At 33.2% G+C, this 72089-nt stretch overlaps 1 pseudogene; it reads left to right on the top strand.

Moving 5' to 3' along the window:
- Window positions 1-6264: 6264 nt before the first annotated feature.
- LOC139848887 (tubulin alpha chain-like) lies at window positions 6265-46145 on the top strand (annotated as a pseudogene).
- Window positions 46146-72089: the final 25944 nt, after the last annotated feature.

Below are 72089 nucleotides of genomic sequence, written 5' to 3' on the forward strand. Positions count from 1 at the left end.
ATATATATATATATATATATATATATATATATATATATATATATATTAAATAATAGTAATACTCGTTAGTCGCTTCGTTGGTATTAAAATAAGTGATTCAAACTTATGTGATTTTAAAATAAACGAAAGCTCATTAATAGACTACGTAAACTTCAGACTAGTTGAAAATATATTTACTATCTTATTTTGAATTTTAATTAATTTGTATATTTTAGTTGGGGTTGAGCTCGAATGACATGTCAGTTTTTATAATCGACGTGAAATGAGTTTAAACTCGAAATTATGAGAAGTTGAAATTAAACGTTGGTCCATAATTAAGTTTTATCAATTTCAACCTTGTTAAAAATATAGTTAAATACCCTGAGTTAAGTTTTAATACTTCGTACATATTACTTGGAATTTAAAATAAATAAAGGACGAATCCTTTTGAGCAAGTTTTTACACATTTAATAACCAAAATAAATAAAGATATTTTATTTAAAAATATGGAATTTTTTTCGAAGATTTTATCCGCCACTGATTTAACAACAGACCACAATATAATGTCCGTAAATTAAATTATATGACAGGCGGCTACACTATTACACTATTATTGATTGAAATTTGATGACAAATTATTACTGTACGATCTTTGAATCTTAATATCATTACTATATTAATTATTATTATTTATTTATTATTAATTTTATAATTATATATATATATATATATATATATATATATATATATATATATATATATATATATATATATATATATATATATATATATATATATATATATATATTTATATGTGTGTAGAATGCAGAGAGAGAAGGGATATATCTTCAACCATCACTAACCACCACCTAATAACTATCATCTTCAACCTTAAACCCACCTCAACAGCCACCATCACTGTGTTCACTGCAGCAGCCATGTTTTTCTGTTTTGTTGCCAAGTTAACACGCTTCTGTTCCCATTCGATTCCTACTATTTTTCTGTTGCTAATCGAATTACTACCGTTTATTGAATGAACGAATAGAGGATGATGATGGATAAACGTGACGGTGAATAGTAAAGATACATGATGCTTTAGTGGTGATGTTATAAGGCGATAATGATATGAAACGGTTTTGATAATAATAAGATTACGAGGGTGGAGGAAGTTAGGATGGATATGGTGATGTTGTGAATAAAGATGATGATAAGAACACGAACGCATGATGACGATAATGAAATAAACTGGACGATTATGATATTAGATGATGGTGATTAGTGAATAAGATGATGATAATGATAATTAGTGATAATAGTTAATTAATAATAATTTGTTGTTGATGATGATGATGTGGTATGATGATGATCTTGAAAGATGATGGTGATGTTATGATCATGTTACAGTACAATAAATGATGATGATAGATGGGTCATATAAATGGACTAATAAACTTGGGCTTCTTTTAATTATAAGTGGGCTTATGATCTTATTATTGGTGGATTGGACAATAAGGGTGAAAGCATTGGGTTTAGTTGTCTTAAGGCCCATTTTTCTTAAACTAGATTTGGTGAATCACGATAGATGTTGTTACTCGACCTTCTGCCACTGCGGTCGGGCTTCACTTCCGAGCACTACTCGTCTCTTTCGTTCGATTTGACCCGAGGGTATAAACTATAAAACTTAAGTTTTAAATTCACATATATATCATAATTATAATTGATGAATATTGTGATAGTAATATATTGTTAATTTTATGATTTCGTATAATTATTTTAGTGTCACATTATAAAAGTATTACAACTCCTTATTTATTATTGTTATTACTACTAGCTTTATATGTATTATCATTATTGTTAATATTATTATTATTAATATCATTATTGTTATTATTAATATTATTATCATTATTATTATTATTATGATTATTATTAAAAGTAACCTTATTGTTAAAAATATCATTATTAGTAAAATTATCATTCTTACAAAAATTATCATTTTATTTTCATTAACACTATAATTATTATTAATAATATTATTATTAATATTATTATTAATATTATTATTACCACAAATATTAAATATATTTATTACATATCTATACTAATATTACATAGTTTTGCATTTTTAAACAAAATATTATTTTTATTAAGTGATACATAATCTATAAATATATTACACAATATAGATAGTAACATGATTATATATGTAAAAATTAATCTTAATACATTATAAATTTAAGTTGATTAATATTATATCTGTTAATATATATGTAAATGATATAGGTTCGTGAATCTGAGGCCAACCCTGCATTGTTCAGTTTCGTCATATGTATTTTTACTATAAAATACAGTAAAGTGAGTTTCATTTGCTCCCTTTTTTAAATGCTTTTGCAATATATATTTTTGGGACTGAGAATACATGCGCTGCTTTTATAAATGTTTTACGAAATAGACACAAGTAATCGAAACTACATTATATGGTTGAATGATCGAAGCCGAATATGCCCCTTTTTACTTGGTAACCTAAGAATTAGTAAACCAGTCTACTAATTGACGCGAATCCTAAAGATAGATCTATTGGGCCTAACAAACCCCATCCGTTGCAGCGGATGCTTTAGTACTTCGATGTTGTTTTATCATGTCCGAAGGATTTCCCGGAATGATAGGGGATATTCTTATATGCATCTTGTTAATGTCGGTTACCAGGTGTTCAATCCATATGAATGATATTTTTGTCTCTATGCATGGGACGTATATTTATGAGAACTGAAAATGAAAATCTTGTGGTCTATTAAAATGATGGAAATGATTATTTATGTTAAACTAATGAACTCCCCAACCTTTTGGTTGACACTTTAAAGCATGTTTATTCTCATGTATGAAAGAAATCTTCCGCTGTGCATTTGCTCATATTAGAGATATTACTTGGAGTCATTCATGACATATTTCAAAAGACGTTGCATTCGAGTCGTTGAGTTCATCAAGATTATTATTAAGTAAATTATAGTTGGATATATTATGAAATGGTATGCATGCCTGTCAACTTTCGATGTAATGAAAGTTTTTCTTTTAAAACGAATGCAATGTTTATAAAATGTATCATATAGAGGTCAAATACCTCGCGATGTAATCATATGCTATCGTATTCGTTCTTATGGATTAGGACGGGTCTTTACAGGTAGCGTATCCCCAATTGCCATGTTCGGTTTTTGTTGGAAATTAAAAATAGTGAGGTCGCGTTTGCCCGTCTGTATACTTTTAAACTAATGTAATAAATGTTTTAAAAGTTTATTGAACTTATCATTGTGTTAAAGATGTTTTGGAAACATAATTGGGACCTAAATATTAATGTAATTAAGAAAACTTTTACGGTCCGGTTTAAATACGGGTTGGGTTGTTTCAAACACGTGACAATAATCCTATGTGTCACTTCATGATTAAATTCTGTCACGTGTCACCTCCATATTTAATGTTGCAACATGTAGCTCTCTATAATTTCAAATTTTTTAATATGGTATTATATATCATTTAGATTTAAAAAATATTTCAAACTTGGAATGTCAAGGAATATTACGTACGGAGTATAATATTATCATCAATTACTAATTATTAATTATAGGAATGTGGACTAAAATTGGTAAGTCTAAATATACCATACCACTAATAATTATATATAATTGATAATCTAATAATTTGGGGAAATGATTTTTTAATTAAAACCTAAAAAAATTAATATAACACTATTATGACATATTTTAAATTAATATTTTTATTCTCATTTATGATATTAAATTAATATTATGATATATATATATATATATATATATATATATATATATATATATATATATATATATATATATATATATATATATATACACGTAAAATATAATTAGTTTGAACTAAAGTGATATATACAATAGAAGTGTACATACAATTATATCATTAATGGTCAGTTTTAAAACAATTTTTTAAGAACTTATGTTTGATGTTTTATCGATTATTTGTCAATTGAAGTTAAAATAGTTTTAACCGACGGGGGCGGAGGGAGGGGGTGCAAGTGGGGTCGGCCGCCCCGACGACCAAATTTTTTTAGTGTATTTTTATGTTAAATTTGACGTTTTTTCTAACTTTTTACGTTTTGCCCCCATCGAAAAAAGTTTCTGGTTCCGCCCCTGCTAACCGCCGGGCTCATAGTCTATGTGTTAGTATTTAATACTAACGATTCAGATACAAATGTTATCAGTGATAAATAAGGTTATTCATTATAATTTTATTGTTGATTTGATAAGTATTAATATTAACGTTATCGAATACAAATTTATACAACTGTCGTGCAACGTACGGGCTCATAAAACTAGCTAATTTCCTGAAAATTTTAAAGCCCAAAAAGCACATACCTGGCCCAAGAAGAAAAAATTTCCAAAGTTTTTTACAAAAATGAGAAATGATATGCCCACTCATTTTTCACTCAATTTGGTTCACACGCTGACTTAGATTCCTGAGTTGTCAATTCACGTTGAACAATAACTGCCTCCATTTAAATAATTATTGGGTAAAAAAATTTTCTATATTATTATAAATTATAAATAAAATAAAAAGAATCCTACAAATTTACAAATCCTGTACTCTGGTTCTTTTGTTACAAACTAGAAAAAATTCGACCGCGCGTTGCTGCGGTTGTATTCGACGCGCGGTCGAATTTGGATATACGTTGTTTGGTACCTAATATATCTAGTAGGTTGGGTTGTTTGTTGGACGTGTATGTATATGTATGTAAAGCTTTTTTAACGATGTCCGTTTCGCGTATAGTTAGTCGCGTTGTGTTCGTAAAATTATTTTGAGTTGAACGGTGGTCTCGGAAAAATTTAACTCGCACCGAGCGAGAATATAGGGCCCGTTATTTAGCGTTTTTTAACGATGTCCGTTTCGCGTATAGTTAGTCCCGTTGGGTTCTTGAGATTTTTTAGAGCTGAACGGTGTTCTCGGAAAAATTTAACTCGCACCGAGCGGGAAGATATGTCTCTCTGAAAAACCAGGTGGAGTTTATTAATTAAAATAAGAATTTCACATTTTGTACCCCTGTTTTGGGGGGTGAAGTTGCACCCTGTTAAAACTTGGGGGGTAAAAGTTATTTTTTCCATGTGTTTTTTTTTTTGTCGTTTGTGTTTGTTTCTTGGTCCAAAACGACCAAATTCACGGTGGTTATTAGTATATATTGAAATTTCTTCCACATTGCATCATCAAAATCTAACAAAACAAAAATGGCTGCAATGGCAATTGCATACACAATTATGAACGGAACACTTGATTATTTACATTCATTACTTTTTTATATGTTATCAATTGAGAATAAATGCTCACGTGTCGTAATCGTATACGTAGAATCATATGAATTTGTTACTAAATACAATAGAACCACAAGCGGATGCAACTCAAAGTCTTATTCCCCCAGTTTGATTGATTGAAACCCTAAAGCACTAAATCTATATTTTGATACCAATTCAGTAAGTGACTTGATTAACGATCCTCTATGTTTAACATGTTATCAGATTCAATAAATGGATGATTATTAACAAATTTTCAAAGATAGGTGATTTCAGTATCTTATTCAATAATCATAAACACAAATTTGGTCAAATAAGGTCGTGAACCAGATTCAAATTCTGAAACGATTGATCTTCAATAACGATAAGGCTTTTTCTTACTCTTTGAAGGATTCCAACATACCCTTTTTAAATCCGTTTCTTATTGTTTGAATAAATTATGAATCATGGCACGAAAACAGGCTGCAAATGACAACTTGCTTCTTTGAATGATTTTAAAGGGTCAGATTTCAAGGAGATTACATAATTTCAGTGTTGTAGAGAGAGAGAGAGAGAAAGAAATTACAAACTCAGGGATTTTACTAGAAATATAGATAGATAGATAGATAGATAGATGGAGATAATAATGAACAAAATATATGGAGCAGTTATTATCTTACGTGTATTGCCAGATCAATGGCCAGATCAGCGTGTGAGAATAATTGAGTTAAAAAAATGGGTGGGCGTAGCATTCCTCAACTAAAAAATCATAATCTACTTCGTGTACTAACGGTCATAACCATCATTGCAGCTGTCAACTTTGAAATTTCAAGCCCAAATTCTTTACCATTTTCTATCCGTTAATTCATTTATTCATTCATTTTTATATATAAAAACATTCCCAGTTCATTTAACCTAATTTCTTCTTCTTCAACTGTCTTTGTATACACGTCTCCGGTAACCTCTTTTAACAACAAATTAACAAACTTTTACCTTTTGAAAACTAATCCAAGAAACGAAAATGAGAGAATGCATTTCAATTCACATCGGTCAAGCCGGAATCCAAGTCAGTAACTCTTGCTGGGAGCTGTATTGTCTCGAACACGGCATTCAGGTATTTATTCATGATATCGATTTCTTGTTACTGTTCTTAATGTTTACAATTGGATGTTTAGTAAAAAAATAAAAATTGTAAAATGTTACAGCCTGATGGCCAAATGCCGAGTGATAAGACTGTCGGAGGTGGTGATGATGCTTTCAATACGTTTTTTAGCGAGACAGGAGCGGGTAAACACGTGCCGCGTGCGGTGTTTGTTGATCTCGAACCGACTATTATCGATGAAGTTCGAACTGGTACTTATCGCCAGCTGTTTCACCCTGAACAACTTATTAGACCGGTACTAACCCGGCGTCAGAAGGAATGCGTCAGATGAGGTGGCCACCGTTGACGGAATTTGACGCCGTTAACTGTAACGACCCAACTTTTTCGACTTGTTTTTGTGCCTTGTGTTTTTGCGAAACTGCGTATTTGTGCGTACTATGCTACCTTATACTCTGGAATCTTTATACACATGGCTTACTTTCATTTATGTGTTAAAACGTGCCTTTAAGTACGTAGGATACTTAACTTGATCACCGGATGCCTTTATGACCGTTAGTGTCACTTGACGTTACAAACAAACTGTGTACTGCGTACACGTTTAACTTTTGTCGTAATCGGAATATTATGACTACGAAATCTTAATTATTATTTTATAATAATAATTACTTGGGTCATTGGATGCTTAATTACGCGTAGTAATTTACTTATGCTTACTGGTTAGTCTTGTTGGACTTTCTACCTTGTTGGGCCTTAGCCCACCCTACACTAGTTAGTGGACTATTTAAGTAGCCCAATTAATAATAGCTAGTGACCCATTAATATGTAAGACAAATGCCAATTTATTAGAGGGAACATGCTAGCATTTATGTCAAGTATTATCCTTAATGTTGCATGGGATCCTAACATAAGCACCAACTTTAGACAACCATTAACTAAAAAGCAAAAGTTGGTCTCCCTTGTCCCCCTCCCAAGTCCACGGCCAAACCCCCCTCCCCTCACCTCATTCACCTATAAATACAAGCCTCATTCCATCCATTTTACACTTGCTTTCATTTGTAATTCACACACACTCACTCTCTAATTCTTTCTCTAGTTCTTTCTCTCTCTAAAAAGTGTAAGTATTGATTTTTCTTCTTCTTCTTCTTCCTCTCTCTCCCACGAATTCATCATCATCATCATCATGGATCTAGCTTTTTAGCTTTGATCTTGATTACATCTTGTAAATTCAAACTTGGATTTGAATCCTTCAAGAACATGGAAGATTCAAGCTTTCTAGCTTTGAATCTTCACCTACTTTGTAGATCTATATCTTTTAACTTTAATCTTGCTATTTTGTTATAAAGATTCAAACTTGTATTTGTAATCTTCATGTAACTTAAAGATCCAAGCTTTATGCTTCAAGATCTTCAAGAACAACCAAGATACAAGCTTTCTAGCTTGAATCTTCATATCTTTTGTTGGATCTAAGTTTTCTAACTTATGATCTCATTATTTTGTTATAAAGATCAAAACTTGTGTTTATGGTCTTCATTTAACTTAAAGATCTAAGCTTTATGCTTCAAGTTCTTGAAGAACACTAAAGGTTCAAGCTTTCTAGCTTTGTGACCTTATAACTTGTGTGAAAAGGATCCAAGCTCTCTAGCTTAGGGTTTCATCACTTCATTTGACTTAGATTATGTTCATACTTTCTTGATTGAAGTAAAGTTTGTAGCTTAGGTTGTATATGTAACTTATAATTGTGTTAAGACTAAGGATATGATGTAACCTTGGTTCATCATCCATCTAAGACTCTTAAATGAGTTGTATTCTTACTTGGTATTAACATATTGTGTGTTGATGGCAGAATCTTGGTCAAGATGATGCTAACCTGTCACACCCCCAGTTAGGGTCTGGGTGAAATGTGACTTAATATCAAATCAACCAACATATTATAATATACGAGAACAATACTAAATGATAAAACAAACTTTATTGAGCACGCAGCGGAAAATGAAACGTAGTTACAATGATAGGAATAACAATAATGGAAATGTTCACATGCAGAAGTAATAAATGCGATATCTCTTGATCCTATGTCCAAGTAGCATCACATAAGCAGTAAGTATAAGAGCTTGAATCAAACAGCACCTGAGACAAAACATGCTAAAGTGTCAACCAAAAGGTTGAGTGAAGTTCATAGGTTTAACAAATAAGTTTGACCGTTTGTTTTAGACCACAAGATTTAATTTGTAAGGTTGATCTACCGCAGGATCAAAAAGTTATGCCAGTGCGTGATATTTAGACTAAACGTTCAAGTTTGCCCCATGACAAGTTAGTTCTACTTGTCGGTTTAATTTCATTATCAAGCAATACAACGATAACATCAAATGTATCGGGGACGTTACTCCCGATAGGCCTACCCCCAATAATTAAGCATGCCGCAGCAATTAAAAATATCACTGTAGGGACTTAGTCGGACATAGCCGGGTATAGCATAGTTTTAACAGTTGGTACTGATATTTAGACTAGACTTTCAAGTTTACCCCATGTCAAGTTATCGTTTATACTTGTCGGTTGGGGGCTTGCTGGTCATAGCCCAACATTTCACAGTTTAATAGTAGATACGTGTAAGTACTGATATTTAGACTAGACTTTCAAGTTTACCCCGTAACAAGTTATCGTTTATACTTATCGGTTGGGGGCTTGCTGGTCATAGCCCAACATATCACAGTTTAATAGTTAATACGTGTAAAACAGTTATAAAAGTTGTGCATGTATTCTCACCCCAAAAGTTATAAAACAGTTATGAAACAGTACAAAGTGGGGCTATGAATTCACGTATATAAATATTGTAAAACAGTTATTAAAATATTGCATGTTAAAAATTTAAAAGCAAGCATGTGTCTCACCCCATAGTTTCAAAACAGTAATGAAATAGTAAAAAGTGGGGCTATGAAATTCACCTTAGTAAGTAGAGAGAGTTATTCCTCAGAATAGAGAGTTGAACGAGTGAGCAAGAAAGTCAACCTATTGACATTTAAGAGTAGTTAAGTGTTTTGCCCATGTTTAAGTTTAAGTATGTGTTTAAGTATAGTTTGGTTTACTAAGTTTCTATTCCTAGTAAGTTACTATTTTTATAAAGTTTCTATTTTTAGAAAGTTTCTTATTTTACTAAGTTTCTATGACTAGAGAGTTTCTACTTTTATGAGTGTTTCCATTTTAGGATACTTGCCGTATTAGATAAGCTTCCAATCACCCCTTTCCCTTCGAATGGCTAATTTAGATCTAGGGGCTTGAGCCATAGGACCCTTTAAATCGGAAGTCCAAACCCTCTGCCTAGAATCTCGTAGAAACCATTCGTCAAGAAAGTTCGAAGATCTATACATCTCTAATACATATCCCAAAATGTTTGTGTGCTACAATATAAGTAGTAGGTTATAGGTGCTAGTAATAGTAATAGTATATACATGTTAAGTACTAGTATAAGTAGTATTAGGGTTTAAGGTTTTAATATGTATATGTATATATAAAAATATATATATATTTTTTTTTTACATGTATATATGTATATATAAATCTAGGTGTGTTTATGGATAACAAGTTTATAATATGAATATGATTTAACAAAGATTAAAGTTTATGTAAATAGTTTAGGGTTTATGTTATACCTTTGAAGATTCAAGATAATTAACAAAGAAAAGATGAACACGATGAAGATGGAAGATCAAAGCCTTAAAAATCTTGAAGAACTCCTTGAAGATTCTTGAAGAACACGAAGAACAAGCTTGAAGATCCGAATACCACAAGAGAGGGAGAGGGAGAAATTGTTTTTGAGAGGATTTTGGTGTGATTTGTGAATGAGAAACTAGGAGTTTATATAGTGCAAGTATTAGAGTGTTAGTCAACATAAGGATGTTCTAATTAATGATTTTATTTTGTTTTATAATTTTTAGTCAACAATAGGTGGTACTAGTTTATATATATATTTTATTTTAATTTTTAGTCAACATAAGGATGTAATTGTTTAAGATTCTTTAGTCTCATTATTATTACTATTATTACTATTATTATTTTTACATTTACTACATGATAAGTATTATTTCTTTTTACTAATTCATGACTTGTATATATTTAGTTCCCAATTGTTTTATTATTTATATAAATGTCAATTTTTATTTATTACTTATAGGTTATTAGTTATAATATTACATAAATGCATAAATTTTAATTAGCAGTGAGTGTCGACTAACAGTTTATTATTTTCATCTTTTATTAACTTGTCAATTATTGCACAAAGTTAATTAATATGTTTTCTAACTCTTAACACTTAACAATTGTTGATTAAAGTTTGATCATTAAGTTTTAATTATATTGTTTGGGCATTTAATATTGAAAAAATATAGAATGGAAAAATGAGGGTCGTTATAGTACCTCCCCGTTATTGAAAACTTCGTCCCGAAGTTTTTAGGTAGTTTTCTCGTTTGCATCAGCAGTTGAGAAGAGATGGGGATATTTCCGTTTCATATGGTCTTTGCGTTCCCAGGTATATTCGGGGCCTCTACGCGAATTCCACCGGACTTTAACGATAGGTATATTGCTTTTACGCGTTTGTTTGACCTCTCCTTCCATGATTTCTATAGGTTCTTCAACGAAGTGCATTTGCTCATTAATGCGGACATCATCCAGAGGAATAACGAGTGTGTCATCGGCAAGACACCGTTTAAGATTTGAGACATGAAACACATCATGTACTTGACTAAGTTCGGTTGGCAGTTCTAATCGGTATGCCACGGGACCGACTCTTTCAGTGATTGTGAATGGTCCAACATATCGTGGACTGAGTTTACTTCGCTTACCGAAGCGGACAACACCTTTCCAAGGGGATACTTTCAACATGACTTTATCTCCAACTTGGTATTCGATGTCTTTTCGTTTCTTATTGGCATAGCTTTTCTGTCGGCTACGGGCAGTTTCTAAACGTTGCTTGATTTGAACGATCTTTTCGGTAGTTTCGTGAATAATTTCAGGACCAGTTAAATGTCTGTCCTCAAGTTCATCCCAACACAAAGGGGATCTACACTTCCGTCCATATAAAGCTTCAAAAGGTGCAGCCTTAATGCTGGAGTGATAACTGTTATTATAAGAAAATTCAACCAAAGGTAGATGTCTATCCCATCCTTTGCCGAAATCGATTGCACAAGCACGTAGCATATCCTCCATAGTTTGAATGGTTCGTTCACTTTGACCATCGGTTTGCGGATGATAAGCTGTACTCATGTCGAGTTGAGTTCCAAGAGCAGATTGTAAAGTTTTCCAAAATCTAGAAACAAATCGACTATCGCGATCAGAAATGATCGAGATAGGAACACCATGACGTGAGACGATTTCTTTAATATAAAGCTGTGCTAATCTCTCCATCTTGTCAGTTTCCTTGATCGGTATAAAATGTGCAGATTTAGTAAGACGATCAACTACGACCCAAATAGTATCGTTACCGTTCGAAGTCTTAGGTAACTTAGTAACGAAGTCCATAGTGATACCTTCCCACTTCCACTGCGGAATGTCGGGTTGTGTCAACAGACCAGAAGGCTTTTGATGTTCGGCCTTGACTTTCAAACAAGTGAGACACTTACTAACATAAGTAGCAATATCGGCTTTCATGTTAGGCCACCAGTAGAATTCCTTCACATCTTGATACATCTTACTGGAACCGGGATGGATAGAATATCTAGTCTTATGTGCTTCATCCAAGACTAGTTCGCGAAGATTACCAAAACGAGGAACCCAGATTCTATTGCCAAAGTACCGTGTACCATTAGCTTTCACTTGAAGTTGGTTCTCAAAACCAATAGGTCCTTCACCTTCGATAAGTGTCGGTCTAATAGCTTCCAATTGAGCTTCACAGATTCGTGAAATAAGATTCGATTTGATTTTTAGGTTTAAAGCACGAACACGTTTAATATCATCTTTTCGACTAAGGGCATCGGCAACTACATTCGCCTTGCCAGGATGATATTTCAGCTCACAATAATAATCGTTCAATGTCTCGAGCCATCGACTTTGCCTCATATTCAGCTGTTTTTGATCAAAGATGTGTCGAAGACTTTTATGGTCAGTGTACACCGTAAAGTGATTACCATAGAGATAATGTCTCCATATCTTTAATGCAAATACCACGGCACCTAACTCTAGGTCATGTGTGGTATAGTTTACTTCATGTTTCTTCAACTGTCTAGATGCATAGGCGATAACCTTCTCTCGTTGCATTAAAACACAACCAAAGCCATGCTTTGAGGCATCGCAGTAAACAACAAAGTCGTCGGTACCTTCAGGTAAAGAAAGAATCGGGGCTGTGGTCAACTTCTCCTTCAGAATCTTGAAAGCAGATTCCTGTTCTTCGGACCACTCAAATTTCTTCCCTTTTTGAGTCAGCTTTGTAAGAGGTTTGGCAATGAGAGAAAAATCTTTTATAAACCTTCGATAGTAACCGGCAAGTCCCAAAAATTGACGAATATGCTTTGCAGTCTTTGGTATCTCCCAGTTCTGAATAGCAGTAATCTTAGCTGGATCGACATGTATTCCGTTTCTATCAACAACATGTCCGAGAAATTGTACGGTTTTGAGCCAAAACTCGCACTTAGAAAATTTAGCATAAAGTTGTTCCTTTCGTAAGAGTTCAAGAATCATGCGCAAATGTTGCTCATGCTCTTTCTCATTCTTCGAATAGATCAAGATGTCGTCAATGAATACGATGACAAATTTGTCAAGATACGGTTTACAAACACGATTCATGAGGTCCATGAACACGGCAGGAGCATTAGTTAAACCAAAAGGCATGACACAGAATTCATAGTGCCCATAACGAGTGCGAAAAGCAGTCTTAGGAATATCGGATTCCTTGACCTTGAGTTGGTGATAACCGGATCTTAAATCAATCTTTGAATAAACACTTGACCCTTGAAGTTGGTCAAATAGATCATCAATACGTGGCAACGGATAACGGTTCTTGATAGTAAGCTTGTTAAGTTCGCGGTAATCAATGCACATCCTTAATGTACCATCCTTCTTTTTAACAAACAGAATAGGAGCTCCCCAAGGGGACGAGCTTGGACGAATGAAACCTTTATCCAATAGTTCTTGGAGTTGGTTGGATAATTCCTTCATTTCGGAAGGTGCTAAACGGTATGGTGCTTTAGCAACAGGAGCAGCACCAGGAGTTAAATCAATTTGGAATTCAACTTGTCGAGGAGGTGGAATACCCGGAAGATCTTCGGGAAACACATCGGGAAAGTCTTTAACTACTGGTACATCTTCAATTCGCTTCTCTTTCGATTCAATCAGATTAACGTGGGCTAGAATAGCTGGATAACCTTTCATAAGGTATTTGCGGGTTTTAATACAGGAGATAATATTGAGATTGGAACCACTCTTTTCACCTTGGATAATAAGAGTCTCTCCATTTCCTAATGGAACATGAACGGTTTTATCGTAACACATGATCGCAGCTCTTAATGGACGTAACCAATCCATTCCAACTACGACATCGAAACTTCCTAGCTCGACCGGCAAAAGGTCTATCTTAAATTCTTTGCTGGCTAAGATTAGGTTGCAGTTTTTATAAATTTTATCAACTTTCATGATCTTTCCATTGGCTACTTCTACTAATCGTTTAGTTTCTAAGGGTTGAGGCTTTTCAGTAAATAGGGTACAAAATTCATTAGATACGTAACTTCGGTCGGCACCAGTATCGAATAAAATAGTTGCGTAGCAATTATTGACGAGATACGTACCCGTGATGACCTCATCTTCATCTCGGGCTTCAGCAGCAGTAATAACAAATGCACGACCCTTTGCAGCAGTAGTATTGGCTCCAGTAGCAGGATTATCTCTCTTCTTAGGGCAATTTGGACTAATGTGTCCCTTTTCCCCACAAGTATAACAAGTAGGAGGAGCTTTGGCAGGAACAATAGATTTATTCTTTGGAGGAGTCCTACACGTCTTAGCTACGTGTCCCACTTTCTTACACAACGAACAAGTGGCAGTGCACTGCCCCGGGTGATGCCTTTCACAACGAACACAAAAAGGATAAGTGCCCCTATAATTCGTCCTTGTACTATCCATAAGCTTTTTACTAACATTCTGAGTTGAACCTTGAGACGGCTCAAACTTCCTCTTACCATCATTACCCTTGGTTTCAACTTGCTTATTGGCCGACGCCCTTCTTCTCTTGGCCAACATGAGATTTTGTGCCATGAGAATCACAGCATCCAAAGTAACCTTCTCAGCAGCAATAACATTCCCTTGAACATCCTCGGGAAGACCTTCAATATACCGCTCAATTCTTCTAGCTTCAGTAGGAAACATTTCAGGACATAGAGTAGAAAGCTCCAGATAACGATTGGTATAATTCTCAATGTCAGTACCCTTGACCCTGAGTTCCCAGAACTCAGCTTCAAGCTTCTGAACTTGACTCCTTGGGCAGAATTTGTTGACCATCATACTTTTGAGTTCGTCCCATGGAATTGCATTAGCATTATCAATTCCTACGGACTTGGCATAAGCAGTCCACCAAGTTAAAGCATTACCACCCAACGAGCTAGTGACATACTTTACTCGATCATCATCACCACAGTTGCAAATACGGAAAATAGATTCCATCTTTTCGAACCAACGAACTAGTTCGACAGCTTCTTCGTTTCCCTTAAAAGCGGGAGGGTGACAGTTTGTAAAGTCCTTGTAGGAACAAGGTTTTGGTTGAGTATTAGCATGATTAGCTTGGGCGTTGCCTTGGGCAGCAGCGAGTAACTGTTGGAATTGCTCAGTAGTTAACACAACGTTGTTAACGGTAGGTGCAGCTGGACGAACCATGATGTCACTACATAAAAGTGAACATATGTTTGATAAGTTTAACAAGTTATAAGTTTGAGTAATCACAAGTATGAATAAACTAAAGTATTGATATCGCATGATATTAATAAAACACTTTATATTATTAGAACGAGGCATTAAATAAGCCTTTATTACACGATTCGGAAATAGAAATTGTTTAAGGCACAGCCTTTACATAGATGAAAAATAGGAAAAATAACTAGGAAATATTAAGATTGAAGTAGTCTTCATATTTCGTCTCCAACCTTCTTCATAAACTCCTCAACTTTCTCATTTTTCGTCTTTTGTTTCTCATAGAGATACTCGAAGTTGTCATAAAGGTTGGTAACACGACTGTTTACGGCATTAGTGTTGTACTCTCTTATGGCAAGTTGTTCGTCGACTCGACCTTTCTCCATTTTCATTCGGACATCAACATCCTCCTTGAGGTAAGCAAGTGATTGCTTTCCCCAGCGAGTGTTGCGTTCTTCCTCGCACTTTAGCATCAGCAACTCCTTTCTTAGCTCGACGTTTTCTTTCATAAGTTTCTTCATTCGACGATCCACTCTTTCCATGTGGCGAAGTAGACCTCCAATGTTTCTCTCGGTATCATTTCGTAATCTCATGATTTCATACTTAGGACCATCATAAAAAGGAGATCGGGCTCTCTTCCTTGATGGACCAACTTCTTCATGCCGTTTTCCCTTATCTTGGGTTCTCGGAGTTGGGTAGTATTGAGGAGACCCATGTGAATCTAAAATAGTATTCGGGCTATAATTCAGCGGTGGTGAAGCAGGACTATAAAGAGGACTTCGAACTGGTCTCGAAGTTGAAGAGTGTCCAACACCTACTTCGGTGGTAGGGTTGTGAGTTGCTTTGTTGGGCTTGTTAACGTTTGAGCTTGACATCCTATCATTAGGAAAGAGACCTTGATTAGAATCTTTGAGTCAAGTTTATTAAAGCATAATTGTTAAGATTATACGACAATCCTAAGTGCTTTAAGTCTAAGGCAGGAAAGGTTATAGTTTCCTAGATTGCTAAGGCACCCTAGCTAACAAGTAAGGCACACATAAAAATGCAATCCTGGTTCTCTATAACAGCCTGGTTTGCTCTGATACCAATCTGTCACACCCCCAGTTAGGGTCTGGGTGAAATGTGACTTAATATCAAATCAACCAACATATTATAATATACGAGAACAATACTAAATGATAAAACAAACTTTATTGAGCACGCAGCGGAAAATGAAACGTAGTTACAATGATAGGAATAACAATAATGGAAATGTTCACATGCAGAAGTAATAAATGCGATATCTCTTGATCCTATGTCCAAGTAGCATCACATAAGCAGTAAGTATAAGAGCTTGAATCAAACAGCACCTGAGACAAAACATGCTAAAGTGTCAACCAAAAGGTTGAGTGAAGTTCATAGGTTTAATAAATAAGTTTGACCGTTTGTTTTAGACCACAAGATTTAATTTGTAAGGTTGATCTCCCGCAGGATCAAAAAGTTATGCCAGTGCGTGATATTTAGACTAAACGTTCAAGTTTGCCCCATGACAAGTTAGTTCTACTTGTCGGTTTAATTTCATTATCAAGCAATACAACGATAACATCAAATGTATCGGGGACGTTACTCCCGATAGGCCTACCCCCAATAATTAAGCATGCCGCAGCAATTAAAAATATCACTGTAGGGACTTAGTCGGACATAGCCGGGTATAGCATAGTTTTAACAGTTGGTACTGATATTTAGACTAGACTTTCAAGTTTACCCCATGTCAAGTTATCGTTTATACTTGTCGGTTGGGGGCTTGCTGGTCATAGCCCAACATATCACAGTTTAATAGTAGATACGTGTAAGTACTGATATTTAGACTAGACTTTCAAGTTTACCCCGTAACAAGTTATCGTTTATACTTATCGGTTGGGGGCTTGCTGGTCATAGCCCAACATATCACAGTTTAATAGTTAATACGTGTAAAACAGTTATAAAAGTTGTGCATGTATTCTCACCCCAAAAGTTATAAAACAGTTATGAAACAGTACAAAGTGGGGCTATGAATTCACGTATATAAATATTGTAAAACAGTTATTAAAATATTGCATGTTAAAAATTTAAAAGCAAGCATGTGTCTCACCCCATAGTTTCAAAACAGTAATGAAATAGTAAAAAGTGGGGCTATGAAATTCACCTTAGTAAGTAGAGAGAGTTATTCCTCAGAATAGAGAGTTGAACGAGTGAGCAAGAAAGTCAACCTATTGACATTTAAGAGTAGTTAAGTGTTTTGCCCATGTTTAAGTTTAAGTATGTGTTTAAGTATAGTTTGGTTTACTAAGTTTCTATTCCTAGTAAGTTACTATTTTTATAAAGTTTCTATTTTTAGAAAGTTTCTTATTTTACTAAGTTTCTATGACTAGAGAGTTTCTACTTTTATGAGTGTTTCCATTTTAGGATACTTGCCGTATTAGATAAGCTTCCAATCACCCCTTTCCCTTCGAATGGCTAATTTAGATCTAGGGGCTTGAGCCATAGGACCCTTTAAATCGGAAGTCCAAACCCTCTGCCTAGAATCTCGTAGAAACCATTCGTCAAGAAAGTTCGAAGATCTATACATCTCTAATACATATCCCAAAATGTTTGTGTGCTACAATATAAGTAGTAGGTTATAGGTGCTAGTAATAGTAATAGTATATACATGTTAAGTACTAGTATAAGTAGTATTAGGGTTTAAGGTTTTAATATGTATATGTATATATAAAAATATATATATATTTTTTTTTTACATGTATATATGTATATATAAATCTAGGTGTGTTTATGGATAACAAGTTTATAATATGAATATGAATTAACAAAGATTAAAGTTTATGTAAATAGTTTAGGGTTTATGTTATACCTTTGAAGATTCAAGATAATTAACAAAGAAAAGATGAACACGATGAAGATGGAAGATCAAAGCCTTAAAAATCTTGAAGAACTCCTTGAAGATTCTTGAAGAACACGAAGAACAAGCTTGAAGATCCGAATACCACAAGAGAGGGAGAGGGAGAAATTGTTTTTGAGAGGATTTTGGTGTGATTTGTGAATGAGAAACTAGGAGTTTATATAGTGCAAGTATTAGAGTGTTAGTCAACATAAGGATGTTCTAATTAATGATTTTATTTTGTTTTATAATTTTTAGTCAACAATAGGTGGTACTAGTTTATATATATATTTTATTTTAATTTTTAGTCAACATAAGGATGTAATTGTTTAAGATTCTTTAGTCTCATTATTATTACTATTATTACTATTATTATTTTTACATTTACTACATGATAAGTATTATTTCTTTTTACTAATTCATGACTTGTATATATTTAGTTCCCAATTGTTTTATTATTTATATAAATGTCAATTTTTATTTATTACTTATAGGTTATTAGTTATAATATTACATAAATGCATAAATTTTAATTAGCAGTGAGTGTCGACTAACAGTTTATTATTTTCATCTTTTATTAACTTGTCAATTATTGCACAAAGTTAATTAATATGTTTTCTAACTCTTAACACTTAACAATTGTTGATTAAAGTTTGATCATTAAGTTTTAATTATATTGTTTGGGCATTTAATATTGAAAAAATATAGAATGGAAAAATGAGGGTCGTTATATAACCCATCAACGAGTTGTACACTTGAAGCTACAAGCATCAAGGATGAGAACCGTGATGAGCATCAAGCACTAAGAACCCCACCGGAGCACTTTGCTTACTGTTTTCGGGATCTGAGCAGACCACCTGGGCTACTGGAAAGTTAATTTTCAGTTAGTTCGGTTCGATTATATGATTTTCCGTTTAGACCTAGTCTTAATCCGAGTTACGGTTTAGGATCTATGGCCTTCCGAAAGTCACTACACCCTATTAACGTTGTGCTGAAATTTCTGACCTACTCGCACTTAAACCTTCACCACGGTCAAATGAAGATGAGTTTGGTTCTGGAAATTGGTTAGCAACTAGAGGACTCCTATACGGAGCCATATCCACTGATTACGCGTCTTTTAGATTTACGTAGAGGTCGTAGCAGCTGACCGAAGTTAGCCTATTGTTTCGATCTCTATTCTTGTCAAACTTACTTAGCTTTTATGATGATGAATGATGATGATGATGATGACACTTAAACTCATTTTATGCACTATTAGAACTTATGAGGATAACATACTGACCTAGTAACCTTTGACTTAGGTTGACGACCTTTCGGACCGACTTACTACTTGCATACTTTCATTATCGACTTTACCGCTCTTATCACTGTGAGTTATAGCATCCCTTTTTACTTTAACTATTTTGGGACTGAGAATACATGCGCTTTTTACGTTTTAAATACTAGGCACGAGTACTTAAACTTTATATATGTGTGGGTTATACAACGGCATAAACTTTCCCCTTAACCGGTGAACGCGAATCTTAGATATGGATCCATAGGGTTTGACATCCCCACTCGGGCTAGTCGCGCTAGCATTTAACGGGTGTTTAATACTTCGTAAACATACGTACTCGCCAAGTGTACTTTTAAGGGGTTATAAACGTTAAGTTAGTTACCAAGTGCCCACGGTTAAACATATACTTTTCATACTGTTTTGAAACGCTGTTTGAAGCACTGAAATCTCGTGGCCTACCTTACATTACTGTTACAACTTAAACTATAGCTCACCAACATTACTGTTGACGTTTTTAAGCATGTTTTCTCAGGTGCTTAGAGGTTTGTTGCTTCCGCTGTTTAGACTTGCTGTCTTGGTATTAAACTTGCGGTTAAGGACCTGCTGTGCTAGAATTCCGCTGCATTACTTAGAGATGTCTCAATCATGGAACTTTTCTTTTGTATTCGTAGTTTATGTTATTTTCAAATAATGACTTTGTAACGACCTTTGTGTCACGTTATCTTTTGTAAACACTATCTTTTATGAATGCAAAACTGGTTTTCAAATAGCATGTAGTATTCGACCGTGTAAAGATCCTGTTGTTGATGAATCGTACACGATGGTTTTGTATGGGGCGTCATATTAACCCGGCGTCAATTTTTGACGCACTTTTCCGTTCGTTCCTTTTTTGACGATACAAACTTCTTGAGTGAGATTTACATTGAGCCAATCATACGTTTTCTACATTTATATTTATTATTTAATTTATTTTTTCCCACCCAATTTCCAATCAGATTTTACCACCTCACCCTTTAAATATTTGACACAAAAACTTGACATTTTGGGTTAACGGGGGTCAAGTACAGTCACAGTCAAAAACCCACTTTTTCACCAAAAAGTGCATTATTCGCCTCTGACATCACAGTCAGGGTTGGAAACAGTCTTAGTGGTAAAAAAGATGCTGCTAATAACTTTGCCAGAGGTCATTACACTAGCAAGTAATCGAATTTAATTTTAATTTAATTTAATCTAGTTAGATATACTCTACTTTTTTTTTTGGGAATAGGAAATTTGGGGCTGATTCACTGAGGCATTTTATCGAACAGTTGGCAAGGAAATTGTGGACTTGTGTCTGGACCAAGGTTGGAGAATTTGGATCTCGGGAAGATCTCGTTTGGACTTTTTTAGGAAGATCTCGGCATCTCGAAATAATCTCGGGGAGATCTCGGACGTTGATTTACGTTGACTTTATAGTTTTTAATAAAAATATACATAAAAACATAAATATATGTATATTTATATACGTTTTTACGAGATTTTACAAAAATATTCGGGAAATGACCGAGAAAATCTTAAAAATTACGAATTTTACAAGAAAATCTTACAAATCACCATGAAAATCCGAAAAATCGTGGCTTTTACTAAGTTTGACCGTGTTGACCGAGAAATCTCGGGAGATGAACATCTCGTCTCGGTTGCATTCTAAAACGAGATCTCGAAGGAGATCTCGGGGAGATCTCAGAGAAGATCTCGGGGAGATCTCGGGAGATTTACAACACTGGTTTGGACCGTATCAGGAAGCTAGCGGATAACTGTACCGGTTTACAAGGGTTTTTGTGATGGAAAATCGTGTGTACTTTTAACAAATCAGATTAACCCAGCGGATAGTTAAAATAATAATCTTTTATTATTTCATAAAACATTTACAAGATTAAATATTCATATATTTAATGAAACATGCACACGATTAATTTATCCCAATTAGATCCAGTTACACCATAATAATTGTTATGAATATTAAAACAAAAGAGGAGTTAATGATATACCTTTCTTGGAGAAATTGATGAGACGGAGAGAAACTTACGATCAAAAGTATGACCGTATCTTTGGATAGTCTACACTACACTTCAAACGACCGTCAATGGATGCTAGTCCAAACCCAAAGTAACAAATTAATATAATCAAATTATATTAATAAGCAATAGATAAATATTACTCCGTATTGATTTCGTTTCATAAACAAAATGGCATGTAGCTTTCTTGATCTTTGATATGTAAGAAAAGGTTTTAATTTTTGTTTATTTTGTCACTCTGTACCATAAACAAGAACCAATATATATTTGAGGAGTACATGTAAAAACAACTCGTGAACCTTTTTCAATTAACCCGTGAATTCAAATTAGACCAAATATATATATCATAAAGTCGTATTTCTCAAATACTTTAGGGGTATATTATGTAACTTATAATTAATAATTTCTATCATGTCGCTTTCATGTAAATAGTAAATTAATTAATTTCGATTCATTTACTATTCATATGAATAGTAAATGAAATAATTTCGATTTACTATTTTGTTACTTGAGATATATATAACATCATATATATATATATATATATATATATATATATATTATTTGACATCTCGGTGTATATGTGTATGACCCCGAAGGCTCAAATGAGGTTGGCCATATAGTTATATGTTGTACCTTGCATATTAATCCTACAGACTCCCACTTGTTCATGGCACAACACCAAGTAACTATACAAACAATGGTAAGCGTCTAGCAACACGTCATTGTCCCTAAATTCATGTGAGGGTAGTTTCTAGAAACTGTTTATGGTAAGTTTTAAATGTCATTCGTCCTTTTGTTTCAGATACTTTAGTTAAACTTGAGATATGGATCATCGGTCATTCTCATTTGTTTAACAATTTTGTTTCTCGGTCTTAGAACTGAATTAGATCACCAAACTAATTAAGTATCATCTTAATTACATCTGGGTGCGGCCACACAAATATCTTATTCATTCATCGAGGAGCTCAAAAAGTATCTAACTCCAAACATTTTGGAGGAACAAATCCTATATTGCATACACATGTCTATTACGAGCTTTACATTATACCCAATAATGGCCTTTATAACAGCCTTATTCAGAACAGCGTTTAACCATATCAAAGTACAATGCTACACTCATCAAGACGGGCGTGCATCTCAAGTCTAAGGACACAAAGACATAATCACTAAAAGATTCACTACTGACTACGATCCATGTAGTGACATCTCATGGTTGGGTCATTCCAATATTCATCATCAATGAATACATATGAATTTTGATCTCAACAAGTTAACTATTCATCATCAATGAATATAACCAAAATTTTACATTAATCTTAATTCATGTTATTCCCATAACATGACTGATTATGGAGATTTTGAATAATCAACAATTATTCATGGATTAAACATGCTAATATAGAATACAGTGATATAAATGAAACTGATCATACCAACTATATATCAATTAATTAAGATAAAACTGCTTAATGTTCCAAAAATATCTAAATACTAAATTAAAATTAAAAAGATCAGCAGCATAACGAAGTCCAATACTACTAGCATGATCATCATGCTTGTTGTGTGTCATGGGCTTCATGAACGGGTCAGCCACATTATCATCTGTATGAACCTTAAGAATACTAATATCATTCCTCTCAACGACTTCTTGAATGTAGTCAAACTTTCAAAGAATGTGTCTGCTGCCTTTATGTACACGTGATTCTTTCGCAAGTATAATAGCACTTGAATTATTACAGTACATTTCCATAGGGGATTCAATGCTGGGAACTACTTCGAGTTCAGCAATAAACTTCCTAATCCAGACAGCTTCTTGAGCAGCTTCTGAGGCAGGAATGTATTCTGCTTCCGTTGTAGACTGTGTAACTGTGCTCTACTTTGAGCTTCTAAAATCAACTGCCCCGCCATTCATGATACCCTGATTGGGATCGAGAATCATCTCGATCAGTTTGAAAACTAGCATCTGTATAACATCTAATACTCAACTCTTCTTCCAAACCACCGTAAACCAAGAACATATCTTTAGTTCTCCGCAAATACTTAAGAATGCTCTTAACAGCAATCCAATGTTCTTCACCTGGATTCTGTTGATAACGACTCGTCAAACTCAAGGCTAACGAGACGTCTGGTCTAGTACATAACATGGCATACATAATGGATCCTATATCTGAAGCATACGGAACACATTTCATTCATCTTATCTCATCAGGTGTGATAGGACTTTGAGACTTGCTCAAGGTTATGCCCTTTTGCATGGGCAATGCTCCGCGCTTGGAGTTTTGCATGTTAAATCTTCGTAAGATTTTGTCAATGTATGTACTTTGACTCAAACCAATAAGCCTTTTGGATCTATTTCTATAGATCCTGATTCCCAGAATATACTTAGCTTCTCCAAGATCTTTCATGGCAAAACATTTTCCAAGCCAAGATTTGACATCTTGCAAAGCTGTAATGTCATTTCCAATAAGTAGTATGTCATCAACATACAAGATCAAGAAGAAAACTTTGCTCCCACTAGCTCTAATGTAAACACATGGCTCATCCCCGTTTTGAGAAAAACCAAACTCTTTAATTTTCTCATCAAACTTAAGATTCCAGCTCCTGGATGCTTGCTTTAATCCATAAATGGATTTTAGAAGCTTGCATACTTTAGTAGGATTCTTAGGATTCACAAACCCTTCCGGCTGAACCATATATACGTCCTCGCTTAGGTCGCCATTTATAAAAGCGGTTTTAACATCCATTTGCCATATTTCATAATCATGAAAAGCAGCTATGGCAATAAGTATCCTAATTGATTTAATGCTCGCGACTGGTGAAAAAGTTTCCTCATAATCAATTCCTTGAGTTTGAGTATAACCTTTTGCCACCAATCGAGCCTTAAAATTGTTTACATTACCGTCCATGTCAGCCTTCTTCTTGAAGACCCATTTACTGCCCATTGTCTTGCAATTGGGTGGAAAATCAATCAAGTCCCATACTTGATTATCTTTCATGGACTGCATCTCTGCCTTCATAGCATCTCCTCATTTTTCAGATTGTGGATCTGACATGGCTTCACCATAACTAGAGGGTTCATCATAATCCCCTAGATGAGGTTCATCTAAATTAATCAGAAGATTTAACCTCTCAGGTAGATGAGGAGTTCTACTAGATCTACGAAGTATATGTGCAACACGTTCTGGCTAACCAACAATGTGTTCAGCTTCAACGTGCGGTTGGCTAGTGCCTTCAGAAGGTAAGTTACTTTGTGATTCTTGAATTTTCTCAAGATCTACTTTACTCCCACTGACTTCTTGTAAGAGAAGATCTCTTTCAAAGAATTCAGCAAACCGAGTAGTAAACACTTTGTTTTCAGCTTGGTAGTAAAAGTAGTAACCCATTGTTTCCTTTGGGTATCCCACAAAGTGACATTTGATACCTATGGGTTCTAACTTGTTTGATGTGTCACGTTTTACATACGCTTCACAACCCCAGACTTTCAAATAAGACAACTTAGGACTCTTTCCATGCCATAACTCATATGATGTCTTTTCTACCTTCTTGGTTGGAACCATATTGAGTATGCGTGCATCAGACTCTAATGCATAACCCCAAAAAGACATCGATAGAGTAGTTAGACTCATCATAGATCGAACCATATCAAGTAAAGTTCGATTCCTTCGTTCCGACATACCATTGTGCTGTGGTGTGTAAGGTGGAGTGAATTGTGAGACAATCCCACGATTCTTCAGGTGGTCTAAAAACTCTTGACTCATATATTCCCCTCCCCTATCAGAGCGAAGGGCTTTAATGGTCTTTCCAAGTTGATTCTCTGCTTCATTTTGGAAGATTTTGAATGTTTCAAAAACTTCATGTTTATGTTTCAGCAAGTAAACATAACCATATCTACTATAATCATCAGTAAATGTAACGAAGTATGATTCACCATTTCTAGACATACTTCTAAAAGGGCCACACACATCAGTATGTATTAGTCCTAAAAGATGATGTTATGCGAGGGGTATATGAAATAGTATTAATTTTTACAAAGAAATACTATTAAATACGATACAATTTTACACAAGATATTTATTTATTTATAGAATGGATATACCTAAACCTTGCTGCAATACTTATAGGCAGTGTACCTAATCGTACAGTAGTGTAGTTTTTAGTAAGTCCGGTTCGTTCCACAGAGATCTTAGCCAAGTTTAACGCTATATTTTTAAAACTATATTTGTAAATAAATATATATATATAAATATAAGTAGTATTATTATTAGAAAAGGGGGTTTTTACCGTTTAATGGCCGGTTTGTCGATTCTAAAATTTAAGTCGCAGTTAAAACCTAATGTAAAATATTAAAAAATAAATATAACTTAATTTAAATCGTAAAGTAAATAACGATAATGAAATTGCGATAAATAAAAGTGCGATAAATAAAATGACAATAAATAAAATTGAGATAAAAAATATGATAATTAAAATGACAATAAATTAAAGTGCGATAATTAAAAGTGCAATTAAATATGAAATAAAGGAATTATGCTTATTTAAACTTCCGTAATCATGATGTTTGACGTGTTGATTTTAGTTTTATTACCATGGGTTAATTGTCCTTTGTCCTGGATTATTCAATATGTCCATCTGGTTTTTGTCCATAACAGTCCATCAGTCATAAATATAAAGTGCGAGTGTCCTCGTCAAATTATCCTTATATCCGAAGTCAAATATTCCAACTAATTGGGGACTTATACTATAATTACACCAAGTGCCCTTGTATATAATTCACCCCTGTTTTAATAATTCCATTGACTATTAATTCATTCCCGTGTCCGGTTAAATGAACGATTATTAGTACTTATAAATATCCCGCCCATCGTGTCCAATCGAGTGTATATGGTTATTTATAGGTACGTCCAATTGTAAATCTTTATATTAAATTAACAAACTATCATTTAATTAAACAAATATAAAGCCCATTAATAGCCCATAGTCTAATTTTCACAAGTGTCGTTCTTTTATCCAAACCCCAATTATGGTACAAAGGCCAATTACCCAATTTTAATATTTAGCCCAACATCACGATTACTTCGGCTTAAATAAGCATAATAATAACTTAGCTACGAGACATTAAATTAAAAAGGTTGAACATAACTTACAATGATTAAAAATAGCGTAGCGTTACACGGACAGAATTTTGACTTACACCCTTACAACATTCGCTAACATACCCTTATTATTATTAAAATTAAAATTAAAATTAAAATTATAATATATATATATATATATATATATATATATATATATATATATATATATATATATATACACGTTGAGAGAATGAAGAAAGAAAAAGATGTTTTCATTGTGCAGAATTCGTTGCCTTTTATAGGCCCACGTTTTCCTGTAGATCTCCGCGAGTGCGGTTGTTTTATACATCAGAACTCCGCGAGTGCAGAGGTCTGGATTACAGCTCACATATTGATTCAACACGTGGGCTGCATAAATATATAATATATAATAATATATATAATTAATTATATATTATATTATATTCTTGAGCATAGTTGACTTGTAATTTTTTGTCCGTTGCATTGAGCGTTGAGAGTTGACTCTAGTCCCGGTTCTGAATTTTTGAACGTCCTTGCGTACAATTTAATATCTTGTATTTTACGTTTTGCGTCTTGTACTCTTGTAATTTTGAGACGTTTCTCATCGATAATTTGAACCACTTTGATTGTAATTTGTACTCATTAGCTTTTTGGTCGTTTGCGTCTTCAATTCGTCGAATCTGCCTTTCATCTTCACCTTTTATTATTTAAACAAATATTACTTGTAAATAGAACAATTGCAACTAAAAGCTTGTCTTTCTTGAGGGATAATGCTATGAAATATATGTTCGTTTTTAGCATTATCAAATATTCCCACACTTGAACGTTGCTTGTCCTCAAGCAATATAGTCTTGAAATAAAAACATACTTGAATCACTTCTTTATTCTTCACACTTTGTACATCAGTGATTTCTATATGGCGGTGTGAACAATGGTAGTAACGATGTGGTTTACAGTCCCACATGACTATGAAAATTTAGATCCTTAAGGAAATTGGATCTTTATGAAAACATTTGATCTTTTGAAAATTCAATCTAGCTTTTACCCTAGATAAGTTTTCCGGAATAACCCTTTACCGGTGTTTGCAAATTGTTTTTGTGGGTTTGGTGGGTTTCAGATTTGAAAATTTTAGCTCAAAACTTGCGGTTTTGTGTCACCCACGTGCTAACCTTGTATTGGGAAAGCAACACGTCCAGTATACTTGCTCCGTATATTACCTTTCGGTAAACTACCGTCCGATTGTAAAGGAAAGCGTTGAACAAGCAACTGTTAAGGCAATGTCCCGTGACATGCTTTTCATTATGGTCTATATCATGTCGGATGCAATTACTATCCTTTGTAGGAGAAATAGCAAAGATCACCCTATAATTTTTCGGTCTGGCACAAGGTCCTGTCTTTGACCATGCTATGCAACCACCGTTCTTATGGTTGACACCCGATTTGGTTTAGGTGACCTAATGAATTCCAGGTGAATTCCAGGTGAATTCCTAGGATTTTACGTTCAATGGTAATGAACGCATTGAAAATGAGTTTTCAGAAAACAAATCGGTTTTAATTTGATCAAAATATTTTCTCGTTCAAGCTCGAGTTTAGATATCATTGAATTCCATGAGTTTGTAATTCTCAATCTTTAAAGTCAATCTCAAGGATTGAGTAATATCAGTCTTAAAAGCTGATTTTTTTATCTTTAAGGAGATTATCCTTTCTGGGGGTCTGATTCATTAGTCTTATCAAGCTAATTTGCACGGCGCCCTCCCTATTTTACGAGACAGATCCTCTCATGGTTAGGATAAGTCTGACCACTTGGCGACCTTGTTTGATGCTGAGGTCCGTGGATTTTCAGCTGATTTTCGAGAAAACTTTTCAAGGTTTTTCGTAGACTCTACAACTGGTCTGGACGACAACTTCCTGACCTAAATCAAGAAGCGCGTTTCTTTTTCGGAAGACTTAACTTGTGATATGTGTTTTAAATAACTTGGTAAATTTTTCCCACACTTGGCTTTTATTTTCCTTTCTTTGCCTTTTTATTGTCCTCTATTCCGTTTTAAATGAATTCTAACATTTTGGGTTGTTTCTCAATTTATGTCCTTTCCGAGGTAACAATAATTTCGGTATTAACACCTAGTTTTATCGTTCATAAATATGTATAAACATGATTTTGAGTTCATTTAATTGAAAATTTTGAAAAATTTTACTAGAATTGGGTAGTCAGTATATAAGACTAGGGTTGTTCTTTATTATCAGAGAGCACTAGATTCTAATACAACTACTGCGTTACTAGTATTTTTAATAGTAACCAAGTGTATAAGTCAAAAATTTTAAAAATCCGAAAGAATTTGCGTTTATGTGTGCACGATGACTTATGATTTGGTTTTGATGATACTGCCAATCTTGAAATGCTAGTTGTCTAACCATTTCATACTCATGATGAGCCATAAAAAGTTGGATTTCTGTCATCTGATTACCCCCTCCCGCATTACGTTGCTGTTGATCTCTCTCGACCTGTGTATGCCTGCCATCATATTGTACTACAGCGTTGTTTCGTTTCTTTAAAACCTTAGCACCATGATACACGCGTAAATCTATCCTATCACGGGGTTCTGGTTCTGCCATTAATAATCCCCCCCCCCCCGACTTCTATCCACACCGAGATGTTCAGCAATTAATGTAACAAAGATACCACCTCCTATTATGCTATTAGGCTGCATACCCCTAATCATAGCCGATAGATAATAACCCATATAATAAGGTATACTTACATCGCTCTGTGGGTCTCGAATACACATGTGGTAAAATAAATCCTGTTCATTTACCTTTTCCTTGTTCCTACCTCGCTGTGTAATCGAGTTTGCTAAAAACCTGTGGATTACTCTTAATTCAGCTCTATCAATATCAAGAAAAGAGTAAAATCCCCCTTTGAATTGGTTATGACTAGTCATTCTACTCCATACACCATTCATATCAAAATTCTCATCAACCCTCCTACCATGAACTATCAACCTCTGACAGTCATCAGATGCTAACTTCTCAGGCGTATATATATGTAAAGCCTGAGCCATATCTAGTAAAGACATATAGCGCATCTCACCTCCTAATAAAAATCTAATAAAGGTACGATCGGTTAAAGTAGCTACCCGATCATTTATTTCAATACTACATAATAACCCAACACACCATTCTCTATATACAGGCCTATAAATGTTGAATAAACGTACCCAATCATTAAAAGTAGAATTACCATACCTTTGTGTAAGTAATTCTCTGATTGGTTCGGCTAATCCAACTGCTTCTAACGGATCCCATTCTATTATCCTAGGCACCTCAACAACATTAGACTGAAGGATGTGCAAGTTCCTCTGATATTTTAGATAGTCTATCCAAAGTCTGTCAAACCTTAAGTTTGGGTGTAAATTCGGCACATCGATATTTGAAAATGAAACTATTGGATGCGGTACATTTGTCGATAAAAGTCATTAACTTCCTGTTGTTCCGCATTCTCAGGAGGAGGAGCATTGGGAGCCTGGGATTAAGATTCACCCCTTTCAGTCTGCAAAACACATCAAACACAATTTTTGTGCATTCAAATATGCATTAGTGTTAGCAAAATCATAAATCAAAACAATTACAATGACATGTTTAAACCATATTAAACTTTATACACATTTTCATAATACTAACAATTCTATATTTTTACAAATAAACTTATATGAAAATGTATGTAACATTCCTAGGCATTTAACTTCTAGAACATGTCAAAAATAATCATTATAGCAATTAAACAGGTTCCACATGGCATTCATATCAATTAGATCAAGTTCATGCATTTTTGACTCAAAAAGTCTACTTTAATCTTCATAAATCATGTTTAGGATCAAAGTTTTGATAATTTAGCAACCTAAACATGTTACACAACTCAATTTAGCATAAACTAACAACAAAATTCGGCCATAACCCGTTTATATCAAAAAGCCCCAATTTTGCTCAAGAACACAAACCCTAGACTACTCAAAATTTGAAGTTTAAGGCTTCTAATCATGTTAAATAGCATCAATCTAGGTTATACAAGCATAATATACAATCAATTTAAGCACAATTACACTAAAAATCATCAAAATCAAATTAGGTATATTTTTTTTCAAGAACACTAAAAATTCGAATTAAAGAGTGTTTAGGTGTAGAAATTACAGATTTCCTTGAGTAACTTCGTGGGAAGAATCTCCTCATTGTGATTTTAGCAAAAAATTTGATGATTTATGGTGAAAAATCGTGAATTTGGGAGGTGTTTGTGTGTGTTTTTCGCAGTATTTGGGTGTGTGTGTGTGCGTGCAAACTGGTCTGTTCGACCAGTTTTATTTTTTTCTGGAATTTTTAAACTCCGCGATGCGGAGGTGGTCCCACATCAAACTCCGCGAGTGCGGATTTATCTCTTTTTTTAAAATAAAAACCTTTAACTAATAAAAAATAGATTAATAAATTTTAAAAATTAGTTTCTTTTGAGAATAAGGGCGTTTCGGATTGTTGTCCTAGTCCGTTCCTCGACAAAGTTTTAAAATTTGTTACTTTTTAAGCGTCGTTTTAAAAGCAAAGATTTTTGGGGTTTTTAATGTTTTTGACATACTTTAATTCAATAAGATTAAAAATAATGATAATAAAAATTCTCGTCCCTCCCTTGGGTAGAGCAATTTTGGTTCAACGACCTAGTTTTTAACTCACGACGAATTTTAAATATCAAATTTTTAACTTAGTGAAATAGAGTAAATTTTTGTTTTTAAATTCACACCAAACTTAAATTTAAAATGCATAAAATTAAAAATTCATATTATTAAAATTAAAAATTCACACCAAATTTGTATTATATTTTTGTTTTTATACATACAAACTTATATTAAAAATATTAATTTTTCAAATAGGTACAAACTTAAATATATTGATTTTAAAAAGTTTACAATAATAATTTAATATTTATATATTAATTTTAAAATCATGGTAAAAATAAAATTAAAAATCTTTTTGGTCTTTCATACCACTTTAATCAATCAAATATTATCAAAAATATACGCCCCACTTTTTAGTAAAGTAATTTTGGCTATATTACCTAGTTTTACTCCTGACAAATTTCTGAAATATTTTGGGTTGATTGATTAAAGATATATATACCTTAAGAATAAACGGTAAATTTCGCAGTGATGTAATAAATTTTTTGTACGATATCAATAATTTCGGTTACGCATACCTAATTTTATTGAATACCAATTTAATACTTTATAGCGAACGATTCAGCATTTATTATCAAAAGATTAAAAGCAATAAATAAAAACTGTACATACTTACCTATGAGAAAGAATTCTCAGAGACCTACTTTAGCTGACTCATAGGAGAGTCGTGTAATTTGGTTCTCCATAGTTACGTAAGCATAACCTCGAATTCTTCTAAACATATAAACGGTCCTTCTCTGCATAGAGTAACAAATTCGGTGTTTGAATATGTTTGATTATTTGAACATTTACCTTCGTGTGACCATTTTTCGCATTTATAACATCTTTCAAGGTGTCGTGCTCTTCTTTTTGTTGCGGATTTTGATTTTCCTTTACCAAAATGTATCTTATGATGATCTTTTCTGAGTTCTTTTCTTACTCCGTCCATTTTACCTCTTATGAATGATACCAGTTCACTCGGAAGTGTGTCATTATTACGTTTAGTAATCATAGCATGTAGCATTAGACCATGGTTCAGATCAAAGGAATTCTTCATCTCGTAAAACCTAAAAAAAATAAAAATTCAGAATGGGGGGAGAAGACTAGTTCTGTAGGGTCTGCTAGCGAAAGACCATTCGGATTCCATTCTCGGAAACTACACGAAAACAGAAAATCTAACTCTAACAGAAATATATATTACCCTAAAAAGATTCGAACCTTCCCACACTTAGTTAGCTGTGGTGTCGAAATTGTGATTAACTTCATCTTCAACTTCCATTAGATTATCTATGTAATGTTTAACTCTGTGACCTTTAACTTTAAATTCAACCCCATTTGAATTTATTAACTCTACTGTTCTATATGGGAAAACTCTTTTGACTATGAATGGTCCAGACCATCTTGATTTCAATTTTCCAGGAAATAGCTTGAATCGTGAATTGAAAAGAAGAACTCTGTCTCCTTCTTTAAATTCTTTTGAACTTCTGATTCTTTTATCATGCCATTTCTTTGTTCTTTCTTTGTAGATCAACGAATTTTCATATGCTTCATGTCTTAATTCTTCTAATTAGTTTAGTTGACTTAACCGTAGACGTCCGGCTTCATGTAAATCAAGATTACATGTCTTCAAAGCCCAAAATGCTTTGTGCTCAATTTCTACTGGAAGATAACATGCTTTTCCGTAAATGAGTTTAAAAGGTGTGGTTCCAATTGGAGTTTTGTAGGCTGTTCTAAGAGTCCAGAGTGCATCCTCCAATTTAATGGACCATTCCTTCGGATTTGATCTTACGATTTTCTCTAGAATGCGTTTTAATGCTCGGTTGGTATTTTCAACTTGTCCACTTGTTTGTGGATGATACGCGGTTGAGATTTTATGAGTTACTCCATATCTTTTAAGAACTTTCTCAAGTTGATTATTACAAAAATGAGTACCCCGATCACTTATTAAAGCTTTCGGTGTTCCAAACCTTGCAAAAAGATGTTTTAAAAAGTTGACTACAACTCGTGCATCGTTAGTTGGGAGAGCTTGTGCTTCCGCCCATTTAGATACATAATTAATGGCAACGAGAATGTAGAGATTATTATGAGATTTTGGAAATGGACCCATAAAGTCAATACCCCATATGTAAAATACTTCACATACTTGAATGACATTTTGTGGCATTTCATCACGTTGATTTATTTTTCCGGCCCTTTGACATGCATCACAGGATTTGCAAAGAAGGTGTGCATCTTTGAAAATTGTAGGCTAATAGAATCCAGCATCTTAAACTTTTCTTGCTGTGAGTTGAGGCCCATAATGCCCTCCTGTTGGTCCTGTATGACAATGGTTTAAGATTTGACTAGCTTCATCTCCGAATACGCATCGGCGTATTATTCCATCGGGACAACTTTTAAACAAATGTGGATCTTCCCAGAAATAGTGTTTTATATCACTAAAGAATTTCTTTCGTTTTTGGTACGACAACCCTTTTTCAAGGAATCCACATACTAAATAGTTTGCATAGTCTGCAAATCATGGAATTTCACTATAATCTATCTTCAATAGATATTCGTCAGGAAAGTTATCTTGTATAGCCGATTCATTCAGAACTTCTAATTCGGGATTTTCAAGACGAGAAAGATGATCAGCGGCGAGATTTTCTGCTCCCTTTTTATCTCGGACTTCAATATCGAACTCTTGTAAGAGTAAAATCCAACGGATTAATCTTGGTTTGGCATCTTGTTTCGAAAATAGGTATCTAAGAGCAGAATGGTCGGTATACACCACCGTTTTAGCTAGAACGAGATATGAACGAAATTTGTCAAAAGCAAAGACAATTGCAAGGAGTTCTTTTTCAGTAGTTGTGTAGTTCGTTTGTGCTCCTTGTAACATCTTACTAGCATAATAAATAGGTTGAAATCGTTTTTCAATCCTTTGTCCTAAAACGGCTCCCATTGCAAAATCACTTGCATCCCACATCAGTTCAAACGGTAGATTCCAATTTGGAGTTATCATGATCGGTGCATTAGTGAGTTTTTTTTTAAGAATATTAAAAGATTTGATGCATTCATCTGAAAAGATGAATGGAGCATCCTTTTCTAGGAGTTTATTCATAGGAGTGGCAATTTTAGAAAAATCTTTTATGAAACGTCGGTAAAAACCGGCATGCCCTAGAAAACTCCTAACTCCTCTAACATTGGTGGGATGTGGAAGTTTAGCAATTACATCTACTTTAGCTCTATCCACTTCAATTCCTTCCTTTGAAATTTTATGACCAAGAACGATGCCTTCTTTAACCATGAAATGGGATTTCTCCCAATTAAGAACTAGATTTGATTGTTCGCATCTAATAAGCATTCGTTCAAGATTGACTAGACATGATTCAAAAGTATCACCGAAGACTGAAAAGTCATCCATGAAAACTTCCATGCATTCTTCTATCATGTCGTGAAAAATCGACATCATGCACCTTTGAAAGGTTGCAGGGGCGTTACAAAGTCCAAATGGCATGCGTTTGTAAGCAAAAGTACCATAAGGGCACGTGAATGTGGTTTTCTCTTGGTCCTCGGGTGCTATTGGAATTTGAAAATATCCGGAAAAATCATCAAGAAAACAATAATAACTATTCCCGGCTAATCTTTCCAACATTTGATCAATGAAAGGTAAGTGAAAGTGATTTTTTCTGGTGGCGTCATTTAATTTTCTATAATCAATACAAACACGCCATCCTGTTACAGTCCTAGTAGGAATAAGCTCATTTTTTTCATTTGTGATGACAGTCATGCCACCCTTCTTAGGTACGCATTGAACTGGGCTTACCCATGGACTATCAGAGATTAGATAAATTAAACCTGCATCTAGCAGTTTAATAATTTCTTTTTTAACAACATCTTGCATATTAGGATTTAGTCTTCGTTGGCGTTGCACATACATTTTATGACCTTCTTCCATAAGGATTTTATGTGTGCAATACGAAGGACTTATTCCTTTAATGTCATGAATCTTCTATGCAGTAGCTGGTTTATGAGCTCTTAGCACAGAAATGAGTTGAGATTTTTCATTTTCCGTAAGAGAAGACGATATTATTACAGGTAATTCAGATTCACCATGTAAATAAGCATATTCCAAATGGTTTGGAAGTGGCTTTAACTCTAATGTTGGTGGTTCTTCTATCGATGATTTATATCGATATCTGTCTTCCTCTTTTAGTATTTGAATTTCTTCTGTTGTTGGTTCATATCCATTAGCCATAAGTGTAGCTAACATTTCAGTTTCATCAATTGGTTCAGTTCCTTCTCCTAAAGAACATTCTCCTGTTCCTTGTAATTCTGGAAATTCTTCTAACAATTCTGCATGTGAATCTATAGTTTGAATATAATAACATGTATCATCTGCAGATTGCGGTTGTTGCATGGCTCTATCAACAGAAAAGGTAACACTCTCGTCCTCTATACTTGGGGTCAGTTTCTTACCAAACACGTCTATTAATGCTTTAGCCGTGTTTAAGAATGGTCTTCCTAATATGAGAGGAACTCAAGAATCTTCTTCCATGTCCAGAATAACAAAATCTACTGAAAATACTAAAGTACCAACTTTAACTAGCATGTTCTCCATTATCCCTATAGGATATTTTACTGATCGTTCTGCTAGTTGTATACTTATTCTTGTTGGTTTCAATTCTCCAAGGTCTAGTTTAGCGTATAGTGAATATGGCATGAAATTTATACTAGCACCTAAGTCTGGCAATGCTTCTATTGAACTAAGACTACCCAGAAAACATGGAATCGTGAAACTTCCTGGATCTGATAATTTTTCTGGTATCTTATTCAACAGTACTGCAGAACAATTAGCATTCATAGTAACAGCCGAGAGTTCTTCCATTTTCTTTCTATTCGTGATTAGATCTTTCAGAAATTTAGCATATCTAGGCATTCCTGAAATCACATCAATGAAAGGAAGGTTGACATTTATTTGTTTAAACATATCCAAGAATTTGGATTGCTCGGCTTCAAGTCTCTCTTTTCTAATTTTACTCGGGTAAGGAAGTGGTGGTTGGTATGGTTTAACATAAGGTTTTGCCTTAACTGTGTTAACTTCATTAACCTTTTCAACTACCGGTTCTGTTTCCTTTTCTTGATCAGGTTGTGGTTCTTGTGGAGTAGAAATAGAGTCATCAGAAATTACAAGTATTTCAGGTGGTTTAAGTGTAATACCACTTCTTGTGGTAATAGCTTCAGCTGTTTCATTCCGGGGGTTAGCATTTGTATCACTAGGTAAACTTCCCGGTTTTCTTTCACCTATCAACCTTGCTAGGTTGCTTACTTCTTGTTTCAAATTTTGAATAGAAGCTTGTTGATTTCTAAATGCTTGAGCATTTTGTTCATTGGTTTGTTTCTGAGATGTGAAAAACTGCGTTTGAGATTTAACTAGCTTCGACATCATATCTTCTAAATTTGGCTTTTTATCATCGGTTTGTGGTGATTTGTTTTGAAAAATAGGTCTTTGCTGATTGTAAGTATTGTTAGATACTTGTTGATTGCTAGGACCTTGTTGATTGTTGTATGGAACATTTCGGTTATAATTCTGATTTTGATTGTAGATCTTTCTTGGCGGTTTATAATTATTCTGATAATTATTTCCAGGCTTTTGGTTTAGATATGAAACATTCTCTCTTTGTTCCATTGTTTGTTCAATACTGAGACAATCTTTTGTCAAATGTGGTCCTCCACACTGCTCACAACTAATTCGTATTGAGTGAATATCCTTAGTCATCTTTTCCATTCGTCTCTCGACAACATCTATCTTTGCAAAAATGGAATCTAAGTCATGGCTAGAATCGACTCTAGCTGCTTTAGATGATCTAACGATATCTTTTTCTTGATGCCACTCATGTGAGTGGGAAGCAGTGTTATCAATAATTTTGTAAGCGTCAGTTGCAGTTTTCTTCATAATGGAACTACCAGCTGCTATATCGATGTCTTTTCGTATAGTAATGTCACATCCTTGGTAGAATATTTGTACTATTTGACAAGTGTCTAAACCATGTTGCGGACATCCTCTCAATAACTTTCCAAATCTTGTCAACGCTTCATATAGAGTTTCATTTAGCTTTTGTGTAAACGTAACAATTTCTCCTTGAAGTCTTACGGCTTTAGATGCCGGATAGAATTGTTTAAGAAATTTTTCAACTAAAACATCTCATGTATCAATCGCCCCTTCAGGTAACGATTCCAACCAATCTTTGGCTTTTTCCTTTAAAGTCCAGGGAAATAACATGAGATATATCTGTTCATCCTCCACTTCTCTTATTTTAAATAGAGTACAGATCCTATTAAAGGTTCGAAGATGTTCATTTGAATCTTCCTTCGGCGCACCACTAAATTGGCATTGATTAGTTACCATGTGTAGGATTTGTCCTTTTATTTCATAATCTGGCGCATTAATGTCTGGTTGAGTAATTGCGTGACCTTGGCCAGTGCGTTTAGCTCGCATTCGGTCTTCCATACTTAGAGGTTCCAGATTTTCCATGATTGAATTTATTGAATCTGAATCACTAGAGGATTCTGATTTAATGGGTTATTCCTCGACAATATCTGTTTGAATGATTGGTGGTTCCGGAGGAAAGATTAATGGTTCAGGATCTCTGAATTGTCCCTGAATATCCCCCGGATTCTCAATTGTGAGACCGGGTTCAAAAAATGGATTATCGGAAATTTAAATTGGAGTACTTGGTCGACTGGATGACGATTCTAAAGAAAAATCAACGGCGACAATATTGGCTAGATGTCTTGATCTAGTTACAGGTGGTGAACGTATAAAAGGTGGTGAACGTTTTGCTCGGTGCATTCACTGAATATCCTATTAGTTATAAAAAGATAAAAATTATATAAGTTATTAAATTAATAGACTTTTCTACTTTTGCCCACGTTTCGAATAGCCAAAAGATGTAACAGGGAGCCAGAACCCTTTAAATCAGAAGCTCACAACTCAGCCACTAACAAATCCAACTATTACTACGAAGCAGAAAATTTTGGTTGTCTATCAATTTAACCACTTAAAATAATTTTTCGTTGAAATTTAAAGAAAATTTAGAGAAGAAATAGAAAATTCTATGTCCTAAAAACTAGAGCGACGAAAAATAAGAAAGAAAAAGAGTGCGTCGAAAAATAAGAGGTCGAAAAATAATAAGAAGGTAGCGCGTTGAAACTTAAAAAGGAACTTAAAATTTATAAACAGCGTCGCAAAATTCTAAAGTACCTAAATCTTAGTCTAAAGAAAAAGCACTTAAGGAATTTTACGGCAAATCCAAAAAATCTAAAAATAAAAATAAACTACGGCAAATACTAGTCTTAAAATTAATTACTAACGATAAATATACAAATTATGATTTAAACGATTAAAATATATAATTTATAAAAAGATACAAAAAAATGATAAAATTACTAATTTTTATAAAAATATTATTTTTATATTATTTATTTTATAAAAGTATTAAGTTAATATTTAATAAAACTAGATAAAACTTAAATTACAAAATTAATTAAAACTAAAAACTAAAAACTAAAAACTAATTAAATAATAAAACCTAATTAGTTTTGATAATAATAATAATAAAAATTTAACCCTAAATCCGTAATTAATGTTGGCTGAGGGTTTGACCTGTCAGACGGCTCCGCGAGTGCGGTGCCACGTGCCAGAAAAATTCCGCGAGTGCGGATGTTGCAGGTTCAAACGAGAATGGTTCAATTTCGCAGGTTCAGTTTGTTTTATTTAATTTTTTTTACTTTTTATTTTAATTTTCAGTTTTATAAAATATTTATATAAAATAAATAAAAACTTATAATTTGAAAAATAGAAATAGAAATACTTTATAATTTTATATATTTTAAACAAATTCTTAAAAATATATAGATATTTTTTTTATATTTTTGTATTTTTAATATTTAAAACGTATTTTTACAAAAATAAACTAAAACTTAATAAAAATCTTTTTTTTTATATAGCGTTTCGCTTCCGACGTTTAAGCATTCCCCGGCAACGGCGCCAAAAATACTTGATGTTATGCGAGGGGTATATGAAATAGTATTAATTTTTACAAAGAAATACTATTAAATACGATACAATTTTACACAAGATATTTATTTATTTATATAATGGATATACATAAACCTTGCTACAACACTTATAGGCAGTGTACCTAATCGTACAGTAGTGTAGTTTTTAATAAGTCCGGTTCGTTCCACAGGGATCTTAGCCAAGTTTAACGCTATATTTTTAACTTATGATTGTAAAAATACAAAAATATATATAAGCAGTATTATTATTATAAAAGGGGGTTTTTAACGTTTAATGACCGGTTTGTCGATTCTAAAATTTAAGTCGCAGTTAAAACCTAATGTAAAATATTAAAAAATAAATATAACTTAATTTAAAGCGTAAAGTAAATAACGATAATGAAATTGCGATAAATAAAAGTGCGATAAATAAAATGACAATAAATAAAATTGCGATAAAAAAATACGATAATTAAAAGTGCAATTAAATATGAAATAAAGGAATTATGCTTATTTAAACTTCCGTAATCATGATGTTTGACGTGTTGATTTTGGTTTTACTACCATGGGTTAATTTTCCTTTGTCCTGGATTATTCAATATGTCCATCTGGTTTTTGTACATAACAGTCCATCAGTCATAAATATAAAGTGCGAGTGTCCTCGTCAAATTATCCTTATATCCGAAGTCAAATATTCCAACTAATTGGGGACTTATACTATAATTACACCAAGTGTCCTTGTATATAATTCACCCCTGTTTTAATAATTCCATTGACTATTAATCCATTCCCGTGTCCGGTTAAATGAACGATTATTAGTACTTATAAATATCCCGCCCATCGTGTCCGATCGAGTGTATATGGTTATTTATAGGTACGTCCAATTGTAAATCTTTATATTAAATTAACAAACTATCATTTAATTAAAAAAATATAAAGCCCATTAATAGCCCATAGTCTAATTTCCACAAGTGTCGTTCTTTTATCCAAACCCCAATTATGGTACAAAGGCCAATTACCCAATTTTAATATTTAGCCCAGCATCACGATTACTTCGGCTTAAATAAGCATAATAATAACTTAGCTACGAGACATTAAATTAAAAAGGTTGAACATAACTTACAATGATTAAAAATAGCGTAGCGTTACACGGACAGAATTTCGACTTACACCCTTACAACATTCGCTAACATACCCTTATTATTATTAAAATTAAAATTAAAATTAAAATTAAAATTAAAATTATAATATATATATATATATATATATATATATTATATATATATATATATATATATATATACACGTTGAGAGAATGAAGAAAGAAAAAGATGTTTTCGTTGTGCAGAATTCGTTGCCTTTTATAGGCCCACGTTTTCCTGTAGATCTCCGCGAGTGCGGTTGTTTTATACATCAGAACTCCGAGAGTGCAGAGGTCTGGATTACAGCTCACATATTGATCCAAAACGTAGGCTGAGTAAATATATAATATATAATAATATATATAATTAATTATATATTATATTATATTCTTGAGCATAGTTGACTTGTAATTTTTTGTCCGTTGCGTCGAGCGTTGAGAGTTGACTCTAGTCCCGGTTCCGAATTTTCGAACGTCCTTGTGTACAATTTAATATCTTGTATTTTGCGTTTTGCGTCTTGTACTCTTGTAATTTTGAGACGTTTCTCATCAATAATTTGAACCACTTTGATTGTAATTTGTACTTTTTAGCTTTTTGGTCGTTTGCGTCTTCAATTCGTCGAATCTGCCTTTCGTCTTCACCTTTTATTATTTAAACGAATATTACTTGTAAATAGAACAATTGCAACTAAAAGCTTGTCTTTCTTGAGGGATAATGCTATGAAATATATGTTCGTTTTTAGCATTATCAAAAGATCTTTAGCTCTTTCACCTAAACTGGTGAAAGGAGCCTTTGTCATCTTTCCACATAAATATGAATCGCATACATCAAATGACTCAGAGCCAGTTGATTCCAAAATCCCATCCGATTGGAGTTTCGAAATGCGTTGTTGATTTATATGACCAAGACGACAATGCCATAGATAGGTCTTGTTCCAGTCTTGCTTGAATCGTTTGGCAGTACAGGTATATACATAATTATTATTTAAAATAACACCATGCATATCAATTTCAAAAATACCATCACGTGGAATAGCATTAAAATAAAATACATTATTCTTAGAAACTGAAATACCAAAGTGCGTAAATGTAAGTTCAAAACCAACATTTTTCAAAAGAGAAACTGAAATTACATTGCTCGTAATACTAGGAGCATAATGACATTGTTCCAACAAAACAATAAGACCACTAGGTAGAGTAAGCTCATAGGTTCTAATAGCTTCAACAGCAGCTCGAGCTCCATTTCCCACTCTTAAGTCTAGTGTGTCTTTCTTCAGTCTCTTACTTCTTCTCATTCCCTGCATATTGTTACAGATGTGAGTACCACAACCAGTATCAAAAATTCAGGAATCACTAGAAAAAGTATATAACTGTATATGAAATAAACCTGATTTGCTGGTCTGGCCAGCTTTGCCTTTTCTCAACTCAGATAGGTAGGAAGGACAATTCCTCCTCCAGTGGCCAACTTTTCCACAGTGGAAACATTCGGCGTCTTTCGATGGGTTTTCTTTCTTGGGAGGTGGTGGAATTTTCTTCTTAGCAATTGACTTGCCTTTTTCTTTTCCCCAAGTTTTTGGCTTATTCTTTTTCACCTTACCATCCCTAATCATCAGGACACCAGGATTGGAAACCTTATATGGAATATCCTGTTCAGCAGTTTTGAGCATCGAGTGCACCTCTGCCAGAGATTTCTCTCAACCTTGCATATTGTAATTCATCACAAACTGGTGATACGATTTTGGTAGTGAAACCAAAACCGTGTTCACAGCCAAGTTAGGCGGCAAGGTAGTTCCAAGTTTTTCCAATCGGTCAATGTAGCTTTTCATTTTTAAGACATGAGAGCTCACTGATTGTCCTTCCTCCATTTTGCATGTTTGAAGAAGCTTATAAGTTTTATATAACTCTTGACTAGCCTATTTCTGAAACATATTTTTCAGCTCAGTCATCATATCATATGCTGTATGATCTTCCATTTCCTTTTGAAGGTCAGAAGTCATACTAGCAAGCATGATTAAATCTATCTTCTCTTGCTCATCAAACAACTTCTGATAAGCATTCTTTTGAGCAGCAGTAGCTGTCTCAGGAGGAGCTTCGGGTAAGGGTTCTTCAATTTTGTTCAACTTTCCTTCATATTTGAGAACAATTCTCAGGTTGCGGTACCAATCGAGGAAGTTTGAACCATTGAGTTTCTCCTTCTCTAACAAAGAACGGAGGGTGTTTTGGTTTACGTTTTGATTGTTTGACATCTACAAAAGAACAAGGTTCAATTTTAGTATTTGCGATATAATACTTTAATAAATTAATTACCCAAGTTTTAATATATTTAAAAACAATTAATTTACGAAAGCCTAAGATCCACATAGAGGTTCCATAACTACATCTGTTGATTAGCTAGCAGTTATAGAGTCTACTGGTAGGTAGCGAGTACCAATTGCATCACAGGTGCAACTCTTAGATCTTTATGGGACCTTGAGATATGTGTAGTCTAACAAACCACTATTATCTATTGGCATGTTTGTCTCATCCTTGCCTCGAACTCAGGTCTCACCATGAATACAATTAAGTCGTCCAATTTGGAAACAGTGAAAATTCAGCCTAGTCTCACTCGTAACTGAAAATCCACCTCGTGGCTATAATTCGATTAGGTCTCACCGTAATCAAAAAATTACGAGGAGTGTTTGCAAGCTCATTGGATGGCATGACTTAAATTTGACGAGTATTTTTAAAAAGTTTGTGTTAACGAATAATGCATGCACACAAGATTCGCTACACTATTTGTTAAAAATCATTTTAACCAGTTTTATATATGTCGATCGTGTTTATGCGTCTAGTTTGTTATTTTATTTTATATATAAAAGTAACAAATACACAAACGTGTATCATTTTAAAACAGTTTTAAAAGATGTCGCCCATATATATATATATATATATATATATATATATATATATATATATATATATATATATATATATATATATATATATATATATATATATATATATATATATATATATATATATATATATATATATAGTTTTATATTATTTGAGTTTCAAAAAAAATATATTTAACTTTAAACTCATTAGAGTTTAACTTTTTAAAATCATCAATTTTAACCTTTGAAACTCGTTACTAGTTTTATTTGATGTTTTCATAAAAAACAATTAGCATATATTATAATCAACAATTAAATATAAATGCGTAAAAATAAAACACAACCATACCATGCATCACACACACATAGCCTAGCCCAAAAATCCTATGCGTGATCTCATGAGCCGATATGGGATCAAGAGGTCAAACTAAGGGTAATATCGTAGCTCCCACTTGATTCAAGAATCAAGTGAAAACTTGACAAACGCCATCGTTGTCAACTTGACCTATTCGCCATCTTCTAAGCCAAAAGCATGTTGTATTTTATCTTCAATCTTCATCTTGTTACATTTATTTAAATTTGAAAATACAATTAAACTAGTACTTTTACAAATTGAAATAAACTTAAATACAATACTATGAAAATGAAAAATAAATATAACACAACTTTGGCTTCAAAATGGCCTTTCTAATAATACAAATAATCAATATGACATAATATTGCCGTAATCAACAGTCACAACAATCATACATAGGTCGGGGCATTATGAGCTATGTGTGCAATCACAATTTTAATAACTACATTATTAAAACTTAAATATGGCTTGTCTATGGTTATAATGCATGTGTATAACCATGGAATAAAACAATCAACAATTATAATAAATATTCAAGCCATAACAATTAAATCTACAATTTAAAAAAATGATATTCTTTCAATCATATTTGTGCGTCATGAGGTTAAGTCTAGATCAACCGTGTTGACTTTAAAAACCAAAAAGGTTTCGACTTTCACCAATATACCACAAAGCTAAATCTAAAGAATAGTCACACGACAATTAAGATGGTGTAAAAGCGGCTCGGATACCACTGATGGAAAATCGTGTGTACTTTTAACAAATCAGATTAACGCAGCGGATAGTTAAAATAATAATCTTTTATTATTTCATAAAACATTTACAAGATTAAATATTCATATATTTAATGAAACATGCACACGGTTAATTTATCTCAATTAGATCCAGTTACACCATAATAATTGTCATGAATATTAAAACAAAAGAGGAGTTAACGATATACCTTTCTTGGAGAAATTGATGAGACGGAGAGAAACTTACGATCAAAAGTATGACCGTCTCTTTGGATAGTCCACACTACACTTCAAACGACCGTCAATGGATGCTAGTCCAAACCCAAAGTAACAAATTAATATAATCAAATTATATTAATAAGCAATAGATAAATATTACTCCGTATTGATTTCGTTTCATAAACAAAATGGCATGTAGCTTTCTTGATCTTTGAGATGTAAGAAAAGGTTTTAATTTTTGTTTGTTTTGTCACTCTGTACCAAAAACAAGAACCAATATATATATATATATATATATATATATATATATATATATATATATATATATATATATATATTTGAGGAGTACATGTAAAAACAACTCGTGAAACTTTTTCAATTAACCCGTGAATTCAAATTAGAACAAATATATATATCATAAAGTCGTATTTCTCAAATACTTTAGGGGTATATTATGTAACTTATAATTAATAATTTCTATAATGTCGCTTTCATGTGAATAGTAAATTAATTAATTTCGATTCATTTACTATTTATATGAATAGTAAATGAATTAATTTCGATTTACTATTTTGTTACTTGAGTAATATATATACACATCATATATATATATATATATATATATATATATATATATATATATATATATATATATATATATATATATATATATTATTTGACGTCTCGGTGTATATGTGTGTGACCCCGAAGGCTTAAATGAGGTTGACCATATAGTTATATGTTGTACCTTGCACATTTATCCTACATTTTGGTGTTTCATGCTGTTGGTGGTGGAACTGGGTCGGGTCTTGGGTCACTTCTTTTGGAACGCTTGTCTGTCGACTATGGAAAAAAATCGAAGCTTGGGTTCACAGTTTACCCTTCACCGCAAGTCTCGACGTCAGTCGTTGAGCCTTACAACTCTGTTCTTTCGACTCATTCGCTTCTGGAACACACTGATGTTTCAGTCCTTCTTGATAATGAAGCAATTTACGATATCTGTCTTAAGTCGTTAGATATCTAAAGACCAACTTACACTAACCTAAACAGACTTGTCTCCCAGGTATTCGATAAAAGTCCTGAATGAATGTTAAAGTTTTATTCTTCAGTTTGTTGATTGGTGTCCAACTGGGTTCAAGTGTGGTATTAACTACCAACCGCCAACTGTTGTTCCTGGTGGTGATTTGGCTAGGTGCAAAGAGCAGTTTGTATGATATCGAATTCGACTAGTGTTGCTGAGGTGTTTTCAAGGATTGATCATAAGTTTGATTTGATGTATGCTAAGAGGGCGTTTGTGCATTGGTATGCTGGTGAGGGTATGGAAGAAGGGGAGTTTTCGGAAGCGGATTTGGCTGCACTTGAGAAAGATTATGAGGAAGTTGGACTTGAGTCTGCTGATAATGAGGATGATGAAGGTGATGATGAGTATTAGATGGATGATTAGTGTGTCTGGTTTTATTTTCCTAGTCATGTAACAAAACAAATGGGCTCATTGGTTTTTAGAGTCTTAGTATTATGTAGTAGCAGTTTGTAATTCTGTTTTTCTAGTGTCGAAAAAGATTTGATCATCTTCCTTTATTACCTTTTGTGAAAGTTGCAAGGAGTTTTATTAGTTTTGGAAACTTATACTTCAGTAATGGTGCTTATCATGTGCTCAGGGCACTAATTAATGTGACAAAACACTAGACGATCGACTATAGAAGGTATTTATGTATTTTGTAAATTTGAATCTCACCAATCAAAAAAACTACAAGCAGTAACAAATTAAGTAAGAAAAAGGCTTGCTATTTTCTTAACTAGATTGAATTATTCAAAACTGGATTAATCAAAGTAAAGGATCATTTAATTTACAAAAGAAATTGTTCTGCAATCTTCACAAAGACGTTTTAAAATAGTAGAGCATTTTTTGAATTTTATTTGTAGTGTCGTACAAGCTATATATCGTGTTCCATCTTTACCATATCTATATGTAGTAGATACAATCTCGATAGAGTATGAGTGGAGTCCTCCACGTTGCTCAGCTTGCAAAGTTTTTGGTCATCAAGATGTGCAATGTCCAAAGAATATTGCTAAGGTTATTACTCCTCCAGTGGTCACGAAAATTGTGGATAGTGATGGTTTTCAAACTATAGGAAAAAAGTCGAGTCACGATCACTCTAGAAGGCAGTCGGATGGGATTAATGTGGGAAAAAGAAAGCGAAAATTGGTGTATAGGCCCAAGAAAAATGTGGCTCAATGTGGTACTAATAATCATGTGCCGAAGGTTGCTCCAGTTGACGAGAAATTCGGAAATTGGGACAAGTAAAGGTTCTCAAGTGAAGGTTCAAAACACGTCGAAGCTCTGAATAAAGTATAAACTAATTGATGAAGAAAGTGATGTTGAATCTGATAAAGATGAAACATCTGAGTTTATGGCAGCGAAAACCGTGGTTAAGGAAAGGACTACATTTGGCATGAATCAGGCTGGTTATAGGTCTTTAGTCTCGATGTTTAGATATATTTTTTTGGTTTTGCTAGTTCCTTGTGTCTATAGGTTCTAGCGTGGTTAATGGTTGTTTGGTGCGCTTGTGGTCGTTGTCCTTCTTTGTAACTTTTATTATTTTTTTAAATAACATTTACCGGGTAAAAACCCTTTACTCAAAAAAAATATCTATATGTAGTTACATCATCACATATAAAATGATGAGTACGATTTTTCTTTTTTTAAAGCAGATCAACGCTATATTATGATCTGATTCTACTTTTTAAATAAAGTCGAGTCTTTTTGGTTACTTGTTTTCTAGTTTTATCTATTACTAAACAGTGAACACCCTCTTACTATAGATGTGGACAATAATGTATACACAATATCAGATTTGTTGTTTAATTTGAACATTCAGAAAAAAATCAAAACTATGTATATACAAATATATATGTAGCTCCAATTCAGATTAACATACACATAAATCATGAAACCATCATGCAATATTTTGCAATATGACGTTCACGTTTTGATATGCTCACAAGATCTCTCTTAGGTTTCAACGTCTTAACAAGACGATTTGCAATATGACGTTCACGTTTTGATATTCTCTGAGGTTTCAACCTCTTAACAAGACGATTTAAAAAAACTAGGGGTGGTGGGTGGTCAGTATTTGGTTTGAAACCGTTTAACCCGAAAATTAAATCGGAAATAACCAAACTGAATTTAGAAAACGGTTTTCGAATCGAGTAAAACCGAAAATGAATTTAAATTCGGTTTTCGATTTTGAAAATTCTGAATTCTATTAAACCGAAAACCGAATTCAAATTCAAAATTCAAAATTTTTAATAAATTTAATTTGTATATTTATTTTTGAATGTTATTATATTTTAGATCCAATAATCTAAATAGGAACTCACTCATATAACGATGTAGTAACTCGAATTATAATTATGTTACTAGAATTATTATGTTATTCTTTTAAATAATGAAAACAGTAAGCGTCGCAATTAAGCTTTAATAAATATTAATAAATCATCGAATTATTAATAGTCTGTCATTGTTCTAGGTTGTAAATAACTAAAACCTAAGTAATGCCACCATTAAACTACCATGGTTCTAAATTTTCTCATGATTTTCGGTTTTAACCGAAACCGACCCGTATACGAATTTGGTTTTTGGTTTAGCTTTCGTCAGTTTTGATTTCGGTTTTGCCCAAAATAATTTTAAAACCCAAAATACCGAACAAACCAAAAACCGACCCGATAAACACCACTATAAAAAACAGTCACGTGATAACCAATTATACCGCGTAAATCTGAGTAAAAACTCGCAATTCCTATATAACTGAGTAGCATGAAGAGTGAAGATACATATAAATATATATACACCTCTGTTCTATAAAACTATATATATCCTGTAAAAGGTAATTTATAACTAGATCACAAAACTATACCAAAATTAGAAACATATATATGTTGCATGATCACTGAATCATATCGATTCGCGCCGCACCCTTGCCGCTAAGAGGTGAAGCCGGCCGCGTAAAACTCATGACATCATCGACACAATCATGACCAGAGTAACAAACCCTAGCGATTAAACATTCGCCGATATCTTCTCCTAGATGTGAATCCTCAGCTCTAATTCGTTCAATTTGATTACGAACACGACGGCTGAAAACGTCGCCGGTTACACCCTTCTTCCGCAGCTTCGTAACCAGCGATTTCGGAGAGTAAATTTCCGCATCATCTGATGACGATGATCCGTTACTTTCGCTATCGGTTTCGAAGAGCTGAAATACCTTAAACGACGGCGTTTTGCGTGTAACGGTTTTGTTTGGTGATTGTTTGGCGACGGTCATTGTGATTAATTGATTGGGAATGGATTTGGAGATTAAGAAGACGATATGATTAAATTGATGTTGTAAACCGATATGTGAAGGTATTTATATAGGGTGAGTGAGATGATGAGAAGAGGACACGTGGCGGTCATCGGATGATGTTTGACGGTTTAATGAAAATGTGAAAGGGTGAGCGTACCAAAATGAATACCGTTGGATTTTGGCTCTTGTTCACCAACGTTGCGTGTGCCACTTAAATATGTTGTTACATTACAATTATTACGGAGTATGTATAACTCCAATCTTTTATATTTATGATTCTTTTTTTTAATAAACTTTGAAATTCTGTTAATTATGGTACAATTAAATATTTATCATTATGAAGTTCTAGCTTCGTCCCGGCCTCTTGCTTTGTATTACTGGTTGGCGATGTTTTCTTTATGAAAACGGTGTCGTTCCATGTGAGTTTTTTCGTATTTTCAATAAAAAAAATTAAAAATTACAATAATAAATATTGACTTGTCAATGAATTTAAGCGTATGGCTGTATAATTAAGTTATAAGCTGAATTTCATTTTGATTTAGTCATTCCTTGTTTAAAGAATATAAAATAATAACTTCAATCATTAATTGCTAAAAAAATTAGACATTTGTAACAAGACAAGACCACTTATTTTGAAAGGTACAGTACAACGCACATGATCTAAATGGGTCATCAGGCCAATTTTGTTAGGGTGTTGATTCGTACACAACCTGTTTTTAGCCGTACACCACCAAATGTGCTTTACAGTGTTGTACTGTACAACACTGTAAAACATCTTTGGTGGTGTATAGCTAAAAACAAGTGGTGTACAAATCACTCCCTATTTTGTTAGATCAATTAGTGGAGGTTATTATGATGTTTGAATTGCAACTCCTACTGGGTCTAACGATTCAAGTCACCGTTAGGATGGTACAACAACTTACACACGGCTAACTCCCATTGGTTGAACCCGAAACATGGGCACTTGCAACTGGCCCAACAAACTTTACATTCCAACAGCTTTTGATATTTTAATTTTAAATTAGTTTATTACGGAGTATTAATTATTTAGAAGCTGGTGGCACCATACGTGGCGTGGAAGATTTCACATTTCCATTATTTATAGATCCTTCCTCAATAATTTGGAAACATTTTTGAATATATCCTAAATAAAGTAATTCAAAATTACAAGAATGATGTGTAGGGTAAATAACAAATTACACTCCAAGATCTCATAGAAGTGGAGTGTTATTGTATCAAAATCTATCATTAATTAATGAAGTCTTGTCTTTATAACGTAACAACAACAACAACAAAACAAACCCCAATATCACACAAATGGTATATAAGGAGGTGAGATGTAAACAATTATTCTTCTATAAAAAAAAAATTTCATTTCTCCACCCAGAATTAAAACACTCTCAAAAGTAGAGAAAGTCATCTCTCTCTATATTCGACGAATAGAGAGATTGCTTCTGAGTGAACCTCCGGCCAATAAGTAGGAAAAAATTGGTGAAAAAAGTAAATTAAAAATAAAATTGAGACGTCGTGAAAATGATAAAATCAAATTTCCATGGGTTTAAATCCTGTCTGAAATTTAATTTTGGCTCTAAGAATCAGTCAAGTCGTCAATAAATCGACGCTTGTTGCCAACTCATTAACTAGAGTCGTTGTCTTTAGAACGTAAATTAATGCATAAAAGAGTGGTACGGTTTGTTAGTTTAAGTGGTTATTTTCATGAATTGTGCGGTTATCTTTTATTTATAAGTAAAATAAGCGTGTCTGATTGTCTGAATCTCTTAAAGACATCCCTACGGGGTGTCATTAAAAACTTCTCAATGGAATATATACATATCCGTGAAATAAATTATAAGGTGCTTTCAAGATCCCTTTATTAAAATATACGGAGTAGGATTTTAGACGGGTAAATGTTCGAATGTTTATATACTAATGTATCTAAATATAGGATTTTGACTTATTGTTAGTGAACAAACTTGTAATCAAATCACAACACCTTAATTAAAATAAAAATCAAAGAGTTCGATCACAGAGATTAACAAATCAATTACATTACAAAGTGTAACCCAAAATATATGAAACATAAATTATTCAGATTACAAAGTGTAGTTTAGGAAACAACAAATGCAGAGAGCTTCTTAAAGATGAGAAAATATGTTGATGAGAGAAAAAGAGAGTAGAGCGTATTTGTGTATATGAAGGTTATGAGATGAAAAACCATAATTCTTCATCTGCATTTGTATATAAACAAACTAATCCAAAAGTTACAAATTAGCCTTGGACTTTTATCTTTTACACTTCAGACTCATACAGTAGCCTCCAGCTTTCATCTTTCACACTTTAAGCACAACTACATCAATTCTTTTTCATTACTAGTCCTTTCACAGTGTCAACACTAACAAACAAACAGATCAAGTTAGGTTGTGAATCAAGATAAGATTGAGATTGATAAATGTATATTTTATCAGTTCGTGTCAAACATTTTAGTTATCGATAATGTAACCCAAATAAGATGATGTGACAGTGATATGTCAGATGACGGGATAACTTATATGTTTCTTATATTATCGAAAAGTAAAGACTAGTAGCAAAATATGTAATAAGCTTTATATAACATAATAATACGGAGTAATTAAATAAAATCTTGATACACCCAATATGAAAAATGAAGTATTACAACATGAATTATACTTGGATACATTTTCAAAGACTCGTCCCCATTAAAAAACAATGATTATTTATGTTTAAGTGGTTTTAGCATATGTGGCATGAGGTAATTTTCTCGTAGTTTTTAATTGCGCCGAGTTTCGTTAAAAAGGGAAGAATCTGAACAGAAACATGCAAATGATATGGTGGTAAAAAATCTTGACCACCCAAACAATTATAATACTCGTAGGAAATTTTGACACTCACATTGTTTAAAATAGAGATCTTGACCACCCAATAGTTAATGAAAGCTAATTAATTAGACTGTGAGGTGACACCAATTTCAATTATGCTTGTTATAAAAAGTAGGGAATGGTGGAGTACATCTCATTTTGCTTCATAACCAATTTCACAATACCAGATTGACATGTGTAAATGTCTTTTAACACCCAACAAAAAAAATTAAGTTTATTCAATTTGAATCCAAAAAATTCTAAAAAAAATGTGTCTTGATAAATTCAAATAGCCCGAAATGATAACCTATGTTATTCAATTTAATAATCAAGATAAACTCCAACTTGCTTAAGTCTAAAAAGGATTCTGATTTTTAATTTATCAAAGAAAGGGATTACGATGTCAAAATTTTTTAAAATTGAAGTAATCATCGTCAAATTCATTAACGGTCGTTAGTCTAAAATACATGTCTGGTCCCTTAAATTTCTTAAAAATTGCACCCATTCTCTTCATCATCTTCATCTTCATCACCACCATCTGCATCATCATTGCCACCATCTGCATCATCATCGCCACCATCTTCATCATCATCGTCGGAAATCACCACCACCGCCATCTTCATCATCACCGTCGGAAACCACCATCACCGTCGAAGGTCTGAACAGAAACCACCGCCATCTTCATCTTCATCGCCACCATGTGCATAATCATCTCCACCATCTTCATCATCATCGTCGGAAACCACCACCACCGCCAATTTTATCATCATCGTCGGAAACCCCAATCACCGTTGAAGGTCTGAACGGAAACCAACATCATCATAGAAACCACAAAATTAAGACATGAAAATTTGTAGAAAGCAGCGTTGAAACTAATCAAACACATCTCCAATATCAATTTTTCTAGAATCACACCCAAAATCACTAGAAAACTCGATTTAAGTTTCATTTTTTTCCAAACTAAAAATGTCCAGATCTTGATCAAAACTTGGAATTAGAATCTGAGATTTTGAGGATATAATCACTAAGTGATTTTCAACGTTTCCACATTTTTAGATTTTCTAGATTTGTAAACAAACACTTGTATTTAATGAAGATGATGAAAAGGGCTAGTGGTGCAATCTTTCAAGAAACTTCGGGGACCAACCGTATATTTTTGACTAACGATCGTTAATGAATTTGACGATGTTACATTTTCTTTGGTAAATTTAAAATCGTAATCCTTTTCGGGCTTATGCAAATTGGGGGTTAATTTGATTGTCAAATTGGATAACTTATGTTACATTTTCGGGTCATTTACCCTTTTGATAATTAGTAACTGTAAACCTATATATATTAGATTTAGGTAAAACTATGATTCAGATTCTGAATACAGTACTGCTTACATCTTTGTAGATGGTTTAACTGTATGTGGCATGAAGTAGCATTCTTATGTTTACACCACGATTGTGTTTAGATAAAAAAAAAAAAAAAAAAAAAAAAAAAAAAAAAAAAAAGAAACAAAAAAACAAAATAAAAATATGTGGGTAGTTCGGAACCACTGGTTCCTATTGTTTACCCAAGATTTCATGAAGCGTCTCTTTACTTTTTTTTTAACGTAGGAGGTCACCATGGTTAGCAAAAGTACTTGGGTGCTCCTTGTCAATAACGGCCGTTAAAAAAGTCCGTTAAGTTTTACTATTTGTTATATACGGGTTGGGGTCTTCGCGCGTTGCGGTTGATGAACGTTTTCTAAGTTCGATAGACAAAAAGGAAAAAAAATAGAAGCAGAAGAAATAAGTGAATTGGATAAAAAAAAAAAACTCAAGGTTTATAAAGAGAAAAGAAACTATTCACTATGAAGTCCAGATAATAAAATGTTGCCACTCGTTTTTGTGTTTTAGATAGTTGTTTAATTTAATTTAATTTAATATAAATAAGATATGAGAAGCATGATATTAACGGACTCAACTTTTCCAGCCATCTCCATCTTCTTTCACCTTTGTTAACCGACTTAACGGTAAAACTTAATGAAGACTTTTAACGATCATTAGTGACGAGGATCACCCACAAAACGTGTGCAAACTAGGGTGACCCTCGCGTCACAAAAAGTATAGGGACGCTGTATGGAATCCGGAGTAAACTACAGGGACCCGCATATTTATTTTATAATAAATAATTTTTTTGGCTGACATGACTATATTTTGAGAACTTGTTGGGAGGGTTATTGAAATGTCCCGTTCATATTGATTATAAACGTTCCATATTAATTGATTTCGTTGCGAGGTTTTGACCTCTATATGAGACGTTTTTCAAAGACTGCATTCGCTTTTAAAAACAAACCATAACCTTTATTTTATCGACAAGGTTAAAAGGACATCACCTAGATTATCCAGAAATGATAATCTAAAATATCACACTTACACACTACCAATACATATTGGTTTACAATATTAATATGTTACAACAAAGTAAATCTCGAATGTAGTTTTAAACAATATTATACAAGCATGCTAACACCAAATCTTGTCCTTATTTTAGCATGCAACAGCGGAAGCTCTTAATAATCACATGAGAATAAACATGCTTTAAACTTCAACAAAAATGTTGGTGAGTTATAGGTTTAACCTATATATTTATCAAATCATAATAATAGACCACAAGATTTCATTTTCAATATACATCCCATACATAGAGATAAAAATCATTCATATGGATTGAACACCTGGTAACCGACATTAACAAGATACATATAAGAATATCCCCATAATAATAGATCTATCTTTAGGATTCGCGTCAATTAGTAGACTGGTTTACTAATTCTTAAGTTACCAAGTAAAAGGGGCATATTCGGCTTCGATCATTCAACCATAGAAAGTAGTTTCACGTACTTGTGTCTATTTTGTAAAACATTTATAAAACTGTATGTATTCTCATCCCAAAATATTAGATTTTAAAAGTGGGACTATAACTCACTTTCACAGATTTTTACTTCGTCGGGAAGTAAGACTTGGCCACTGGTCGATTCACGAACCTATAAAAAATATGTACATATATATCAAAGTATGTTCAAAATATATTTACAATATTTTTAATACGTTTTACTGTTTTAAGTTTATTAAGTCAGCTGTCCTCGTTAGTAACCTACAACTAGTTGTCCACAGTTAGATGTACATAAATAAATCAATATATATTATCTTGAATCAATCCACGACCCAGTGTATACACATCTCATGCTAGATCACAACTCAAAGTATATATATTTTTGGAATCAACCTCAACCCTGTATAGCTAACTCCAACATTACTGCATATAGAGTGTCTATGGTTGTTCCAAATAATATATATACATGGGTCGATATGATATGTCAAAACATTTGCATACGTGCCTATGGTATCCCAAGATTACATAATATATTAGAATACATGTATAATACAATATGAGTTAGCTAGGATATGATTAATATAGATTTGTTACCAATTTTCACGTAGTTACAACAAGCAAAAATATCCAATCTTGTTTTACCCATAACTTCTTCGTTTTAAATCCGTTTTGAGTGATTCAAGTTGCTATGGTTTCATATTGAACTTAAGTTTATGAATCTAAACAGAAAAAGTATAAGTTTATAGTCAGAAATACAGGTTACAAGTCGTTTTTTTAAAGGTAGTCATTTCAGTCGAAAGAACGACGTCTAGATGACCATTTTGGAAAACATACTTCCACTTTGAGTTTAACCATGATTTTTTGATATAGTTTCATGTTCATAATAAAAATCATTTTCCCAGAAGAACAACTTTTAAATCAAAGTTTATCATAGTTTTTAATTAACTAACCCAAAACAGCCCGCGGTGTTACTACGACGGCGTATATTCGATTTTACGGTGTTTTTCGTGTTTTCAGGTTTTAAATCATTAAGTTAGCATATCATATAGATATAGAACATGTGTTTAGTTTATTTTAAAAGTTAAGTTAGAACTATTAACTTTTGTTTGCGAACAAGTTTAGAATTAACTAAACTATGTTCTAGTGATTACAAGTTTAAACCTTCGAATAAGGTAGTTTTATATATATGAATCGAATGATGTTATGAACATCATTAATACCTTAAGTTTAGTAGGTAAACCTACTGGAAATGATGAAAAAATAACTTGAGCTTCAAAGGATCTTTGATGGCTTGGAAGTTCTTGAAATAGAATCATGACACAAAAACAAGTTCAAGTAAGATTATTACTCGAATTAAGATAGTTATAGAAATTGAATCAAAGCTTGAATATAAATATTACCTTAATTTAGAAAGATAACCTACAATAATTAACAAAGGTTTCTTGATCTTAGATGATTGTTTGGAATGGATTAGGAAACTTGGAAGTAAACTTGTAAACTTGGAAGTGTTCTTGATGTGTTCTTGAGTAATTGTATTTATGATGTTTATAGGTAATAACCACAACTTGTATTTGATGATTTTTTCTGGAAAAATAGTAACTTAGACGTTCATGGAAGAGTGTGTGTGTGTTTTGAGAGAGAATTGGGAAGAAAATTGGAAGTGAAATGGAGTAGGTGGTGAGTGGTGAAGGTGAGTGAGGTTAAAAGGAGTTCTTATTTTTGTTTCCTTGCTCATAAGTCATGCTAGTTGTCTAATTATTAGTTTCACATGTTTTTTGACTATTTAGGACTGCTAAGAGCTGAATTATTATGTGTATATACCAATAGTATATACGTCTAGGATCTGGGTATTGTACGAGTACGAATACGGTTGCATACGAGTAGAATTGTTGATGAAAATGAATGAGAATGCAATTGTAAGCATTTTTGTTAAGTAGAAGTAATTTGATATGTGTCTTGAAGTCTTTCAAAAGTGTACTAATATATCTAAATACACTACATGTATATACATTTTAACTGAGTCGTTAAGTCATCGTTAGTCGTTACATGTAAGTGTTGTTTTGAAACCTTTAAGTTAACGATCTCATTTAATGTTGTTAACCCATTGTTTATTATATCTAATGAGATGTTAAATTATTACATTATCAAGATATTATGATGTATGAATATATCTTAATATGATATATATACATTAAAATGTCGTTACAACGATAATCGTTACATATATGCCTCGTTTCAAAATTCTTAAGTTAGTAGTCTTGTTTTACATATGTAGTTCATTGTTAACATACTTAATGATATATATAATTATCATTTTATCATGTTAAATATAGTGTAACAATATCTTAATATGATACATATGTATTTAGTAAGACGTTGTAATAACGATAATCGTTATATATATCGTTTCGAGTTTCTTAACTTAGTAGTCTCATTTTTATGTATATAACTCATTGTTAATATACTTATTTAGATACTTAATTATCATAATCTCATGCTAACTATATGTATATCCATATATATATCGTCATGTCATTTTTACAAGTTTTAACGTTCGTGAATCGCCGGTCAACTTGGGTGGTCAATTGTCTACATGAAACTCATTTCAAATAATCAAGTCTTAACAAGTTTGATTGCTTAACATGTTGGAAACATTTAATCATGAAAATATAGTTTTCAATTAATATATAATCATGGAAAAGTTCGGGTCACTACAGTACCTACCCGTTAAATAAATTTCGTTCCGAAATTTTAAGCTGTTGAAGGTGTTGACACATCTTCTGGAAATAGGTGAGGGTATTTCAGCTTCATCTGATCTTCACGCTCCCAGGTGAATTCGGGTCTTCTACGAGCATTCCATCGAACCTTAACAATTGGTATCTTGTTTTGCTTAAGTCTTTTAACTTCACGATCCATTATTTCGACGGGTTCTTCAATGAATTGTAGTTTTTCGTTAATTGTAATCTCGTCTAATGGAATGGTGAGATCTTCTTTAGCAAAATATTTCTTCAAATTCGAGACATGAAAAGTATTATGTACCCCGGCGAGTTGTTGCGGTAAGTCAAGTCGGTAAGCTACTGGTCTGACACGATCTATAATCTTGAATGGTCCAATGTACCTTGGATTTAGTTTCCCCCGTTTACCAAATCGAACAACACCTTTCCAAGGTGAAACCTTAAGCATGACCATCTCTCCAATCTCAAATTCTATATCTTTTCTTTTAATGTCCGCATAGCTCTTTTGTCGACTTTGGGCAGTTTTCAATCGTTGTTGAATTTGGATGATCTTCTCGGTAGTTTCTTGAATTATCTCCGGACTCGTAATCTGTCTATCACCCACTTCACTCTAACAAATCGGAGACCTGCACTTTCTACCACTCGTAACGGTAGGTGTCGATCCCAACTGTTTCCGAAATCGATAACACATGCTCGTAGCATGTCTTCAAGGGTCTGTATCGTTCTTTCACTTTGCCCATCAGTTTGTAGATGATAAGCAGTACTCATTTCTAGACGAGTCCCCAATGCTTGTTGCAATGTCTTCCAAAATCTTGAAACAAATCTGCCATCCCTATCTGAGATAATAGAGACTGGTATTCCATGTCTGGAGACAACTTCCTTCAAGTATAATCGCGCAAACTTCTCCATTTTATCATCTTCTCTCATTGGCAGAAAGTGTGCTGACTTGGTAATACGATCGACTATTACCCAAATTGTATCATAACTACTTGCAGTCCTTGGCAATTTAGTAATGAAATCCATGGTAATGTTTTCCCATTTCCATTCCGGGATTTCAGGTTGTTAAAGTAGACCTGATGGTTTCTGATGTTCAGCTTTGACCTTAGAACACGTCAAACATTCTCCTACGTATTTAGCAATATCGGCTTTCATACCCGGCCACCAAAAGTGTTTCTTGAGATCTTTGTACATCTTCCCCGCTCCGGGATGTATTGAATAGCTGGTTTTATGTGCTTCCTTAAGTACCTTTTCTCTCACATCTCCAAACTTTGGTACCCAAATTCTTTCAGCCCTATACCGGGTTCTGTCTTCCCGAATATTAAGATGTTTCTCCGATCCTTTGGGTATTTCATTCTTCAACTTTCCTTCTTTTACAACTCCCTGCTACGCCTCCTTTATTTGAGTAGCAAGGTTAGTACGAATAATTATATTCATAGCTTTTACCCGTATAGGTTCTCTGTCCTTTCTACTCAAAGCGTCGGCTACCACATTTGCCTTCCCCGGGTGGTAACGAATCTCAAAGTCGTAATCATTCAATAATTCAATCCACCTACGCTGCCTCATGTTCAATTGTTTCTGATTAAATATGTGTTGGAGACTTTTGTGGTCGGTATATATAATAATTTTGACCCCATATAAGTAGTGCCTCCAAGTCTTTAATGCAAAAACAACGGTGCCCAATTCCAAATCGTGAGTCGTATAATTTTGCTCGTGAATCTTCAATTGTCTGGATGCATAAGCAATTACCTTCGTTCGTTGCATTAATACACAATCGAGACCTTGCTTTGAGGCATCACAATATATCACAAAATCATTATTCCCTTCAGGCAATGCCAATATAGGTGCCGTAGTTAACTTTTTCTTCAACAATTGAAACGCTTTCTCCTGCTCATCCTTCCTTTCAAATTTCTTCCCTTTATGCGTTAATGCAGTCAAGGGTTTTGTTATTTTGGAAAAATCTTGGATGAACCTTCTTTAGTAACCAGCCAGTCCTAAAAATTGGCGTATATGCTTCAGAGTTTTCGGGGTTTCCCACTTTTTAACGGTTTCAATCTTTGCCGGATCCACTTGAATACCTTCTTTGTTCACTATGTTACCGAGGAATTGAACTTCTTCTAATCAAAATGCACACTTTAAAAACTTAGCGTACAGTTTTTCTTTCCTCAACAACTCTAGCACTTTTCTCAAATGTTCTTCGTGCTCTTGATCATTCTTTGAGTAAATAAGTATGTCATCGATGAAAAAAATGACAAACTTGTCAAGGTATGGTCCACACACTCGGTTCATGAGGTCCATGAACACAGCTGGTGCGTTAGTCAACCCAAACGGCATAACCATAAACTCGTAATGACCGTAACGCGTCCTGAAAGCAGTCTTCGGAATATCATCCTCCTTCACCCGCATTTGATGATACCCGGAACGTAAATTGATCTTTGAATAAACCAACGAGCCTTGTAGTTGATCAAATGAGTCGTCGATTCTCGGTAGTGGGTAACGATTCTTGATGTTAAGTTTGTTCAACTCTCGGTAGTTGATACACAGCCTGAATGTACCATCCTTCTTTTTGACAAACAAAACAGGAGCTCCCCATGGTGATGTACTTGGTAGTATAAAACTACGCTCTAAAAGTTCTTGTAATTGGCTTTGGAGTTCCTTCATTTCGCTGGGTGCAAGTCTGTATGGAGCACGAGCTATTGGTGCAGCTCCTGGTACGAGATCTATTTGAAATTCAACAGATCAGTGTGGAGGCAGTCCCGGTAATTCTTTCGGAAATACATCGGAAAATTCTTTTGCGACGGGAACATCATTGATGTTCTTTTCTTAGGTTTGTACTTTCTCGACATGTGCTAGAACAGCATAGCAACCTTTTCTTATTAGTTTTTGAGCCTTTAAATTACTAATAAGATTTAGCTTCTCATTGCTCTTTTCTCCGTACACCATTAAGGAATTTCCTTTTTCTCGTACAATGCGAATTGCATTTTTGTAACATACGATTTCTGCTCTCTCCTTTTTCAATCAATCCATGCCGATTATCACATCAAAACTCCCTAACTCTATTGGTATCAAATCAATCTTAAATGTTTCGCTAACCAAATTAATTTCTCGATTCCGACATATATTATCTGCTGTAATTAATTTACCGTTTGCTAATTCGAGTATAAATTTGTTATCCAAAGGCGTCAGTAGACAACTTAGTTTAGCACAAAAATCTCTACTCATATAGCTTCTATCCACACCCGAATCAAATAAAACATAAGCAGATTTATTGTCAATAAGAAACGTACCCGTAACAAGCTCCGAGTCTTCCTGCGTGTGATGACCCGAAAATTTCTGACCAAATTTAAACTTAAATCTTTGTATGATTAACATTTCCGACACGATAAGCAAAGTCCGTAAAACTAAATCTCAAAATTTTTGAACTACTTTTATATATTTAAATACCCTTCGATTGTTTTTGACGATTCGCGAACAATTATATGTAAATAGATACATATATACTATAACTTGAAAAAGTAACGACGTATTAATTGTTAGATACCGTACATTAAACTTATTGGTTTAAATATCTATTTGAATATATATGATAAGTTGAAATATTTATTATTAAAATTAATTATAAATAACTTCCAATGTGTATTTAAAAACTGATTTATGTATATCAAATAAAGATATATACATACATATAATTTCAAGTTATTTAGTAAACGATAGTAACATTCGTTTATTGATTCGATTGATATTTAGATAAGTTAACTAAAGCGTTTAAGATGAACCAGTAAAACACTAATTTGCTACAGTATTTTCAAATTGCTACACTACCTAAAATGCTACAGTGTTTTCGAAAATCACTATTTGCTACAGTAAAATTTACTTTGCTACATTAAAAATTGGCATTGCTACAGTAACTTTGCTACAGTAAAACACTATTTCAAAATGAAAATATATGTATTATATATATATATATATATTAACAAATAGCGAGACGATAATTTATAGAAGTAAATGACTAAAACATTCAAATGTATAAGTTATACCTCGAGTGGTAAAGTTTATTGATAATTTAAGACGATATTTTGACAAAGGTACGAGTCATGAAATGTAAAGTGATAGTTTTCTAAGCATACGAAAATGCGTTCGAGAAACCGGAACCTGGGCATAAGTCGAGTGACAACGTACGAATTATCGGGACGAAAATTACAAGTCAACTATGCACGTGAATTTAATATAATATATAATTAATTATTTAAATTATATATATTATATATAATATATATAAATATGTCGACAGAATGAAAACAAAACAGATTGGGTGCCAAACAGCTGGCCATGCGATCGCATGGCACTAACCCACATTACCCATGCGATCGCATGGGATCAAGATTCAGGAAACATTATAAAACGCGATCGAGTTCTGGCATTTGACACACACACATACCTCCCTCTGTTATTTATTTTATTAATATTTATATTATTATTATTATTATTATTATTATTATTATTAATATTATTATTATTATTATTATTATTAAAATTAATATTAAGATTAACATTATTATTAATCTTATTATTATTAGTATTATACATAAAATACTACGACGGAGTGCTGTTCGAGTAATTAAAAAACGGGTTTTACGAGCGGGGTAGAGTTAAGGAAATTATGGATTATTGCCAAGGAGGTTATGGGTAATGTTCGGGGATATATTTGTGAATCAAACCTAGTGTTTATCATTTCCGTTATGTCTACGTACTTTTCTGAAATATTGAATCACAATATTGATACGTTGAGATCTACGATTATTTGATATTCCGGGTTTCGGTCACATTACGATGAACAACTTTAGGTGCTATTAAGGTGAGTTTCATATGATCCCTTTTACTCAATATATTTTTGGGCTGAGAATACATGCGACTATTTATAAATACTGAAAATACTAGATTTATATGCGTGAGTTTCATTTGCTCCCTTTTTAATTGCTTTTGCAATCTATATTTTTGGGCTGAGAATACATGCACTTTATTTTAAACGCAATGGATACAAGTACATACTAAATTCTACACTGAGTTTGAACCGAAAATCCCTTAGCTTTGGTAACTAGTAACTGCCAGTTATAAGAACTGTTGGGCACGAGTAGTAGTATATGGATCCATAGGGCTTGATATCCCCGTCCGAGCTAGAGCACTAGCCTTTTAACGGACGTATGCTATTTGAGAAGCGTACACATTGGTTTGTGTGTATTATTAAGATGATTATACAAAGGGTACAAATTATATATACGTTAAGTTTAGTTACCAGGGTGCTCAATTTCGTAGAATATTTTGATAAACGTTTCTAGATTGAACAACTGAAATCTTGTGATCCATCTTTATATACAGATTATGCGAAACATACAAACTATGAACTCACCAAACTTTGTGTTGACACTTGTTAGCATGTTTATTCTCAGGTTTCCTAGAAGTCTTCCGCTGTTTGCTATTATGATATACAAGCTATGTGCATGGAGTCTTACATGGCATATTTTTCAAGAAAACGTTGCATTCACCAATTCATCACCATGTACCTTATTTTGACTGCATTGTCAACGAAAGTACTATTGTAAACTATTATATACGGTGATTGTCTATATGTAGAAATCATCAGATGTCGAAAACCTTTGATTTAAATATACATTTATGGTGTGCCTTTTCAAAAGAATGCAATGTTTACAAAACGTATCATATAGAGGTCAAATACCTCGCAATAAAATCAATGAATGACGTGTTCGTCCATATGGATTTGGAGCGATCGTCACACTGCGCTTCTGCCGTATTAATATTGAAAACTCTTCCGCGGCCCTGCCCACTAGTATTCCCCTGATTCGGGCAATTTCTACTAATGTGGCCCGATTTTCCACATGCAAAGCAAACTATGGCGGCATTATCTGTTCCGACGTTATTTGTTCTTTTAATTCTGTGAAACTTTGGTCCGTAGGCCTCACACTTTGCCGCACTATGACCATTTCTTCTACACCTAGTGCAAAATGTCGTGCAGAACCCCTGGTGATTCTCTTCACACCTTTGGCATGACTGTTTTTGGTTTTTGTTACCATTGTTGTTATTGAGATTGTTGTTGGGATTGTTATTGTTGCTATTGTTGTTGTTGTTGTTATTGTTGTTGGTACGGTTATTGTAGTTGTTGTTAGGACGTTTGTTGAATTTGTTGTTGCGATTGATGTTGCGGTTGTTGGGATAGTTATTGCGATTGTGGTTGTGATTGTTGTTGTTGTATTGGTGACTCTTGTCATTGGTTTCTTCCCACTTTCTCTTGACTTGTTTCATGTTAGCCTCTTCAGTCGTCTGCTCTTTAATCCTTCCTTCAATCTGGTTCACTAATTTGTGAGCCATTCGACTTGCCTTTTGTATGGAGGCGGGCTCGTGTGAACTCACATCTTCTTGAATCCTTTCCAGTAACCCTTTTACAAATGCGTCGATCTTCTCTTCTTCGTCTTCGAACGTTCTGGGACACAATAGGCACAATTCGGTGAATCGTCGTTCGTACGTGGTGATATCGAAACCTTGCGTTCGTAATCCTCTAAGCTCTGCCTTGAGCTTGTTGACCTCGTTTCTGGGATGATACTGCTTGTTCATCAATTGCTTGAATGCTGACCACGGTAGTGCGTAAGCAGCATCTTGTCCTACCTGCTCGAGATAGGTATTCCACCATGTTAGCACCGTACCTGTGAAGGTATGCGTAGCGTACTTTACTTTGTCTTCTTCAGTACATTTACTTATGGCAAACACCGATTCAACCTTCTCGGTCCACCGTTTCAATCCAATTGGACCCTCGGTGACATCAAATTCTAAGGGTTTGCAGGCAGTGAATTCTTTGTAGGAGCATCCTATACGATTTCTTGTGAAATTAGTTCCATTGCTAGATCCATAGTTATTGTTATTTTGCATCGCAGCCTGTACTGCGGCTATGTTTGCTGCAAGGAAAATACGGAAGTCTTCCTCGCTCATGTTCAAATTCTGACGAGTCGCCGGTGCCATTTCCTTCAAAATAGCCCAAAAGAATTAAGTTAATCATATAGAATTTTAAGAGTAGTCAATAATATTTCGTAGCATATTATGAACTTATTTATAAAAGCTTTTTCTTCATATTAACGTTTTATAGTTTTTAATTCGGGTAGTACCTGCCCGTTAAGTTCATACTTAGTAGCTAATATACAATTCAACTACTATAATTCTATATGAAAAAACTGATTATAATAAAATTTCGCGTTCAAATTTTATACAATATTTTACAAACTTACAATACCGCTATTATACATATAGGATGAAATATAGCACATAATAACTTTGCTACTCGGCAGTTATAAAGGCAATTCTAGTTAATACGCAAGTTGTTTAGCAAAAGAAATAAAGACACGTAATTCATAAGTCCAGAAACAAGTCATGCATTCTGGTTTTACTAAGACGACTTTCCATCCTTGGTCTTGTGGAAAGTAACCGTTATGACCATTAACTAGGCAGCATGTTGTAATGTCGTCAAAAGGACGAGGGTTTCGTAATGTCCAACAGCCCCGTAATAATCTAAAAACCTTGTTTTTCACCCCCAACTACTGAATCCGTCACCTGTGAGAATGTTTCATTTAATAGTTGTAATCCCATGTTCTTTTTCTCACTTTGGTGAGAAGCGAACATCACTAACCCGTAAGTATAACATGCTTCTTTATGTTGCATGTTGGAAGCTCTTTCTAACTCATGAAATCCTATATTGGAATATGTTGAGTCAAAATAGGTTCTTAACCCGTAGCGTAAAATTGCATTTGGGTTCCCCACATTTAACGCTTTAAAGAAAACACGGCGTAACTTACGGTCTCCTCAATGCGATATACCCCACCTATCAAAGGAAAGCCTTTTATAAACTAAGGCATTTCTAGACAAGATTTCCTCAATCATATCCTCTGGTAGGTCTTCTAAAATATTCGGTTGTCTACCCTTAACATCCATTTTGTTTTTATACTGTAAAATAGACAAGGATTAGATTCATAAAAGATAATTAACAAACAATACAAGCAATTTTTACATAGAACATAAAAGTACAAGCACACTACAATACATATAATACACAACATGATTACAACTCCCTAATCTGAATCACTGGTTTCTTCTTCTTCGGACTTGGTTCGTTTTCCTAATTTTCTAGGGATATATGGTGTTCCTCTAATACGAGCCGTCGTTTTTCACAATGGTTTAGAAAAACTTGGTGGTTTAGAGGTTCCCGGGTTATTGTTACAATTTAAGAAATACGGAGGTTGCCGATACATATAAAGCTCATCGGGGTTGGAATCAGGTTTCTCTATTTTTATACCTTTTCCCTTATTATTTTCTTTTGCTTTATTAAATTGGGTCGAGGTAATTTCTATAACATCATACGAATCCTCATCGGGATCCGATTCATCGGAATATTGGTAATCTTCCCAATATTTTGCTTCCTCGGCGAAAACACCATTGACCATTTTTAACTTTGGTCCGTTGGTTGAGGAATTTTTTTTATTTAACCGATTTACTGTAGGTATCAATATTTCTTCCTCCGGAACCTCTTCTTCTTTCGGTTCCTCCTCTTCTGGTTCCTCTTCTTCCGGTTCCTCCTCTTCCGGTTCCTCCTCTTCCGGTTCCTCTTCGAGAATTTGTGAATATTCTCAAAGTATATTCGACTCTTCATTATTATTAGGTGAGTCGATGGGATTTGTACTAGAGGTAGACATCTATCAAAAAATATCAAACACGTTAAGAGATTAATATATTTACATGTTAATAATATATAGTTTTCAACAAAAAATGTTAAGAAATCGTTTTTGAAGAAAAACACGGTCGAAGTCTAGACTCACTAATGCATCCTAACAAACTTGGTAAGATACACTAATGCAAAAATTCTGGTTCTCTAAGACCAACGCTCGGATACCAACTGAAATGTCCCGTTCATATTGATTATAAACGTTCCATATTAATTGATTTCGTTGCGAGATTTTGACCTCTATATGAGACGTTTTTCAAAGACTGCATTCGTTTTTAAAAACAAACCATAACCTTTATTTTATCGACAACGTTAAAAGGACATCACCTAGATTATCCAGAAATGATAATCTAAAATATCACACTTACACACTACCAATACATATTGGTTTACAATATTAATATGTTACAACAAAGTAAATCTCGAATGCAGTTTTAAACAATATTATACAAGCATGCTGACACCAAATCTTGTCCTTATTTTAGCATGCAACAGCGGAAGCTCTTAATAATCACCTGAGAATAAACATGCTTTAAACTTCAACGAAAATGTTAGTGAGTTATAGGTTTAACCTATATATTTATCAAATCATAATAATAGACCACACGATTTCATATTTCAATATACATCTCATACATAGAGATAAAAATCATTCATATGGATTGAACACCTGGTAACCGACATTAACAAGATGCATATAAGAATATCCCCATCATTCCGGGACATCCATCGGACATGATATAAAAACTCAAAGTACTAAAACATCCGCTACAATGGAAGGGGTTTGTTGGGCCCAATAGATCTATCTTTAGGATTCGCGTCAATTAGTAGACTGGTTTACTAATTCTTAGGTTACCAAGTAAAAGGGGCATATTCGGCTTCAACCATAGAAAGTAGTTTCACGTACTTGTGTCTATTTTGTAAAACATTTATAAAACTGCATGTATTCTCATCCCAAAATATTAGATTTTAAAAGTGGGACTATAACTCACTTTCACAGATTTTTACTTCGTCGAGAAGTAAGACTTGGCCACTGGTCGATTCACGGACCTATAACAAATATGTACATATATATCAAAGTATGTTCAAAATATATTTACAACATTTTTAATACGTTTTACTGTTTTAAGTTTATTAAGTCAGCTGTCCTCGTTAGTAACCTACAACTAGTTGTCCACAGTTAGATGTACAGAAATAAATCGATATATATTATCTTGAATCAATCCACGACCCAGTGTATATACGTCTCAGGCTAGATCACAACTCAAAGTATATATATTTTTGGAAACAACCTCAACCCTGTATAGCTAACTCCAACATTACTGCATATAGAGTGTCTATGGTTGTTCCAAATAATATATATACATGGGTCGATATGATATGTCAAAACATTTGCATACGTGTCTATGGTATCCCAAGATTACATAATATATTAGAATACATGTATAATACAATATGAGTTAGCTAGGATATGATTAATATAGATTTGTTACCAATTTTCACGTAGTTACAACAAGCAAAAATATCCAATCTTGTTTTACCCATAACTTCTTCGTTTTAAATCCGTTTTGAGTGATTCAAGTTGCTATGGTTTCATATTGAACTTAAGTTTATGAATATAAACATAAAAAGTATAAGTTTATAGTCAGAAATACAGGTTAGAAGTTGTTTTTGTAAAGGTAGTCATTTCAGTCGAAAGAACGACGTCTAGATGACCATTTTGGAAAACATACTTCCACTTTGAGTTTAACCATGATTTTTGGATATAGTTTCATGTTCATAATAAAAATCATTTTCCCAGAAGAACAACTTTTAAATCAAAGTTTATCATAGTTTTTAATTAACTAACCCAAAACAGCCCGCGGTGTTACTACGACGGCGTATATTCGATTTTACGGTGTTTTTCGTGTTTTCAGGTTTTAAATCATTAAGTTAGCATATCATATAGATATAGAACATGTGTTTAGTTTATTTTAAAAGTTAAGTTAGAACTATTAACTTTTGTTTGCGAACAAGTTTAGAATTAACTAAACTATGTTCTAGTGATTACAAGTTTAAACCTTCGAATAAGGTAGTTTTATATATATGAATCGAATAATATTATGAACATCATTAATACCTTAAGTTTAGTAGGTAAACCTACTGAAAATGATGAAAAAATAACTTGAGCTTCAAAGGATCTTTGATGGCTTGGAAGTTCTTGAAATAGAATCATGACACAAAAACAAGTTCAAGTAAGATTATTACTCGAATTAAGATAGTTATAGAAATTGAATCAAAGCTTGAATATAAATATTACCTTAATTTAGAAAGATAACCTACAATAATTAACAAAGGTTTCTTGATCTTAGATGATTGCTTGGAATGGATTAGGAAACTTGGAAGTAAACTTGTAAACTTGGAAGTGTTCTTGATGTGTTCTTGAGTAATTGTATTTATGATGTTTATAGGTAATAACCACAACTTGTATTTGATGATTTTTTCTGGAAAAATAGTAACTTAGATGTTCATGGAAGAGTGTGTATGTTTTGAGAGAGAATTGGGAAGAAAATTAGAAGTGAAATGGAGTAGGTGGTGAGTGGTGAAGGTGAGTGGGGTTAAAAGGAGTTCTTGTTTTTGTTTCCTTGCTCATAAGTCATGCTAGTTGTCTAATTGTTGGTTCCACATGTTTGTTGACTATCTAGGTCTGCTAAGAGCTGAATTATTATGTGTATATACCAATAGTATATACGTCTAGGAGCTGGGTATTGTACGAGTACGAATACGGTTGCATACGAGTAGAATTGTTGATGAAAATGAATGAGAATGCAATTGTAAGCACTTTTGTTAAGTAGAAGTACTTTGATATGTGTCTTGAAGTCTTTCAAAAGTGTACAAATACATCTAAATACACTACATGTATATGCATTTTAACTGAGTCGTTAAGTCATCGTTAGTCGTTACATGTAAGTGTTGTTTTGAAACCTGTAAGTTAACGATCTCATTTAATGTTGTTAACCCATTGTTTATTATATCTAATGAGATGTTAAATTATTACATTATCAAGATATTATGATGTATGAATATATCTTAATATGATATATATACATTAAAATGTCGTTACAACGATAATCGTTACATATATGCCTCGTTTCAAAATTCTTAAGTTAGTAGTCTTGTTTTACATATGTAGTTCATTGTTAACATACTTAATGATATATATAATTATCATTTTATCATGTTAAATATAGTGTAACAATATCTTAATATGATACATATGTATTTAGTAAGACGTTGTAATAACGATAATCGTTATATATATCGTTTCGAGTTTCTTAACTTAGTAGTCTCATTTTTATGTATATAACTCATTGTTAATATACTTATGGAGATACTTATCATAATCTCATGTTAACTATATGTATATCCATATATATATATCATCATGTCGTTTTTACAAGTTTTAACGTTCGTGAATCGTCGGTCAACTTGGGTGGTCAATTGTCTACATGAAACTCATTTCAAATAATCAAGTTTTAACAAGTTTGATTGCTTAACATGTTGGAATCATTTAATCATGCAAATATAGTTTTCAATTAATATATAATCATGGAAAAGTTCGGGTCACTACAGTACCTACCCGTTAAATAAATTTCGTCCCGAAATTTTAAGCTGTTGAAGGTTGAAATGACCCGTCCTAATCCATCCAGATGAAGACTTCAACAGTTGGTCCCATTGTGAGGTTCTGACCTCTATATGCCATGAACGACTCCATGTAATATGAGCAAATACACAGCGGAAGATTTCTTTCATACCTGAGAATAAACATGCTTTAAAGTGTCAACCAAAAGGGTTGGTGAGTTCATAAGTTTATCATAAAACAATAAAATTCATCATTTTGATAGACCACAAGATTTAAATGCTGCATGGTACAAATGGGCCCGAATCCTATACCCACCTGTAATGTACATGCGATATCGTTTAAATATAGTACACCTTTCTCGTGTACGAAATTATCTTTCATAAATCTTAGTAATCCTACACATATCTCGTGCACAAAAATAACATACACATAACCTGTGTATAAAATCATTCTCTCGATATATAACATTAACTTTACTTTCATAACTTGGCTTGGTAACCGACCTTAACATATAATGCGCATAATAATATCCCCAAAACAGAACATCTCGTCTGTATAATAATCATATAAACTTTGAAGTACTAAACACCACGCCCACTAGCCCTTCCGTCTAGTGAACATTCTGGGTGGGGGTGTTAAACCCGGTAGCTACCTTTAGAATTCGCGTCAATTAGGCGTGCACTAATTCTCAAAATTAGTGATGTTCCCTGATTCTTAGGTTACCAAGCAATAATAATCAGGGAAAAAATATTCATATCAATTGTGGCAATTATCACGTCCACATAATTCAATGGTGGCAATTATCACGTCCACATAATTCATCCGAGGAATGTTTTGCTTGTGTCTATCTCGTTAAGCATTTATAAAAGCATTTCATGTATTCGCAGTTCAAAATGTATTTCAAAAGCATTTAATAAAGTAGTTGTAAAAGTAGCGCATGTATTCTCAGTCCCAAAAATGTAAAGAGTAAAAGGGAATCAAATGAACTCACCTAATGTATTTTGTAGTAAAAATACATATGACGACATTGAACAAAAGCAAGGTTGGCCTCGGATTCACGAACCTATTATTCAATCATGTATATTAATACATGTAATGATAATCGAATAATTATATATATATATATATATATATATATATATATATATATATATATATATATATATATATATATATATATATATTATTAGTGATTTTACTTGTTATTTTATATCATGTGTTTTATTATTTACTTATTTAGATATATTTATCTTTATGTAGATAATTAACATTTATTACAAAAGTATTAATATGGTTAGGTTTTATGTCATAAATATATATTTATATAGAAAATCTTCATTTGATATATTAATAGTACTAATAATAATAATGATAAAAATAATACTAATTATGATAAAAATTATGATAATTCTAATAATAATAAAAATGATAATTTTAATATTAATGATAAAGATAGTACTAATAATAATAATGTTTGTAATGATAATATTAATAACGTTTAATGATGATACTAATAATTATGATATAATTTTTGTTAATAATAATAAATAATCTAGCAATAACAATAATAAAAATAATAATAATAATAATAATAATAATAATAATAATAATAATAATAATAATAATAATAATAATTTTAATTTTAATTTTAATGAAAATACTACCTCAATAGGAGTAGCCCTTAAAAATATGCCCAAGTCCGGGTTTGAGCCCGCAACGTCCCGCTAACCCGATAACTCCCATAACCATTCGTCCATAACTATTTTTCTGTTCTAATTCATACCATTTATTATTTTGATCCATTATTAGCATATCATATTATCTTCATCATCATTTTAACTTAAACATCACCATACTATTATCACCATCTTCTCGTCAATTACGTAATCATCATCATCATAAAAATATAACATTATCATCATCGAATCTATCATCATGAATCATTCGTTAATTATCATCTGATTTCGTTGGTTTTGTTCCTCAAATGAGGTTTGTTGGGCAATAAGAGCATAAAATCAGTCCATTAAATGTTGGGCCTTAAAAGCATACAATCAGTCCAGTTAATGTTGAGCCTTTTAAAGGGTTTAAACCCATTAAACAGCCCAATCGTTTGTATAAAGCATTCGGTTCCAATCATTCTTCACAGGTTGATTTATTTTCCCCAATAATTACGATACCCTACTCATCCAGGTTAGTTTCCATAAAATCTTGTCACAAGATCAAC

Source organism: Rutidosis leptorrhynchoides, chromosome 5 (genome assembly GCF_046630445.1).
Source record: "Rutidosis leptorrhynchoides isolate AG116_Rl617_1_P2 chromosome 5, CSIRO_AGI_Rlap_v1, whole genome shotgun sequence".
Lineage (NCBI taxonomy): Eukaryota > Viridiplantae > Streptophyta > Magnoliopsida > Asterales > Asteraceae > Rutidosis > Rutidosis leptorrhynchoides.